Source organism: Zalophus californianus, chromosome 16 (genome assembly GCF_009762305.2).
Source record: "Zalophus californianus isolate mZalCal1 chromosome 16, mZalCal1.pri.v2, whole genome shotgun sequence".
Taxonomy (NCBI): Eukaryota; Metazoa; Chordata; class Mammalia; order Carnivora; family Otariidae; genus Zalophus; species Zalophus californianus.
In genome coordinates, this window is record NC_045610.1 from 43,234,327 (window position 1) to 43,286,320 (window position 51,994).

General features: G+C 41.9%; 1 protein-coding gene across 6 annotated transcripts; it reads right to left on the reverse strand.

The window, feature by feature from the left end:
* Positions 1–5,532: 5,532 nt before the first annotated feature.
* On the reverse strand, positions 5,533–50,369 carry GJC1 (gap junction protein gamma 1). 6 transcript variants are annotated; one of them, XM_027624451.1, is made up of 3 exons: positions 50,215–50,369; positions 9,451–9,526; positions 5,533–8,139 (listed from the first exon to the last, which is right to left on the reverse strand). In XM_027624451.1, exon 3 carries the CDS (start codon positions 8,117–8,119, stop codon positions 6,929–6,931), a length of 1,191 nt encoding a protein of 396 aa, XP_027480252.1. In that variant the 5' UTR covers positions 8,120–8,139; positions 9,451–9,526; positions 50,215–50,369; the 3' UTR covers positions 5,533–6,928. The 6 variants fall into 6 exon arrangements, with proteins under 6 accessions (XP_027480252.1, XP_027480253.1, XP_027480254.1 ...); XM_027624452.1 differs by lacking the exon at positions 50,215–50,369 and adding an exon at positions 49,658–49,838; XM_027624453.1 differs by lacking the exon at positions 50,215–50,369 and adding an exon at positions 49,131–49,283.
* Between the last annotated feature and the right edge of the window lie 1,625 nt (positions 50,370–51,994).

Sequence of the window (51,994 nt, forward strand, 5' to 3'; positions counted from 1 at the left end):
CAGTGGTGGTCACTCAACTGCATGTATTTGCAACTATATACTAAATAAAAAGGGTGAATTTTGGGCGCCTGGGTGGCTCAGTTGGTTAAGCAACTGCCTTCGGCTCAGGTCATGATCCTGAAGTCCCAGGATCGAGTCCCACATCGGGTTCCCTGCTCGGCGGGGAGTCTGCTTCTCCCTCTGACCCTCTTCCCTCTCATGCTATCTCTCATTCTCTCTCTCAAATAAATAATCTTTAAAAAAAAAGGGGGTGAATTTTACCACATGTAAAATTACACCTTAACAAAAGATTTTTCAATAATCACCTAGAGAACTTAATTGGGGTTACGTAGGCCTGAGATGCATCCAAGGAACCTACATTTTAATAGGCATTCCCGTCACTTCTTCCACCCGCGGCATAATGGTCACATTTGGAAAACACGACGTAGACACAGCAAGGTCCCCCCAGCAAAGATCCACAGACCCGTCTGCCCCCTGCCCCACCAGCAGCTGCTGCACACCCCTCCAGGAAAAGTGCCGGGCGTGCTGGAGTGAGCCACTGTGCAGACTTGATTCTGTTCTCAGCTCTGCCTCAACCTCCCACATTCTTCATGCCCCTGGTAACATGCTTCCAATCTGAGTTAACTGAAGGAGAGAAAACCCTAAAAATATGGTAGGTTTCATTTAAGCCCTAGGAAGTTTTACACTCCATGTAGCAAAGATTTTAACTTTGAGGATGACACCTTTTCCAGGTACTAGTCTCTGTGCTGATGGCAAATCTGCCAAAGAATCCACTTTCAGAAGGAAGAGCATGCCTTCACTGCTCGGACAGCTTTCGAACAGCCCACAAGTTCATTACCAAATATGGTTGGCTGACTGGTTTACAATCTGTGCTGCTCAGGGTGCGCTCTGTGCATGACCTACCAGCCAGCCTCGTGTCTGGGGGAAACAGAGGGCATTTTTGCAACAGATGCTACCCTCTCCTGCACTTCCCCCAGGAAGGCAGATTAGCCATACCAAGATTGGGCTGGGTCTACGGGAACAGCCCTCTCAGAAGGCGCTCCTCTCGGAGAAAAGGCCCTCAGAACCAAAGGGAGCCCGAGACAGGGTGTGATCCCAGTTTCTATGCTTAGACTTCGGCCTTCCCACTCCTACACAAGACCACACACCCTTCCCAGATTAGGATGCCAGAAATATGCCCATCCATGCAGCCACAGCACTGCCAGGGGTTGTTAACTCAGCTGTTGGAAAAGGGCATGTTTTGGGGGCGCCTGGGTGGCTCAGTCGTTGGGTGTCTGCCTTTGGCTCGGGTCATGATCCCAGTCTCCTGCTCTGCAGGAGGCCTGCTTCTCCCTCTCCCACTCCCCCTGCTGCGTTCCTGCTCTCGTTGTCAAATAAATAAAGTCTTTAAAAAAAGAAAAAGGGCATTTTTTTTTAAAGATTTTATTTATTTGACAGAGATAGAGAGAGGGAGAGCACAAGCAGGTGGAGTGGCAGGCAGAGGGAGAGGGAGAAGCAGGCTCGCAGCTGAGGAAGGAGCCTGACGTGGGGCTCGATCCCAGGACCCCATGATCATGACCTGAGCTGAAAGCAGCCGCTCAACCGACTGAGCCACCCAGGCGCCCCTGAAAAAGGGCATGTTTTGAGCCCAAACATCTACTTGGAAATTTTCCTGCTCCTGCATTCCCACTGAGATCAATTTACAGGTCAATGTACTAGGAGAGGTTTTCATATCAGGTTTTCCGCACAAACCATTAAGCTCTCAGGTACTATTTTACACAAAGTAAAATCAATATGACACTTACTGGCAGCTGAGTTTTCAAGTTTGGGAAAAGATGCAGGCCACAAATTAATTTTTCTCAACTGTATGTGGCAATGACCAGTCTTCCTGAGACGAGGCCCCGAGCAGTCTGCCCCCACCACTAAGTTTTACATCAATGTACAGAACAGAATTAGCAACGGGTGATCTCTGGCACTAGAATGGGTAATTCCTTAGCTGTTCATACAACATCCAAGCTGCACAGCACATGACATTGGTTAGCAGTTGAATTTTACATTTAAATTATCTTAAAAACCGGATGTCCTAGCTCCATTTTTCAGTACCAATATGCTAACCACATCTAATACTTGGTGCCTGAGGTAGAGACTTCTGTAAGAGCTTTATTAAAGAAAATACAATTGAGAGTACAATAAAGAAAAAACGTTTTCTATCTTGGAAGCATGTAGCCAAATGTCTTTGCTGGTTCAACAAGCCAACCCTGAAATGCAAAACAGTTACTCCTTTTATTTCTGTAGAGATTTTGCATGGGAATAAGATTTTCTTTTGTTTGGACTCCTGGATTTTGGAATACGGACTGCCTCTTTAAAAAGTATGATTATTGGGGCGCCTGGGTGGCTCAGTTGGTTAAGCGACTGCCTTCGGCTCAGGTCATGATCCTGGAGTCCCGGGATCGAGTCCCACATCGGGCTCCCTGCTCAGCAGGGAGTCTGCTTCTCCCTCTGACCCTCTTCCCTCTCGTGCTCTCTATCTTTCATTCTCTCTCTCTCGAATAAATAAAAATAAAATCTTTAAAAAAAAAAAAAAAAAAAAAAAAAAAAAAAAGTATGATTATTAAGGTAGAATGTGCATGAACCAAACTCACTTAACATCATTATGAAAAACAACACAACTACATCAGGGACAACAAATAAAATCTTTTAATCTCTCCATGATGTGTGGCCAGAATGAGTAACAAGTATGCAATTCAACCTGATGATTCTAACATTTGATGGTGACTATGAATTAGAGATTTAGGATATATAGGTGAGTTGATTTTATTTCCAAATTCTGTATAGGGGTTGGGGCTTTCTTATTTTTAGGTGGTAAGGCTCTTCATGAGATGACATGATTTTATACAGATACAATTAATCTAATACCTGGCGTGTTCCAATCAAAATGACCAGCAACTCTGTATCTTTGACTTCAGGTAATTTTCTTCAGTCAGGAAAGACCCTTCCTTTATAAAAAGGCATTTCTTGAAGTAGGTTCAAGTATAACATACTTGCCTTTTACTGAAAGCTGGCTGGCCAAAAATTTGTCATAAACTGTAGATGCTATTTTTAGAGGTGTACTGTCTCTTAAATGAGACAGAAAGAATAAAGCATGGACATTTATAAGCCGAAAGGGTAAAGCATTGGTATGACTAACAGGAATAACACTGAAGTCCATTCTTGGTATAAACTGCTTAAAGCAAGTGTTTCAAACCATCACTGATTCCTGTGATGGAGAGCATGGAGGGTCGTCTTACTACCATCGTGTAGTTCTGTCAACTATTTTTTCTTGAAACTCCAAGTTCAGACAAATGACCAATGGTTGGTTTTTTAATACCTTTTACCAGAGGCTCTAACTACTTCATAACATTTTGGGGAAGTAGGTAGCTCCTAAAACTTGGAAAAGTCACGTGAAGTAATTTCATACCATGAAGAAATGACAAGAGTTAAGGTACCAAATGATGACATTGTTTTCTCTTTAAAGACATAGGTGTCCTTCTGAAAGACAGATGTGTGAGAGTTGTTGGGGCTGTGAAACACATTTTAGATGGCAAAGTTCATTTTTATCAAAAGTAGTTCTATAGACATTAGTCAAGGAAAATCCCCAGAAAAACGACTTCAAATGAGGTAACACACTTGTGGTTTTAAATAAGCAAATATAGAAACAGGAAAAATGAAGTCATAAGGCAAAGATGAAGCCACAAAGTGCACATTAACATTTCTTTAGGGGAAAATGTTCTCTAATTCTCCCTTCCAATTTGACTAAGAAAGAAGCCTGTTTTATAAATCTCTTCTGAATAATAGATTTTAACACAGATGATGAGCAAAAGACACACCGCATCTGAATAAATCCAATACTATGTTAAGAAATATAAACCTATTGACCATACCCTGGTTCCAGTATGTGAGGACTTAAGCACTCAACTATTTAGAAAAGTAAATGTCACATGACAGAGTAGGTCGATGCAGCAATCCAAAGGAATAGGATTTTGATAGGAAAAAAAATCCCGCTCACAGGCTTTTTATAGTAATACCTGCACATTCCAGAATAACCAGAACGATATTTTTATAGATTCAATGTAGACCCATTAATGGGTTAAGCTAGACACCGGTAGGGCCATCTTCCTAACGGAGGTCCATGACAGGAGGGGAAAATGGCTTTGGCAAACTCCCATGTTCAAAGGCTGAAAGAAATGTACCAGGAAAGCAGCGAGGCTTGGGAACTCCATGTCATACTTCAAGCTTCGGCGAGAGAATAAAAAAATAGGTTTTTAAAGTGTGTGCACATGTGCAGTGACTCAGAATATCTTTCTATATATTTTAAGATGTCGAAGAAATTATCCAGACACAAAATAACATTCTCAGAACAAGCCAAGAGGAAACGCCAAGGGCACTGTGTGTAGGAACCAAGTGGACGCTCCTGGCGCCACACGTCTTTGCCTGGCATTTCTGCTCGACTCCTTTTCCTCTTGGTCACTCCCGAGTCCCCAGCCTTTCTGCTGGTGAAGCCACTCTGTTCTCCTTCAGGCTCTGTGTAGATGGATGCGAGTGTCTGTGTGTTTTCTGTCCTTTGATTAAGAAATCTCCTTGAAGCTCTAGAGACACAAGAATGAACTGATAGCTCATCTTAGCTAAGCTTTGGGGTTTAAAATCTTGTTTTCTAAGAAGAATCACTTGAATTTCCTTATAAGACATATGGTATGAAGGAAACCATGCGTGCCTACTAATCATCCAGGACACATCAGGTCGCTTGTTCTCTGAAATTTCCCTTTTAGTCTCACCTGAGTTTCCTTTCTGCTTGAGATATTTAGAGATTCTAATAAGCTTCTCCAGGCTAAAATTTATAGATAAAAAAAGCAAAGCAAAACAGAATAAAGGTTAACGCATGGCTAGAAGATCATCTTAAATTTTCTACTGAGTAGAACAAAGAAAGCAATGAAAAAGAAATGACCAAAGGGTGCTGTTCCAGGATTCTCCTAAATAACAAAGAACTGATATTCTAAAACTAAGACATAAAAAGTAATATTTTGGAATTTCAAAGTCAGAGGTGGCTTGCTTTTTCTTTTTTCTTTTTAAGGATCTTATTTATTTATTTGACAGAGAGAGACACAGTGAGAGAAGGAACACAAGCAGAGGGAGTGGGAGAGGGAGAAGCAGGCTTCCTGCTGAGCAGGGAGCCCGATGCGGGGCTCGATCCCAGGACCCTGGGATCATGACCCAAGTCGATGGCAGATGCCTAATGACTGAGCCACCCAGGCGCCCCGGTGGCTTGCTTTCTCTTAGAAAAGTGAGACACTCAAACGGAAATGCTCCCTGTGAAGCAAAGGCCCGTTCCTTTAAATCTTTTTTTTTTTTTTTAAGATTTTATTTATTTGCGAGAGAGAGAACGAGAGACAGAGAGCATGAAGAGGGAGGAGGGTCAGAGGGAGAAGCAGACTCCCTGCTGAGCAGGGAGCCCGATGTGGGACTCGATCCCGGGACTCCAGGATCATGACCTGAGCCGAAGGCAGTTGCTTAACCAACTGAGCTACCCAGGCGCCCCGTTCCTTTAAATCTTTATCAAGCTCTTGCTCAGATGCTCATAAACTGAGACAAATGATGTGAACGTGATGCGAGAGCAAAGCTCTCCAACATAATCCAGGATTGAAAACATCAATAAAATCCTGCAAGTTACAGGTGTTATGTGAACCCTAATGCTAGTCATAAACAAAGAGATATGTCTATAAGGAATAAATACTGAATTTCTCTTTAGGTCTATTTATAGGTAGAATCCCTGTTCTGACTGGTTTCCACACAAAAATCTACACTGGCAGAAGTATAGAAATTATAAAAGTTTCACAGTAAATTATAAAAAATTAGGAATTTGGATTTAGGCCTTCTGCCATATGCAGTGCAAGTGGCTCTGAGTTTTCTTAGCCTACAAGGGAATTTTTGTATTTCTAATGTTAACATATAAAGAAAATATCCATCACTGGTTTCTTAAGAAACCGGAGAGGCAGGTTTCTGGGTAGAGATTTAAGGTTCACAACTAAATAGTGTAGTGGGGCTCATTTTCCAGGTGTGGCTTTGCTGCATGCAATAGAGGAATCTTCGTCACAACTCTGGTCAGGGTCTCTGCACTGCTACCAGACTGGGGACACCACCTCTGTACATCAGCCTTTTGAAAGAACTTAAATTATATACACACCATGAAGGCATATACTGGTAATGCTTGATAATTACAGGAATCCTGCAGTGAATCATTTATATCCTTTGAAAATACAAATAGGTTTTCAAAGATCGGATATAAGTCTGGGTACATGAATGAGATTCAAGGCTTTAAGTAAAGGAGAAAAAACCTCAACCTCCCCCCTACTGAGGATTTTCTGTCCAAGACTGAAAATTGATGTTTCCTCCCCTGGCTCCTTAGGTATCTGAAATCTTCCCGGCAACACAAGGAGCACTTTTATGAGGTGTGGCATCTATTAAAACTTTAAACCCAGGGTGGCATTTGCTGAACAAAAGTAAGAGCATTACCTTAAGGATTTTTTTCCCCTTTAATATAAAAGTATAACTACAGTGGTCCAATATACAAATACAAAAAAAATTCTCATACTAAAAAAACGTACCATAATACTGTACATACAAAAACTTTTCAACAAGAATGATTTAAATATATCTGTTCTTTTCCAGATCTGGAAGACACAAATGTAAAGTTCCATAACTGTATTATTGCTGGAATATGTGCCCAGGAACACTGTTTTCCCCTTTCCTCCCCCTTGTCCCAGCCCCGCTTTCAGAGTCCCCTGAGCTTGGATCATGAGCCAACAGCATCCCTGAAGATAACCAGAGCCAAATGTTTACTCAATGGAAGTCATTATTCAGTGAGCCGCTGCTTACCATAAACTATGAAAAGCACAAGTTTTAAGCCCAGCCAAGATTAAATCCAGACGGAGGTCTTCCCATCCCCTGATTTGCTACTAGCACTGCTCTTGTTGGACTCAGCTTTGGACCCCACTTTGGCTTTTTTCCCCCGGGGTCCATGGGGGTTGTTTTGGTGACTGTAGGCCTGGATTGCTAGATCCAAGCGTTCCTGAGCCATTCTGATCTCTCGCTGCAGAGTCTCCAGGTCAGCTGGGAGGTTCTCCTCATGGCTGCCGTACTGCTGTTCCTGGGCGATGTTGGCCTTGTTTTGCTTGTAGGCAATCTTAGCGTTGGACAGTTCGGTGTACTGGATTTGATCTGGTTTGACGGCAATGTTATAGCCAGGGGGAGCAGATGGTGTATTCCAAGTGAAAGGATAATTATAAGCACCCGGATCTTCCAGTTCCCTCCTTTTACTGTTTAGCGAGTCTCGAATTGTCCCAAACCCTAAATGAAGCATTTCCCAAATGTTAAGCAAGAGGCAAAGGCCTGTAACACCATACATTATTAGAAGGAAGATGGTCTTTTCAGTGGGTCTAGAAATAAAGCAGTCTATTTTATGAGGGCAAGGAAGTCTGCTGCACACATAAAATGGATGGACTTGGAAGCCATACAGAAAATATTGCCCTATCAGAAAACCCACCTCAAACACGGTCCTTGCCAGCAACTGCAGCACGTAGATTTTCATAAGGCCATCCTCTCGAATCCGCCTTCGGCCATCATGCTTGGGTTTAGGCTGGTTCTGCTCCTTATTTTCTTTTTCACTCTCCAATTCCATTTCTGGATACATCATGGGATCCTCCTCGTGGTCCTCTTCCGTTTCTTCCAGAGCCCGGTGCTGTTTCCAACGCACTGCATAGGGTTTGCTTCGAGCTGCCTTCCTGTCTGCTTCGCCATGCTCCATTTTGGCAATCTTATGAATGGCATAGCCCAGGTACATCACCGAGGGGGTTGCCACCAGGATGATCTGGAACACCCAGAAGCGCACATGGGACAGGGGTGCAAAGGCATCATAGCACACGTTCTCGCAACCTGGCTGCTCTGTATTACATACAAATTTGCTTTGCTCATCGTAATAGATGGACTCCCCTCCTACAGCTGTAAGGACAATCCGGAAGACAATCAATACAGTGAGCCAGATCTTCCCCACAAATGTGGAATGGTTGTGGATCTCCTCTAGCAGTCGAGTCAGGAAGCTCCAACTCATGGTGATTGAATTGGTTTGCCCTGATAAAAATGGAAAAATGCCAAAGGAAAATCAACAAATATTAAAATTTGAAACAATTTTTTGTTGATGATATCCCTAGGAACTACTTTTCTGAATATATGAAATCTAACTTTAAGGCTCATGGTAGAATGACAGAATAAAGAGCATCTCACACTCCACTACCTCAGGCAGGACAATTCATTTGCTTGGGCCTGCAGAATCCTAGGGAGTCTGGTTACCCAGTCCCAAAGGTAAAATTGTAGCTATCATCTGAGATGTATTTCTCAGACCCAGCATACTGGATTCTTTATGTGTACTATTATTTCGTAAGACTTCTTAGTGTGGGGGGTGCCTGGGTGGCTCAGTTGGTTAAGCGACTGCCTTCGGCTCAGGTCATGATCCCGGGGTCGTGGGATCAAGCAAGCCCCAGGTCGGGCTCCCTGCTCAGCAGGAAGCCTGCTTCTCCCTCTCCCACTCCCACTGCTTGTATTCCCTCTCTTGCTGTGTCTCTCTCTGTCAAATAAAATCTTAAAAAAAAAAAAAAAAAAGACTTCTTTGTGAGATGTAAATATGAAAATATGAAAATAGAACAAGGTATAGCTTATCCTGTTCAGTCATGCTGAGACTATCACTAAGAACATAATGGGGACAGTTAGGCTGGACTCCATTGTGAAGAGGCACTGTATGAGGAAATTTAAATTTTAGACCTGGTGACAAAGTATTAAAAAGAATTAAGGAGATGATACAGCTGCAAATAACTGGCAATGATCAAGAACTAAAACAAAAGACAGAAGGAACTAGGAAGACACTCCCTAGCTGGACTGCACAGCATGGCAGATTCCAGGATTCTGTATCTTGCTGTAACTTACGGTGGATGTTATGTTTCCAAACCGAACTGGGAGGACATTAAATCTAATCAATAGGCAAATCCATTTAAAACAGCATTTGAGGGGTGCTTGGGTGGCTCAGTCATTAAGCGTCTGCCTTCGGCTCAGGTCATGATTCCAGGGTCCTGGGATCGAGCCCCGCATCCAGCTCCCTGCTCAGCGGGAAGCCTGCTTCTCCCTCTCCCCCTGCTTGTGTTCCCTTTCACTCTCTCTGTCAAATGAATAAATAAAATCTTAAAAAACAGCATTTTGAAGGACAGTTTTATTGAGATTCTTAAATCTATGCCCAGAATTCTGCTAAAAATCATTGAAATAAGGTGATGTATATAAAATCCCTAATGCAACCCTGGACACAAAGCACACTTCTCCTCTCTCCTCTCTCCCAGTTTACTTTTGCAGATTATCAGTGATTATCAGCATGACTGAAGTTTAAATATGCTTTACCTGTTATCCGGAACTTCTGTTATCCAAAATTTTCTTAGAGAAATGATGTTTTGCTTACAATTTTTCCAGATTCCCTCTGGAAGGAAAAAAGACAAGAGAAGGTCACAAGCTTCCTCCCACAGAAAATGATGAATCATTAAAATGTCATTTTCAGGAAGAAACGAAGTTTTCTATGGAGCACAGGGATCAGTCAGCATGAGGCAGAAACAGGCTTGAGTTTGAGTACCACTGTTTATTCCATTCCCAATGCATGTGGTAGAAAAAACTATGTTTAAGAGTAACCCAAAAATAATCTTAAGTCATTGTAGTCTAAGAAAATATGACAGGAAGATGAGTCATTTGTGAAAATCTGAAGCAGATCAATTCTGGCACCTATAGGAAAAAGCCAAAGCAAAAAAATCTCAACAAATTTAAACCGGGTCACTAAAGGCCTTGTGAAAATCTTCACCCTGGATGCTCTATTCCCGTTCTATTCCCTGGAGCAGCTAATACCTCTCACTGGGATTTAAGCAGCCAACTGGGAGCAAGCTGTTTAGTTCAAACACCCAACAGCTGGCTCTCAGTCACCAGGACACCCGAATCCGCATGAGGTGATTTATAAATTCACACAAAGAAACTGCTCACGGAAAGAAAACACCTGCATCTGGATTGTGATTAAAAAAAAAAAAAAAAAAAAAATCGGGGGGGGGCACGCATGGCTGGCTCAGTTGGTGGAGCGTGCAACTCCTGATCTCAGGGTTGTGCCACGCTGGGTGTAGAGATTACTTAAAAATAAAATCTTAAAAAAAAAATCCTGGATAAATTATTGCTTATTATCAAGCTCTGCCAACTCTGAATAGCTGTGGCCAAGAGGCATCCATAAGGTGCCAACTTTGTTCATTTGCTATCATTTAATTAAATAAATAAAACAATCCATAAGTGTTACATGTTCATAGTAACTTAAAAATCTGGGGAGGGGGTTAAGATACAGGGAAAAAACCTAGAACAATTTCCAAAAGGTCAGTGAAAATAAGAAGAGATAGTAGTCCAGGCGCCTACATAACATGCAAGAATCACCTCGTGTACAGAATCTGAGGGTATGAGCATCTCACTATAGGACTTTAAGTACATTCCCAGCTCTCATGTCTAAATGAGCTCAGCACTTCTCTCACTGAATACACAAGTTATAAAACCGTAAAAGAGGAATATACAATCTTTAAACGGTGACATAAGTGAAGTTTCCAATATGGAACTCTGTCATGATTCACATTCCCAAGTTCAGATTGTTCCCAAATACCCCATCTAAAGCATTTCCCCTGAAGCCTGAAATTCTATTTATTCCAGTAAGTCAAAATCATCAAAGTACAATCATTAGTTAGAAAATTCATCCTCCACACCTTCCTCCACACCCAAGACAAACGAGTATCATTTTTTAAAAGACTTTTAGAATTTATTTGAAAGAGAATGAGTGGGAGGGGCAGAGGGAGAGAGGATCTGAGGTAGACTCTGTGCTGAGTGCGAAGTCCGACACGGGGCTCAATCTCATGAGCCTAAGATCATGACCTGAGCTGAAATCAAGAGTCAGACGCTTAACTGTGACACCCAAACAAGTATCTTTTTAGTAATTACTGCTATGAAAGAATTTCTCAACAGTCCAGCATCTCATATAATAATCTAACTTCCTTGGGGGAGGAGGAATGGTGATATGTCCTTCAAAGCTTATACAAGTTATAAAGCAGTGAAACACACCCAGAAGTAGGCACTGTACACTGGCTAAGATGTACGCTAGGCCTAGAAAATGCCGAACCCTTAGAACCTGGTTTCCCATGGGCATTCATAAATGCTACAGCACAATGTTGTGTATAGTAACTTAATTCCAGCATCTCATAAAATGGGTGCTGGGAAATTTTCTTTCTAAAATAACCATGGGCTTCCTAAAATGAATGGCAGCATCACCACTGTTTTTATCTACTGAGGAGTCAATAGATTTTTCTTTGATACTCTTTCCAAATCCCTTTCCTTTCCCTGCAAGTATTAAGAGAATGGCTTAAATATCAGACTACACTACTCCAAGGGTGTGTGTGGGGGGGGAGAGGGTGGGAGGCAATGAGAGAGAGAGAGAGAGAGAGAGAGAGAGAGAGAGAGAGAGAGAGAGAAAACAGAATGAGTAGAAGGGTGGGTTCTGGAATTGACATTTCTAAGCAGAACATGTCATTGCCAAGTGTGGTCTCATTGTCTTCTTGCTCCACTACAGTTCCCTCTCTTCTGACATTTTTTGCTCTCCTATCAGAAGCCTAAAATTCAGGACATAGGGGCACCTGGGTGGCTCAGTCGTTAAGCATCTGCCTTCAGCTCAGGTCATGATCCCGGGGTCCTGGGATCGAGCCCCACATCAGGCTCCCTGCTCCACGGGAAGCCTGCTTCTCCCTCTCCCACTCCCCCTGCTTGTGTTCCCTCTCTCGCTGTGTCTCTGTCAAATAAATAAATAAAATCTTTAAAAATAAAAAATAAAAATAAAATTCAGGACATAGTCTTCTCTGACTTCCGTTTCAGCCAACACAACGGATAAGGACTGGGGAGTGAGAGTGTGCAATTAACCTGTGAATGGCTCTCATGAAAAAATAAGAATCGTTTTCATACTCTCCATCTATGAAGGGAAAGTGACAGGGGAGCATGTGACGAATGGTGGTGAGAGGAGGGGGAAATGGCAAATACCTAAGTTTTTTGCTAAGAAAGCCCCAATTGACTTATATGTCCTTTTTTTTTTTTAAGAATTTATTTATTTGACAGAGAGACACAGCGAGAGAGGGAACATGACCTGAATCAAAGGCAGACACTCAACCGACTGAGCCACCTGGGCGTCCCTGTATTTTTTTTTTTTTTAACATTTTATTTTAAAGTATTTCCTACACCCAACATGAGGCTCAAACTCACAACCCCAATATCAATAGTTGCATGCTCTACCAACTGAGTCAAGCCAGGTGCCCCTCAGTTTTTGTTTTTAATATATACCAGGACACGGTTCTCCCATATCCCCCTGTTCACAGACTATTTCTAGCCTTCTGCCCATTTATTTGCAGAATGTATTCTCAACATAGTACAGACATTAACCACTTGACCTTTAATATAAATACTTCAGTTTATTGTCTTCCTTCACATTTTTTATTTTTTTAAAAGATTTTGTTTACTTATTTGACAGAGAGCGACACAGCGAGAGAGGAAACACAAGCAGGTGGAGCAGGAGAGGAAGAAACAGGCTTCCCATGGAGCAGAGAGCCCGATGCGGGGCTCAATCCCAGGACCCCGAGATCATGACCTGAGCTGAAGGCAGACGCTTAACGACTGAGCCACCCAGGCGCCCATTCCTTCCCATTTTCTTATTTTTGTATAGTCACGTTGGTCAATTTCTTGAATAAATTCAAAGGTGGAAAAGTTATCTCTTTTAGGATGACTTTTTATGTAAAGAATACTGCAATTCATGGTAGCCCGTAATTCAAAAGGACTCACACACACATACATACTAACGAAAATTATGGTTTGCTTATATAACATTTACCGGACAGAAACCAAATGTGCTATTTTTAGTCCATTTTCCAAATAACTAAAGTTACAAATCTACCTTGTCTTGTACTAGAAAATAGAATTTTCAAAATTAGTTGGCATAAACATGGTAGTAAATTACATAATTCCCCCTCAAATTCTTTGAAGTTTCTACAGTTGTACCTAACAGGATCAAGTCAAAGTTTACCACATTTTTCTGTAAAGAAAGAACTCATAGGATTTTTCAAGATTAAATACAAAGCATATTATTTGGATTATCCCAGGAAGTAGATATATGACTAGATCCCTTCTAAAAATGAAGAAATGAGATCTAGGAAAGCAGATCATATAGTTATTAAAGTGGTGAAGCCACGTTCTTAACCACTAATAAAGAATTACATTACTGATGGAACTATGTACAGGTTCCATGTGAACACAGAAGGGGGGACCTAATCCCAATCTTTGGCATCAGAATTACACTAAATAATAAAATAAATTCACAAAGATCAAAAGGGGAAATTTCAGAGTTTAAGACCTTTATTTGCAGAAGGAATTCAAGTCAAAACAAAAACAAAACCAGAAAGAACGCAAAGGTTTCTTGGCAGTTGGAGGAGGGAGGGAATAAAACTGGAAAAGTGGTATCTCCAACAAATGGTTTAATTACTTATTTAATTAATAAGTTTATAAGCTTAATTACTTATTTGGGCATTGAGAATAGGGACAAGACAAGTTGGTAAACTCAGTTCAGGAGACAACAGTCTGAGATGCGAAAACTGTGAAAGGGGAGTTACTAGGATGCTGATGTAACATGTACAGGGCTAAGAGCTGCGCCTGACCTCATGGCAAGCACCATTACTCCCAGCGCTGCTGCAACTTTCGGACTTGTCACTGTATCTGAACTGGGAGCCCCAAGAGTTACACATCTTTCACCTCTGCTTCCTTAGCCTCTAGCCCAATAACTGGCACATGTTAAGTGTCTGACAAACGAATAAATACATTCCTATGGGACCTGTTTTATACTTACTACAATCTCTTCTGTATTTTTCTCCTAGATTCCCACTGCATCAGCCTGTCCATAAAAAGAATAAGCAGCTTCAGGGTGCTGGGTGGCTCAACTGGTTGGGTGTCTGACTCTTGATTTCAGCTCAAGTCATGAACTCAGGGTTGTGAGATCTAGCCCTGTGTGGGGCTCCATGCTCAGGGGTCTGCTTGAGATTCTCTCTCTTCCTCTCCCTCTCCCTCTGCTCATACATGTGCACACACACTCTAAAATAAATAAATTTTTTCTTCCTTTTTTTAAAATAAGCAGCCTAATGAAGCAATGAACTTTGGTTCACAAAACAGTTTAAGCAGAAAATGGACTGCTGTATGGAGTCAGGTGTTAGGCAAAACACTAGGCTAGAAATGAAGAGTTTCACTTCCAAGTTTTTGGTTGTATTTTTTTTAATTAAAAAAAAGGGGGTTTTATTTATTTATTTGGAGAGCGAGCGAGCCAGAGAGAAAGCATGAGCAGAAGGGAAGGGCTAAGGCAGAAGCAGACCCTCCACTAAACAGGGAGCCCAAAGCAGAGCTCAAACCCAGGACCCTGGGATCATGACCTGAGTTAGAGGCAGATGCTTAACGACTGAGCCACCCAGGCGCCCCTGAAATCTGTTTTTAATCTTGGTTCATTACCTTTCAGAAAACCATTTGCTTACTTTTCCATAGCTGTCTCCTTTTCCCATTTCTCTTCAATTTTCTCTTCAAAATCTACCTCAGATTCCCAAATCCTAGCCCAATTCCAAATTTTCAGATGCTCTTATATTCCCCTTTACTGAGGAAAATAAGTGCCAACAGATGGAAATGCTCTCAACTTTCTTCTCTTCCTATTTAAAAACCAGACGAAATAAGTGAAACAATAGCTCTCAGACATAGACAAGAGGCAGCACAAGACAGGGATCCCCAAGAGAAGGGAAACGAACGGGTGAGACTTGATTGTTCCAGCTTACTGCATGGAGAGTTTCCAGGCTGCAGAGCAGGGAGGAGGGAAGCCAGAGGACCTGGCTGATTCACTGACTTGAGGAGACAGAGTACACAATTTGGAGAGGCCAATGTAGCTAGAATTCCCAGGGCAGAGCACTGGAGAGGAGAAAGCTACAGAGAGCAAGCTCTGGAGACCAGCACTGGATTGTCCTCAGTCTTTAGCTGAGTATTGACCAGTAAGGAAATTACCCAAAGAAGGGCCATAAACTAGAAGATATGCAGACCAAGCCCCAGATATCACATAGGGCAGAAATAATTTGTGTTCCTACTAGCCAGAGTGGAAAGACAGGATATCCTAACACATGGGGCATTATAGAGAGTACTCAGAAAGGTAATGCCTCAGAAGTGAGGCATCATTAGTTCTAGACCAAACCTTAAAGTTCCCCTCAACAGGGGTGCCTGGCTGGCTCAGTTGGAGGAGCATGTGACTCTTGATCTCAGCGTTGTGAGTTCAAGTTCCACACTGGGTTCAGAGATTACTTAAAAACAAAGTTCCCTTCGATAAAGTTTAAAAGCAAGCAAAAGCAAGCCCTGAAAACAAACTACTTTCAGGAGTTGAAAGTATCCAGCACAAATCTCAAAAATATTTAAAGGAATCAAAAAACCAAAAGCCAAAACCCAACAACTCATAATATTTGGCATCCAACAGAAAATTACCAGGCATATGGGAAAATATGATCCATAAGGAGAAAAATTAACAGATACAAACCCAGAAATGATACATCTAGAACTAGGAGACAGTTTTGTTTTTTTAAAGATTTTATTTATGTGACAGAGAGATACACAGCGAGAGCAGGAACACGAGCAGGGGGAGTGGGAGAGGGAGAAGCAGGCTTCCCACGGAGCAGGGAGCCCGATGTGGGGGCTCGATCCCAGGACCCTGGGACCATGACCTGAGCTGAAGGCACACGCTTAACGACTGAGCCACCAGGCGCCCTACGAGACAGTTCTTAAAGCAGCTATTATACAATGTCCACAATAGCAAACTATGGAAAAGAGCCCAGATATCCATCCCAGATAAAGACAATGTAGTGCGTGCGTGCGTGTGTATACAGATGGATAAAGACGGAGTATGTACACACACAGGAATACTACTCAGCCATCAAAAAAGAATATGAAATCTTGCCATTTGCAACGACGTGGATGGAACTAGAGGGTATTATGCTAAGCGAAACAAGCCAATCAGAGAAAGACAGTTATCATATGATCTCACTGATATGTGGAATTTAAGAGACAAAACAGAGGGTCATAGGGGAAGAGATGAAAAAATAAAGAAATCAGAGAGGGAGACAAACCATCAGACACTTTTTTTTTTTAAAAGATTTTATTTATTTATTTGATAGAGAGGTAGCGAGAGCAGGAACACAAGCAGGGGGAGTGGGAGAGGGAGAAGCAGGCTTCCTGCCGAGCAGGAAGCCTGATGTGGGACTCGATCCCAGGACCCTGGGATCATGACCTGAGCCGAAGGCAGACGCTTAACGACTGAGCCACCCAGGCGCCTCCATCAGAGACTTTTAATCATAGGAAACAAACTGAGGGTTACTGGAGGGGAGGGGCGTGTGCGGATGGGGTGATGGACATCAAGGAGGGCATGTGATGTAATGAGCATTGGGTATTATATAAGACTGATGAATCACTGACCTCTACCTCTGAAACTAATAATATATTATATGCTAATTAATAGAATTTAAATTAAAAAATTATTTTTTAAATGGGCAAAGGGTTGGGGCACCTGGGTGGCTCAGTCGGTTAAGTGCCTGCCTTCGGCTCAGGTCGTGGTCCCAGGTTCCTGGGATGGAGCCCTCGTGTTGGGCTCCCTACTCAGCGGGGAGTCAGCTTCTCCCTCTCCCTCTCCTCCCTGCCACCCATTCTGTCTCTCTCTTAAAAAAAAACCACAGAGGCTAGAAGGTAGTGGTACATTTTCCAAGGGCTTTAGGAAAAGAACTGTCAATAAGAATTCTATATCCAATGAAAAGATCCTTCAGGAATTAGGGGCGCCTGGGTGGCTCAGTCAGTTAAGCGTTTGCCTTGCCTTCGGCTCAGGTCATGATCCCAGGGTCCTGGGATCGAGCCCCGCATTGGACTCCCTGCTCAGTGGGAAGCCTGCTTCTCCCTCTCTCACTCCCCTTGCGTGTGTTCCCTCTCTTGCTGTCTCTCTCTGTCAAATAAATAAATAAAATCTTAAAAAAAAAAAAAAAAGATCCTTCAGGAACTAAGAGGAAACCAAGATAATTTCAGTTGAAAGGAAACAAAAAGAATTTTTTACTAAGGAATCCTGGAATGTCAAGAAAAAAAAGTAACAATATTAGGGTAAATACAACAGACTTTCCTTATCCTTGAGTTTTCTAAATTGATTACTGAAACAAAACTTGTAACACTATCTGATGTGGTTCTTAATATACACTGAGGAAATATTTAAATATCTACATTATAAATGGGGGAGGATAACAGGATATAAAGGGAGGTAAGGTTTCTATACTTCTCCACTCAAATCTGTAAAATGTGGTAACAGTAGATTGCAATATGTTATGTATCTACAATGTAATACCTAGAACCACGAAAAAAGCTATACAAAAAAATACACTCAAAAACACTGCAGATAAATTATACTATAGCAATTTATTTACCATAGCTAAAATAAAAGATCACACCCAGTATTGGTGAGAATATGGAAAAACTGGTACTCTCATACATATACTGGTAGTGCAAATGTAAAATAGTATAATCACATTGGAAAATAGGCTGGCAGTTTCTTAGAAGTTAAATATATACCTACTATATGATTCATTCATTCTGCTCCTAGGCATTTATTCAAGAAGTGAAACCATGTCTCTAAAATTACTTGCATACAGGGGCGCCTGGGTGGCTCAGTCTGCCTTCAGCTCGGGTCATGATCCCCAGGGTTCTGGGACCGAGCCCCGCATCTGGCTCTCTGCTCAGCGGGAAGCCTGCTTCTCCCTCTCCCATTCCCCCTGCTTGTGTTCCCTCTCTCGCTGTGTCTCTCTCTGTTAAATAAATAAATAAATAAAATCTTAAAAAAAATAAAAAAATCACTTGCATATAAAGGCTCACAACAATTTTATTTCTAATAGCACAAACCTAGAAACAACACAAATGCCTATCAGCAGAGTAATGAATAAACAAATTATGGTATACTCATAAAATAGAATAGTACTCAGCAATAAAAAGAATAAACTATTGATATGTACCACATGGGTGAATCTCAAAGTAATTAGGACAAATGAAAATTAGGCGAAAAAAGAGTAAACCTGTATGACTCCATTTATATAAAATTGTAGAAAATGCAAACTAATCTATAATGACAGAAAGGAAACCAGTGGTTGGTTGCCTAAGGATGAGTTGGGGTGGAGTGCAGGGTGGGGGGTAAGAAGGAGGGATTACAAAGGGGTAGGAGCAATCTTTTGGGGGGGCGCCTGGGTGGCTCAGTCGTTAAGTGTCTACCTTCAGCTCAGGTCATGATCCCAGGGTCCTGGGATCGAGCCCCACATCGGGCTCCCTGCTCCTTAGGAGCCTGCTTCTCTCTCCCACTCCCCTTGCTTGTGTTCCCTCTCTCACTTGTGTCTCTCTCTGTCAAATAAATAAAAATCTTAAAAAAAAAAAAAAAAAAGAAAAGAAATCTTTTGGGTAAGATGAATATGTTCATTCTTATGATGATGATGATTGTTGATGATGGTTCTACAGGTTTATACGTGTCATAATAACTCACCAAACTGTATACTTCAAAGATGTGTAATTTAGGGGCGCCTGGGTGGCTCAGTCAATAAGTGTCTCCCTTCGGCTCAGGTCATGATCCCAGGGTCCTGGGATCGAGCCCCGCATTGGGCTCCCTGCTCGGCAGGGAGTCTGCTTCTCCCTCTGACCCTCTTCCCTCTCCTGCTCTCTATCTCTCATTCTCTCTCTCTCAAATAAATAAATAAAATCTTAAAAAAAAAACTTAAAAAAATAAAAATTAAATTAAAAAGAATAAAAATACTGAATGTTGGGGCGCCTGGGTGGTTCAGTTGTTAAGCGTCTGCCTTCGGCTTGGGTCCTGGGATCGAGCCCCGCACTGGGCTCCCTGCTCAGCGGGAAGCCTGCTTCTCTCCCTCTCCCACGTCCCCTGCTTGTGTTCCCTCTCTCACTGAGACTCTGTCAAATAAATAAATAAATCTTAAAAAAAAAATCTGTAATTTGTTATGTCAATTATATCCCCCCAAAATTGTTCAAGACTTAGATATGCAAAAGCTGAAAGAAGTCATCCTCAGCAAGCCAGCACTATAAAAGATGTTAAAATTAAGTCTTTTTCTCTTTTTTAAGATTTATTTATTTAAAGATTTTACGTATTTGAGAGGGAGAGAGAGAGAGAATGCACACAAGTCGGGGGGAGGGGAGGGCAGAGGGAGAGAGAATCTCCAGCAGACTCCACACTAAGGGGGAAGCCCAAACGGGGCTTGATCCCACGACCCCGAGATCACAACCTGAGCCGAAACCAAGAGTCGAACGCTTAACTGACTGTTGTCACGCAGGTGCCCCTAAAATTAAGTCTTTCAGGCAAAAAAATAATGATATCGGGGGGGAAGGGGATGAGTAAAACGGGTGAAGGGGGGTAGGATACACAGGCTTCCTGTCACGGAATAAGGCACAAGAATAAAAGGTACAGCACAGGGAATATAATCAGCGGCACTGTAATAATGTTGCATGGTAACATGACAGCTACGCTTGTAAACACAGCATAAGGTATATCACTACGTTTTTTTTTTTTTTTAAGATTTTATTCATGGGCGCCTGGGTGGCTCAGATGGTTAAGCGTCTGCCTTCGGCTCAGGTCGTGATCCCGGGGTCCTGGGATCGAGTCCCGCATCGGGCTCCCTGCTTCTTGGGAGCCTGCTTCTCCCTCTGCTTCTCTCTCTCTCTCTCCTCCTCTGTCTCTCATGAATAAATAAAATCTTTAAAAAAAAAAAAAAAGATTTTATTTATTTATTTGAGAGAGAGAGAATGAGAGATAGAGAGCATGAGAGGGAAGAGGGTCAGAGGGAGAAGCAGGCTCCTTGCCGAGCAGGGAGCCCGACGTGGGACTTGATCCCGGGACTCCAGGATCATGACCTGAGCCGAAGGCAGTTGCTTAACCAACTGAGCCACCCAGGCGCCTATGTTGTAACCTGAAACTAATGTAACACCATGCGTCAACTATACTCAAATTTAAAGAACAAAAGAAAAACCAGAAACCCATTCTTTTGACAAGCTAAAACACAAACAAAAATCCAGACACAAGATGGAAATTTGAATCTACACAAAGGAATGAAGGACACAAATATAAAAGACTTCTGACCTTTTGTTATTTAAAAAATTTTAAAAAAGGTAATTGGCTTTTTAAAGCAAAAATGGCAACAATTTATTGTGGAATTTATATTTCTTTCTCTTTTTTTTTCCCTCCAAAGATTTTATTTATTTGAGATAGTGAGAGCAAGAGCATGAGCTGGGAAACCAAGGGAAAGGGAGAAGCAGGCTCCCCACTGAGTAGGGAGCCCGATGTGGGACTTGATCCAAGGACCCTGGGATCATGACCTGCACTGAAGGCAGGTGCTTAACCGACTGAGCCACTCAGGTGCCCCTGGAATTTATATTTCTTATCACACTTCTTTTTCTTAGAGGTAGAAGTATGAAAATAATACCACAAAAAAAATCAAGGCAAAGGAAATGGAAATAGACCATTGTAAGGCTATAATTCAAGAAGTGATTTAATATTACTTAAATGCAGACTATGATAAATTAAAGATGGCTACAGTAAACCCAAAATCAACCATTAAAATAACAAAACAATGTTACACTTAATAAACCAACAAAGGAGATAATATGGAATCATAAAAAGTAAATGAGACAAAGAGAACAAATAGGAAGACTGTGGATTTAAACCCTATGATATCAATAATCACATTAAATGTAAATGGTCTAAATAGTTGATTAAAAGGCAGAGATTGTCAGACGATTAAATAAGCAAGATCTAATTATATGCTGCCTATATAGAAATCCACTTTAAGTATAAAGCCACAAAGCAATTAAAAGCAAAACTATGGAGAAAGATGTAACATGTTAACAATAATGAAAAGAACAGAGGCACCTGGGTGGCTCAGTAGGTTGAGCATCTATCTGCCTTCAGCATGGGTCACGATCCCAGGGTACTGGGATCAGCCCTACATCAGGCTCCCTGCTCAGCAGGGAGCTTGCTTCTTTTCCCTCTCCCTCTGCTCCTCCCCCTGCTTGTGCTCTCTCTCTCTCTCTCTGTCAAATAAATAAATAAATAAAATCTTAAAAAAAGGGCGCCTGGGTGGCTCAGTCGTTAAGCGTCTGCCTTCGGCTCAGGTCATGATCCCAGCGTCCTGGGATTGAGTCCCGCATCGGGCTCCCTGCTCTGCGGGGAGCCTGCTTCTCCCTCTCCCACTCCCCCTGCTTGTGTTCCTGCTCTCGCTATCTCTCTGTCAAATAAATAAATAAAATCTTAAAAAAAAAGAGTATATATTAAAATCAGAAAAAGCATATTTTGGAGCAAGGACTAACCTGAAATAAAGAAGGTCCTTTCATAATGATCACGAGATCAATGCATCAATAGGACATAAAATTTCTACATTTTTAGGGGCAACCAGGTAGCTCAGTTGGTTGTGTGTCCGACTCTTGATTTTGGCTCAGGTCATGATCTCAGGGTCATGAGATTAAGCCCTGACTCAGCAGGGAGTCTGCTTGAGATTCTTTCTCCTTCTCTCTCTAAAAATAAATCTTTAAAAAAAATTTCTACATGTTTATACACATATTAACAGAGCTTCAAAAGAGATGAAGCAAAGACTGATAAAGCAATTGACAAAACCACAATTAACAGTTAGAGATTTCAGCACCCCCCACTCAATAATTCAGAGAACAAACAGAAAAAAAAAAAAAAAAAAAAGACAGGACACATATAACAAACACTACTTACTATTAACCACTAAACCACTGACATTTAAAGCACACTCCACCCAATGGCAAAAGAATTCACAATTTTTTCAAAGACACAGATAACATTTACTGAGACAGACCATATTCTGGGTCATTAACAAAAGTCTCAATACATTTAAAATTATTCAAATCAGGGGTGCCTGGGTGGCTGTCAGTTAAGCATCTGACTGTGTTTCGGCTTAAGTCATGGTCTTGGGTTGTGGGATAGAGCTCTGCGTCAGGCTCCACAGCCAACACGGAATCTGCTGGAGATTCTCTCTCCCTCTGCCCCTTTCCCGGCTCCCCCCCTTCTCTAAATAAATAAAATCTTAAAAAAATTACTCAAATCAGGGCGCCTGGGTGGCTCAGTTGGTTAAGCAACTGCCTTCGGCTCAGGTCATGATCCTGGAGTCCCAGGATCGAGTCCTGCATCGGGCTCCCTGCTCAGCAGGGAGTCTGCTTCTCCCTCTGACCCTCCCCCCTCTCATGCTCTCTCTCTCTCTCTCATTCTCTCTCAAACAAATAAATAAAATCTTTAAAAAAAAATTACTCAAATCATACAAAGTATGTGCTCTGATCACAACAGAATTAAATTAGCAATCACTCAAATTTAGCTAATTCCTATTCTCTCTCTAAACACTGAAAAATCTCCATATGAATGCCTGAAAAGAACCATTTTCTTTTCCTCTTCCCCTCCATCCTCAAATTTTACCTCCTACATTTCCAAGACCAATTAATTGTGACTTTTCTCAGAAAGCAATCTTTATATTCCCTATAAAAAACAAGACACAATTTAGGATTCACTGAACACATATGTGCCAGGAACCATAAAGGGTGTTCATTTCTTTTAGTTCTCATAAAATTTTATCTTTTAAATAAGAATCAGGTTCACGAAAGTTAAGTAGTGTGGTCAAAGTTACAACTGCTGGCACAGACTGGTTCAAATAGGCTGGTTTAACTCCAAAGTAGTCTTTTTCTTAGATTTTATTTGAGAGAGCGAGCACGTGATCAGGGGGAAGGGGCAGAAGGAGAGGGAGCAGCAGACTCCCCACCGAGTAGGGAGCCTGATGCAGGGCCTGATCCCAGGACCCTGAGATCATGACTTGAGCCGAAGGCAGATGCTCAACCGACTGAGCCACCCAGGCGCCCCACACCAAAGTCTTCTATTTCCGCTATGTAGTATTTTCTTAACTCTAATATCCAATAAACCATTAATTTATAAATTATTACTTCACAATATTCTCAAATGCATCATACACATCTGAATTTAAATATCTAAAATATCTCAAGAATTGAAAACTACCTAAATGGCTAATAATTGATGATGAGTGAATACAGTATACATACCAGTAAGCCTTCGTACCACCAATCCACCAAAACAACTTACCAAAGGTAACTTCTACAATGCCAAATTCAATGGTCAATTCTCTTGTTCAACCTTTTAAGCTATCTTTGATACACCTGATCACTCCTTCCTCTCTGAAATACTTGCCCCTCCACCCATCACCCAGCCCGGCTTCCCTGATCCTCCCTGATCTAGTAGTCCTCTGGCTGTCATTTTTCAGTTTCTATTTCACTCCTCCTTTGCAAACTTCTAAACACACACCCTCATCCTTATCCTATCTCATTGCCCCATCCTCCTCAGTGTTCTTTGTGGGTTCCTGCACCAGAATTCAAGCTGTAAATGATGTCAAAAGTCTTCTAACTGGTCTCCTAGCTTATGCTCTTATCCCTTTCAAATCTATTCTCCAAAAAGCAACCGGAGTAAAGCTTTTATTTTTTAAAAGATTTCTATTTATTTATTTGAGAGAGAGAATGAGATAGAGAGCATGAGCGGGGGAGGGTCAGAGGGAGAAGCACACTCCCCGCCGAGCAGGGAGCCCGATCGAGGATCATGACCTGAGCCGAAGGCAGTTGCTTAACCAACTGAGCCACCCAGCCGTCCCCAGAGTAAAGCTTTTAAAAAGTCAGATCATTTCCCTTTTCGGCTCAAAACTCTTGGAATAAAACCAAAAATCTTTACCACAGCCTACAACACCCCTATCACATAGCCACAGTTCACTTTCTGGTCTCATACTCTTTCCATTCTCCCTTTTGCTCATTCTGACTCAGGAATACCTGCATCCTATCCTCAATGTTCCTCAGATCACATCAAATATGCCATGATTTTGCCTCAAGTCTTCTGCACTTGCTATTTTCACTGCTTTGAACACTGTTTTCGTAGCTAGTGGCAGGAATGTCTCATTCAAGTCTGCTCAAATGTCACCTCCTTAATGAAATGTCCCCTAGGGGCACCTGGTTGGTTCAGTCAGTAGAACATGCCACTCGATTTTGGGGTTGAGTTCAAGCCTCATGTTGGTCATACAGATTACTTAAAAAAATTTTTTCTTTTTAAATAATAAAAGGAAACCTCCCCCAGACCAGATCCTTTACTCAGCTTCAATTTTCTTTATAAGCACTTAACTCTCAAATAATATATATAATTCTTATTTTTTTTCTAAGATTTTATTTATTTGACAGAGACACAGCGAGAGAAGGAACACAAGCCGGGGGAGTGGGAGAGGGAGAAGCAGAATCCCCGCTGAGCAGGGAGCCCGACGCGGGGCTCGATCCCAGGACCCTGGGATCACGACCTGAGCCGAAGGCAGACACTTAACGACTGAGCCACCCAGGTGCCCCTATCTAATTTTTATTTAAAAATTTTGTCATTTACAGAATGTAAGCTCCCTGAGGGTAGAATTTTGTTCCTTTATCCCCAGTATCTAAAACCCTATGGCCTGGCAAAGGGTGGTAGGCTCTCAATAAATATTTGTTCAATAAATAAATTCAAACATTTGGAAAAATAAAAACGTCCATGATATATTAATAAAAAAAATAGGATACAAAACAAGAGTTATCCCAAATTTGTGAGAACAAATAAATATATGCATTAAAAAATCTTAGAAGAGGGACGCCTGGGTGGCTCAGTCGGTTAAGCGTCTGCCTTTGGCTCCGGTCATGATCCCAGGGTCCTGGGATCAAGTCCCCCAACGGGGCTCTTCATCCTCTGTCTGCCGCTCCCCCTGCTTGTGTGCTCTCTCTCTCTCTCAAATAAATAAAATCTTTAAAAATAAAAATCTTAGAAGAGGAGCGCCTGGGTGGTTCAGTGGGTTGAATGACCAGCTTGTGATCTTGGCTCAGGTCATCATCCTCATAAGCCCCGGGACAGAGCCCCATGTCAGGCTCCATGTCAGCAGGGAGTCTGCTTGAAATTCTCTGTCCCTCTCCTTCTACCCCTTCACTCCCACTCCCTCTCTACAAATAATAAAATAAATAAATATAAAATCCTAGAAGAAAAAAAAAAATTAAAACCCCTGAAAGGCTACAGACCAACACCTACTGTATTTTCTTTTTTTTTTTTTAAGATTTTATTTATTCATTTGACAGAGAGAGACATAGCGAGAGAGGGAGAAGCAGCTTCCCACTGAGCAGGGAGCCCGATGCGGGGCTCGATCCCAGGACTCTGGGACCATGACCTGAACCGAAGGCAGACGCTTTACGACTCAGCCACCCAGGCGCCCCTACTCTCTCCCTTATTCAGCCTGTTTCCTACATCAGCACTAGAATTCTCTCTTTAAAATGGATCTGTTACTCCTTTGCCAAAAAGCCACTAATGGAGGTGGCTCCTCAAACCAGTGGAGCAAAGATGGACTTTTAAAGATTTATTTATTTATTTGGGGGAGGTTGTGTACAGAGGGAAAGGGAGAGAGAAACTCAAGCAGACTCTGTGCTGAGTGTGGGGCTTGATCTCACGAACCTGAAATCAGGATCTGAGCTGAAACCAAGAGTCAGACGCTTAACTGACTGCGCCGCGCGTGCACCCCAACACAAACTTTTCAATTAATGGTGTTTGGGAAACAGGAAACCACCCGGAAAAAAGATAAAAAGAATTCATACCTCCCACTAGATATCTAGATAAACCTCAAATGGATAAAAGTATTAGATCAAAACAATTGATAATTTGTGATAACTTTCAAAACAGCAAGAAAAAAAAAGATCAAATTGAGTATAAAGAAATAGTGTCTCAGTGCACCTGGGTGGCTCAGTTGCTTAAGCGTCTGACTCTTGATCTCAGCCGCGCATTGGGAGAAAGGGGAGAAAGGGGAGAAAGGGAGGGGAGGGAGGGAGGTAAGTTAATCTCCAATCTCCAGTTTAAAAAAACCAAAACACAAAATACCGTAAGCAATATGGAAAAACAATTAGCTGGGGAGAAAGTTTTTAGTAACTCTTTTTTTTTTATTAAAAGTTTTTTATTTCTAGTGTCACCTGGGTGGCTCAGTTGGTTAAGCGACTGCCTTCAGCTCAGGTCATGATCCTGGAGTCCCGGGATCGAGTCCCAGGATCGAGTCCCGCATCGGGCTCCCTGCTCAGCAGGGAGTCTGCTTCTCCCTCTGACCCTCTTCCCTCTCGTGCTCTCTATCTCTCATTCTCTCTCTCTCAAATAAATAAATAAAATCTTAAAAAAAAAAAGAGTTACAGAAAAAAAAAGAAAAAGAAAAAAACAACACCCAAAACCTACAAAAAACAAACAAAAACCCCACCCAATAATCCAACAGAAAACAGGCAAGGGACACAAACAGACATTCCATGGCAAAATCCCCTGTAAGTTCCCCTAATAAAGATGCACAACATGGATGAACCTTGAAAAAATAATGCTAAATGAAATAAAACACAAAAAAAGCCATACTTTATACGATTCCATTTATATGAAATGTCTGGAACAGGAAAATCCAGAGACAGAAAGATTAGTGGTTGTCTGGGGCTTTGAGAAATAAAATATGACTATTAATGGATTACAGGGTATCTCTTTGGGATGATGAAAATTTGACAGTGGTGATAGCTACAAAAGCTTCTGAATATACTGAAAACCAATGAATTGTACACTTTAAAAGGATGAAATTCAGGCATGTGAATTATATCTCAAAAATAAAACTACTTTGAGATACAATTCTATCATGTTGGCAAAAATAAAACAGCTGGGGAGGCTATGGAGAAACAGATGTTCTCATACATTGTTGATGGAAGTGGTACAACCTCAGATGGCAATTTGGCAATATCTAACAAAATTATAAATACACCTATCCTTTGACCTGTAATCTCACTTTTGGGAACAATCACATTATTTTTATAATGGACTCAAATGTCCACTGTCTAGGGAATGGTTATATTCACTATGGTCTATCTATACAAATAATGAAGAATGCTCTCCCTGTATAGAAAGACAGCCAAGACATTTAATCAGTGAAAACAGCAAGGTATATAAGTGTATATTTAGGCATACCTTTTATGTAGGGAGGAAAAAAAATAGCAATGTGTTTTTGCTTTTATTTGTATAAAGAAACACAAGGGGGGCAATGGGCTGGCTCAGTTGGAAGGGCATGGGACTCTTGATTTCTGGGTTGTGAGCTTGAGCCCCACACTGGGTGCAGAGATTACTTAAATGACTAAACAAACTTAAAAAAAAAAAAAAAAAAGAGCCTAAAGGGATACACAAAAAAACTAAAAAAAAAAAACTAATAAAAGTACAAGAGGAGAGTAAGGAGGATAGGGTAGAATCAACACTTCTGATTATATGTCTTTTTAATTTTTATTTTTCTTTAAGATTTATTTGACAGAGAGAAAGCGTGTGCACGCACATGAGCAGGGGGAGGGGTAGAGAGAGAAGCAGGCTCCCCACTGAGCAGGGAGCCCAATGTGGGACTTGATCCCAGGAAACTGGGATCATGACCTGGGCCAAAGGCAAGACGCTTAACCGACTGAGCCCCCCAGGTATCCTATATATCTTAAAAATAAAAAAAAAATTTTTGAGAGAGAGAGAGAGCGTGCACAGGGGTAGGGGCAGAGGAAAAGGGAGAGAATCTCAGACTCCCTGCTGAGGGTGGAACCCAACATGGGGCTTGATCTCAGACCCTGAGATCATGACTTGAGCTGAAACCAAGTCAGTCTCAAACTGACTGAGCCACCCAGGTGCCCCTATGTATCTTTTTATACGGTCTTGTGGGTTTTTTTTTTTTGAACCAAATGAATGTACTAGCTTTTATTTATTTATTTTTTAAGATTTTATTTACTTAATTGAGAGAGTGTGGGGCATCTGGGTGGCTCAGTTGATTAAGCATCTGCCTTCAGCTCAGGTCATGATCTCAGGGTCTTGGGAGTCCGCTTCTCTCTGTGCCTCCCCCCTCACTCCTGCTCATGCTCGCTCGCACTCTCTCTCAAATAAAACAAATAAAATCTTAAAAAAAAAAAAATCGAGAGAGAGACAGAGAGAAAGCACGAGCCAAGGGAGGGGCAGAGGGAGAGGGAGAAGCAGGCTCCCCGCTGAGCAGGCAGCCCAACATGGGGCTCCATCCAAAGGACCCTGGGATCACACCCGAGCCAAAAGCAGATGCTTAACTGACTGAGCCACCCAGGCACCCCAATATACTAGCTTTTAAAAGAAAATACTCTAAAGGCATTCCATGCCCTACTGAATAAACTAGGCTTGAGATTTTTAAAAAATCCTATTGTAAACTTAACAAATTTTTCTTCAAAAATCCAATGTTTTATGTGTTCATCTTAATTTGTTTTACTTGAAATTGAAAAATTCATTATTTACATTAATTTACACTATGTATTTTCATATATGATTTGTTGTTTCCTTTATTAAACCCACTTCTCCTGGGGCACCTGGGTGGCTCAGTCAATTAAGCGTCCGACTCAGGTCACGATCTCAGGGTTCTGAGATTGAGCCCTGTGTTGGGTGCCGTGCTCAGCTAGGAGTACGCTTGAGACTCCCCCTGCTCCTTTTGCCCCCCCCCCCCCCCGCTTTCTAAAATAAATAAAATCTTAGAAAAACAAAAACAAAACTTCCCTGGACACCCTCATGTTTGCTCCTCCCTATGCTTCTCTTCAGAGGTCACCTCCCATGGTGAGGCCTTCCCTGACGACCTACCTATAATAACATCCCTCCATCACTTTTTTTTTTTAAGATTTTATTTATTTATTTGACAGAGAGAGAGAGACAGCGAGAGAGGGAACACAAGCAGGGGGAGTGGGAGGGAGAAGTAGGCCTCCCGCAGAGCAGGGAGCCCCGCACCCGATGCAGGGCTCGATCCCATGACCTGAGCTGAAGGCAGATGCTTAACAACTGAGCCACCCAGGCACCCCCGTCCATCACTTTCTATACCTTCACCCTGCCTTTTTCCTTCACTTATCAACACTACCTAACACATTTTTTATTTGTTAATTTGTTCATTATAAGGGTTTTGTTCTTGTATCCCTGGCACTTAGAACAATGAGCACCTCAGTAGGTGCTCAGTAACTATTCACTGAATGACTTAATAAATTTGAATCTCTGCTCATTGATTTTCCCCAACTTTCTTTTTAAGTATTCTCTATTCCCACTGTGGGACTTGAACTTACAACCCTGGCATCAAGAGTTGCATGCTCTACCAACTAAGACAGCCAGGCACCCCTCCTCTGCTTTAAATTGTCTTTCCATGGGGCGCCTGGGTGGCTCAGTTGGTTAAGCGACTGCCTTCGGCTCAGGTCATGATCCCAGGGTCCTGGGATCGAGCCCGCATCGGGCTCCCTACTTGGCGGGAAGCCTGCTTCTCCCCTTCCCACTCCCCCTGCTTGTGTTCCCTCTCTTGCTGTCTCTCTGTCAAATAAATAGAATCTTTTTTTTTTTTAAAGATTTTATTTATTTATTTGAGAGAGAGAGAATGAGAGATAGAGAGCACGAGAGGGAAGAGGGTCAGAGGGAGAAGCAGACTCCCCGCCGAGCAGAGAGCCCGATGCGGGACTCGATCCCGGGACTCCAGGACCATGACCTGAGCCGAAGGCAGCCGCTCAACCAACTGAGCCACCCAGGCGCCCCAATAAATAGAATCTTTAAAATAAATAAATAAATAGGCTTTCCACAATTTCCTACCTGGAAAAAGTTCATTAAGACCTAGCTCAAAGGTCACTTCAAGTTTCCTTAACCTTCTCAATTAACCCCCCCCGAAAGTCCATAATAATTCTTCATTCCCCCAATTATCAGGACTTACTCTATTAAATCAACATCAGTGATACTGGTTTCTTCTGCTGAAATATGAGTTCCTTCATGTCTGGAAAGTCCAGGTTTCTTTAAATTTTCTGGACACTTAGCTCCTAGTATGCTGGCCAGGACACAAAAAGCACTCAATGAATGTGTGTTATATTAAACAGAAGATTTGAATGAATTTGTACAAAGTAGAAAATGTGAAACATGTTTACTAATATAATCATATTTCAGAACAGAATACAATGAATGGTATAAAAGTACAAAATTTGAAAATACTCAGACAGTGGATGCCTGGGTGGCTCAGTCTGCTAAGTGTCTGCCTTTTGGCTCGGGTCATGATCCTGAGGTCCTAGGATGGAGTCCGCATCGGGCTCTCTGCTTTGCGGGGAGCCTGCTTCTCCCTCTCCCTACAGCTCCCCCTACTTGTGCTCTCTCTGTCAAATAAATAAATAAAATCGTAAAAAGAAAAAAAAAAAAACCTCAGAGAAGGGAAAGAGACTAATTCTTATGAATTAAAAGGTACAAGCTTTCAATTATACCAGAGAAAATGGTGTAAGTGAGAAGTTGTCTAAGAAGCCGCTTAGACTGAAATATGATGGAGGATGCTTGGGAAGTAGTTGTAGAGAAGGCTGAACAGGGAAGTCAGACGTCTGTTTGCAGAGGGTCTTAGCATACCATGGAACCTGAAATGAAAGCATGTAAGTATCACTACTTCAGATGTGGTCCACAGACCACCTTCATCAGAATTATTCAGAAGGCAATGTTCAAAGTGCTGATTCCCATGTCCTACTTACAACTCCCACTCCCAAGCTCACAGATTCAGAATCTAACTAATCTTCTATGGTTGAACATTAGGTTGTTTACAATGGTTTGTTATAATACTCATAACTTTGTACACAAACCCAGTTATAGATAGGATATATTTCTAAAAGAATTGCTGGTCAACAGTTGTAAAGATTGTGAAAATTTTGTGTGTGTTTACAAGAAAAGGTCAACTTCTTTGCCTACTATCTCTCCAAAAATTCTAAAGCCTTTTTTTTTTTTTTAAAGATTTTCATTTATTTATTTGACAGAGTGAGAGAGAGAGCACAAGCAGGCAGAGCGGCGGGTAGAGAGAGAGGGAGAAGCAGGCTTCCTGCTGAGCAGGGAGCCTGATGCGGGACTCGATCCCACCTGAGCCGAAGGCAGACACTTAACTGACTGATCCACCCAGGGGCCCCATAAAAATTCTAAAGCTTTTGATCTGTATTACCAAATTATCCATCCAAAAAGCTGGTACCTATTTATATTTCCACTATCAGAGTATGAGAATGCTAGTTTCCTCACTCCCTCACCAATGATTTCAATATATTTTTCAAGAAACAAAGCTTGGGTTAATAGGAGTTTAAACTGTAAGAAGTTTTAGACTACCACAATCACTAGGGGAATGCAAATAAAAAAACGAGATACTGGAGTGCCTGGGTGGCTCAGTTGGTTAAGTTTAGCCTTCGGCTCCGGTCATGATCCCAGGGTTCTGGGATGGAGTCCACACGGGGCTCCCTGCTCAGTGGGGAGCTGGCTTCTCTCTCTGCCTGCCACTCCCCTGCTTGTGCTCTCTGACAAATAAATAAATAAAATCTTAAAAAAACCCAACAACCCATAAGATACCACATCACACCCATCAAGATGTATATTATATATATATTTTTAAAGATTTTACTTATTTGACGGAGAGACACAGCAAGAGTGGGAACACAAGCAGGGGGAGGGGGAGAGGGAGAAGCAGGCTTCCTGCTGAGCAGGGAGCCCGATGTGGGGCTCGATCCCAGGACCCTGGGACCATGATCTGAGCCGAAGGCAGATGCTTAACGACTGAGCCACCCAGGCGCACCAAGATGTATATTATAGAACAAGAAAAGAACAAGTGCTGACAAAGCTGTGGAGAAAGTGAAACCTTTGTTGGGCCTTGCTGGTGGGAATCTAAAATGGTGCAGTTGCTCCAGAGAAAACAGTATGGTTACAATTTCCTCAAAATATTAAATATACAATTACCATATGATCCAGCAATTCTCCTTCAGGGTATATACACAAAGAAACAAAAGCTGGGACTCGATTCTGTAGATTCATATTCACAGAATTATTCACAAGAGCCAAAAAAGGTAGAAGCAACCTAAGTGTCACTGCCAGATGAATAAACAAAATAGGACATTTTGTTAAAATACAATGGAATATTCTTCAGCTTTGAAAGGAAATTCTGACACACGGATGAACCCTGACAACATTATGCTAAGTGAAAGAAGTCAGTCACAACAGGACAAATGTTATATGATTTCACTTACATGAAATAGCTATAATAGGCAAATTCATAGAAACAGAAAAAAATGGTGATTGCCAGAAGCTGAGAGGAACGGGGAACTATGTTTATTTAATGGGTACAGTTTCTGTAGGGAAGATTCCGAAGTTTGGGAGATGGTTGCACAACGATGTAAATTTACTTAATGCCACAGAACTGTACACTTAAAAAAATGGTTAAAATGATAAATTTTATGTTAAGTATATTTTACCACAATAAAAAAGGATAAAAAAAGTTTTAGACTATGGGACACCTGAGTGGTTCAGTGGGTTAAGCATCTGCCTTCAGCTCAGGTCATGATCCCGGGATCCTGGAATCCAACCCTAGTTGGGCTCCCTGCTCAGTGCGGAGCCTTCTTCTTTTCCCTCTCCCTCAAATAAATAAATCAAATCTTAAAAAAAAAAGTTTTAGACTAAAATTCATTCATGCAATTGGTACTTACCTACCATCAAGAAGCTCGCAATCTAGTAGTTTATAGGAAATTTACAAACTATAGTTTTTAAATTTTCAAAAAACATTTTTTTAAACTATAGTTGTTTTCAAGAGGTAGTTAATGTGCAGTTATATATGCTAAGCATAGAGGAAGCTAACTAAAATCATCTGGTAAAGTTTAAACATTTTATAGTGTAGTGACACTACAGGGAAATGCTTTACTTTTCAGTTTATCTGATTCACTTTTTCCACTGCAAGCTCTTTACTATTATGTTGGCCACAAAAACAACTGTTAATCCAAAAATATCACTTTCATATATGTATCTTTGGAAATGACTCTCTAGTACTCATGTTAAAAAAGCTCCCAAGGGTTCCAGATCAACAACTAAAAAACCCAGTAACTTGTCCCTTGTCAATTTTTAATCTTACTAAAGTATTATAACCAGGAAATTAAAAATTTTAAGGTAGGCAGTGCTATTCTAAATGTTTTGCAAATCCAACAACCAAGTCCAAATGGGTCAGAGCCAAGTTTTAATCTCCTTCTAATTAAAAAAGCAAACAATACCCCAAACCTACCATAGACAGATTTTAAAATCTTAATTTCTTTTTTTTAATAAAAACAAAGCCCAGATGAACTAAAATTAATTTTCTAGAACAGTCATTCCTAACCTTGAATTTTATGAAACCAAGATGAAGTAAGCACTGAACTAGGAACCAAGAGATTCTAACAGGTGCTTCAGGAATAAGTATTTCTTTCCATTTTTTCATTTGTAAAATAAGTGGAGAATATCAAATGATTTCTAAGGCCCCGTCTATTAACATTTGATGGAAATCACCTCAGGCAGAATAAAATTCATAAAAACAAGCAACAAATTAAGTGGAATTCAGAATTCTGAGGGAGAAGGAAAGAGGGGAGATAACTGCAGTGAAATACAACAAGATGTCCAATTGTCAAAAAGGCACTTCCCAAACAGTCATCCCAGAAATCTGTGGTTGAATCAAGCTAAAAGATTTCAATATTGACTTACCATCTGGGTATCCCAGATCATAAGCCGAGCAATCCACTAAGAATCCTGCTAGTGACTCACAGTCCTGAATGAGACCGCTTCATGTGCAGAGACAAGGAATCAATTAAAGGGTTTACAATGAAGTTTTGTTTAACTGGAATGTTTTAAGTGGAAGTTAATTCTGCATGAGTGATAATAGATGTTTAATAACTACCTAGTGACAATTTCTAAGCAAAAGCATTTTGGCAGCTCACTAGCAAACAGTAATCTATGTATTACAGACATAAAAACAACTTGTTTTCAAAAGAGCTCTTGACTATGGACAGTATTTGAGAAATACAATATAATTTGTTGTGAGTCAAATTATAAAACCTAGTGGAGAGAAAGTAGTTTGAAATCTTGGCTTTATTAACCAACAAGGAAACAAAATACATCACTGTGGGGTGAAGTGTCAATTTGTGCTGGCAAAAAGCCACTCTATTTGAATCTAAGAACCTTCAGGAACCAGCTGGAGAAGTATGAGGAACCTGGGATAATGCATTCATTCATATCCTAAGTGGTACCGTCTTCATGTAAAAAAGGACAGTATTGGCACACTTGTCCAAAACAGCCTGAGTTTAGGTCAAATCAACTGTCTGAATAATTATCTGTCTAGGAGAATAAACACATCTAAGGCAAAATAAAAAAATGTGTAACATTTCCAGTATGACTAGGTTCACAACATAAAATTTGCAAAAAAATACGATCATCCACTGATGGTGAGGGCAGTCTGGTACAAGCTCTCTGGGAGGTACTGTGGTTAACATTTATCAGGAACTTTAAAGTGTTTATATCTTGGGGCGCCTGGCTGGCTCAGTCAGAAGAGCATGCAACTCTTGATCTTGGGGTCACGGGTTCAAGTCCCAGGCTGGGTTGAGAGATTATTTTTTATTTTTATTTTTTTAAACCACTTTTTTTTTTTTTTTAAGATTTTATTTACTGGGGCGCCTAGGTGGCTCAGTCATTAAACGCCTGCCTTTGGCTCAGGTCATGATCCCAGGGTCCTGGGATCGAGCCCCATATCCAGCTCCCTGCTCAGCCAGGAGCCTGCTTCTCCCTCTCCCACTCCCCCTGCTTGTGTTCCCTCTCACTGTGTCTCTCTCTGTCAAATAAATAAATAAAATCTTAGATTTTTACCTAGAGATTACTTTAAAAAAAAAAAATCTGGGGCGCCTGGGTGGGCTCAGTCATTAAGTGGCTGCCTTCGGCTCAGGTCATGGTCCCAGGGTCCTGGGATCAAGCCCCGCATCGGGCTCCCTACTCAGCGGAGAGCTTGCTTCTCCCTCTCCCTCTGCCTGCCTCTCTGCCTCCCTGTGCTGTCAGATAAACAAATAAAATCTTAAAAAAAAAAAATCTTAGAAAAAAAGGAAATATTAGAAGTGTTTATATCCTTCGATCAGTAATTTCACATCTAGTAATTTATCTAAAATAAATGACCAATATATGCAATTTAGGATATAACCTCATGACAAAATACTGCAAAACTACTATAAATCCTGTTTTAGAACAGAGATCACAAAATTCAAATGTATACAATTATCTAAAGACAAAATATAGACTAGTGGGTGCCTAGACCTGAAAGGGATGGGGCAGGGGGAAATAGGGAGTGACTGCTAATAAGTAGGAGATTTCTTTTTGGAGGAATGAAAACATTCTAAAGTTAAACTGTGGTGATGGCAGGGCGCCTGGGTGGCTCAGACGGTTAAGCGTCTGCCTTCGGCTCAGGTCATGATCCCAGGGTCCTGGGATCGAGTCCCGCATCGGGCTCCCTGCTCTGCGGGAGCCTGGCTTCTCTCTCTCTCTCATGAATAAATAAAATCTTAAAAAAAAAAAAAATTGTGGTGATGGCTACACAATCCTGTTAATATACTGAAAATTTCAAATTGTACACTTTAAAAAGGTTAACTGTACGGTGTATGAATTACATCTCACTCAAGCTGTTTAAGACATTTTTTAAATGTCTAGATACCAGTGAGGAGATACAAGTAACGGAAATAGGAAAATGGGGCCTGGAAAACATTCCAACCAAAGCAGGGGCTACTGCTTATTAGCTACAGCTATGGAGTTACCAAACTGTCATATCTTAAAAAAAAAAAAAGATTTAGTTATTTATTTGGTTTGGGGAGAGAGAGAGCATGCATGTGCAAATGGGGGAAGGGGCAGAGGGAGAGAACCTTCAAGTACACTTCCTGCTGAGTGGGGAGGCTGACCTGGGGACGGAACTCACAACTCTTGAATCCTGATCTGAGCCGAAACCGAGAGTTGGGACGCTCAACCAACTGAGCCACCCAGGTGCCCCAAGACTTTCATATCTTTATTTATTTTAAAGATTTTATTTATTTGACAGAAAGAGAGAGCACAAGCAGGGGGAGCAGGGGGAGAAGCAGGCTCTCTGCTGAGCAGCAGGGAGCCCGACACAGGGCTCGATCCCAGGACTCTGAGATCATGACCTGAGCTGAAGGCAGACGCTTAACCGACTGAGCCACCCAGGTGCCCCTATTTATTTTTCTTTTTAAAGATTGTCTTTATTTGACAGAGAGAGAGACAGTGAGAGAGGGAACACAAGCAAGGGGAGTGGGAGAGGGAGAAGTAGGCTCCCCACTGAGCAGGGAGCCCGATGCAGGGCTCAATCCCAGAACCCTGGGATCACGACCCGAGCTGAAGGCAGATGCTTAACTGAGTCACCCAGGTGCCCTGATTTTTTTTTTTACACAAATTTTTGATTGAAGTGGAAAATACCTACAGAAAGGTGCATAAATATAAGCATGCAGTTCAATGAATTGTCACAAACTGAATACACCCCTGTAACCAGCACTAAAAACAAGAACAAAACATTAGCACCCATCAGAGCCACAATCACACCCCTTCCTACCCAAGGGAAACCACCATCCTTCCTCCAACAGTACAGATTAGTTTAGTCCAGGGATAGTTCTTTGTTGTGAGAGACTGTCCTTTGCACCGTAGGGTGATTTGCAGCATCCCTGGTCTCTTCCAGTTATGGCAACCAAAGATGTCTCCAGACATTGCCAAATCCCCCTTGGGGAACAATATACCACATTGAGACCCACTGGTTTACCTGTTCTTGAACTTAATATAAATACAAAATGGACTTTCTTGTATCAGAATCAGAAAGAATATACTCTTTTGTGCCTGACTTCCTTTGTTCAGCATCTGTTGAGAGTCACCAATTTTGCTGCATTTAGTTCTAGTCTGTTCATTCTCTTTGCTTTACTATATTGCTGTTGTGTGAATATACCACAATTTATCCATTCTACTGCTGATGGGCATTTGAGCAATTTCCAGTTTTGAATATTATGAATAATGCTACCATAACATCCCACACATGTTTTCTGGTGAATATGTGTATGACTTCCTGTTGAATACCTAGAAGCAAATTGTCACGTCAGCTTCCATAGGTCAGTACTTTTCCAAAGAGGGTTGTAACAATTTATATTCTTACCTGTCACCTTTTATTTCACGTTAGCAACTAGATATAATATATATGTTACAATATATATATAATAAAATATATATTAAATATATTTTGCGGGGGTGGGGATGGGTGGGTGGGTGGGGAATGCAGAGGGAGAGAATCTTAAGCAGGCTCCATGCCCAGTGCAGAGCCTGATCTCAAAACCCTGAGATCATGACCTGAGCAGAAATCCAGAGTTGGACACTTAACTGACTGCACCACCCAGGCACCCCAACATTTAAATAATATTGAGCCAGATAATCTTATTGGCTGAATAAAGCCTGCCAATTTGTGACCTGTTTAAAAAGAATATTTCATCATGTGAGAAAATTCTCCTATGTAGTAAAGAGACAAAAACCAACCAAACAAAACCCTCCAGTAACATAATCTGTCTGAATGGAAATACACGAATATTGACAATAGCTTTTGAATGGTTTCTATTTTGCTTTTCAGTATTTCCTACAATAAACATGTAATAAAGGAGTTGACAAAGCTTTCCTATGCAACAAAAGCCCTGAGGGAAATTTAAAAAGTAGGTCGGGGCACAAATTTCATATTTGCAAATATTCATAAAGACCTAATTAAGTAATGGATATATCACAGAAAAGTATAACCATCTCATAAAACCTCTGATACAGTTACTACACCCCCCTGCATTAAAGGGGTCCAAGACAGAACTTACATAAAATTCCACTCCAGAGTAAAACAGTCTAGAGAGTAATTCGTAATTTGTAAGGATATATCAAAAGATAGTATTTTTTAAAAAGTTTTTAAAAAGTTTATTTACTTAAGCAATCTCTACATCCAACATGGGGCTCAAACTCATGACCCTGAGATCAAGAGTCAGATGCTCTACCAACTGAGCCAGCCAGGCGCCCCAAGAGTAGTATTCTGACATGATGCATATATAGCAGCTTACTATCATAATGTTGCTCTTTACATTCCTTTAGAAACTCACTATAAAATGGTCCAGGGGCGCCTGGGTGGCTCAGTCAGTTAAGCGTCTGCCTTCAGCTTGGGTCATGATTCAGGAGTCCTGGGACTGAGCCCTGCATCAGGCTCCCCGCTCAGCGGGAAATCTGCTTCTCCCTCTCCCTCCAACCCTCTCCCCTGCTCGTGTTCTCTCTCTCTTTAAATAAATAAATATCTTTAAAAATGGTCCAGAAAAAACAAAATTAACATATCCAATATTCCCTCAAAATACATAGTTGTTGGGCGCCTGGGTGGCTCAGTTGGTTAATCGACTGCCTTCGGCTCAGGTCATGATCCTGGAGTCCCAGGATCGAGTCCCACATCGGGCTCCCTGCTCAGCAGGGAGTCTGCTTCTCCTTCTGACCCTCTTCCCTCTCATGCTCTCTATCTCAAATAAATAAATTAAATCTTTAAAATAAAAAAATAAAAATAAAATAAAAAAAGAAACATATAGTTGTTGCCACTGCTACCTGCTGTTTATTGAATGTCTGATACGGAGTATTTGGAAAGAGTTACCTTTATTTGAGAAAATGATAATTAAAATAGCCACCAAAAACTTAACCAGGCTCCATTATTTTTTTTTTTAAGATTTTATTTGAGAGAGAGATCGAAAGAGAGAGAGCACACACATGAACATAAGGAGGGAAAGGTGCAGAGGGAGAGGAACGAGCAGAATGAGTCGACTCAGGGCTTGATCCTAGGACCCTGAGATGACATCCAGAGCCGAAGTCAGTTGAAATCAGGGGCTTAACTCATCGAGCCACCCAGGCGCCTCCCAGTTTCCACTGTAAGTGAACTCTAGTAAATCTTTGACATGTGAAAATGTTATAAAACTCATACTTTCTGTCCTAATCACTCCACTTCTTTTTTTTTCTCCTTCATATCAAGGATTCTTCTGTTGGGATAAGAATATGCCCATGAGATTCAGTACAAACCCAAGAGATTTCTCCTGAGAGAAAATACTAAATGTTGACATGCTGAATTATTTAAAACAAAATAATCTATTACTTTAAGGCTTTGAAGATTAGCTAAACAGGAATCTAAGAAGACCACTATTCTGAGCACAGATCTCATCTCTATTTTCCTACCTCAAAAAACCATGTTGATATGTATGTAATTTCAAGCCACAAAGGAAAAAAAAAAAAAAAAAACAGTTTTCTGAGGCAAATAAATAAAATGCAAAAGGAAAGTTCTTTTTTTTTAAAGTAAGCTCTACACCCATCATGGGGTTTGAACTCAACTCCAAAATCAAGGGTCGCATGTCCCACTAACTGAGCCAGCCAGGTACCCCAGTAGGAAATAAACTTCTATTAAAAGCATTCTAGGGGTGCCTGGGTGGCTTAGTCGTTGAGCATCTGCCTTCGGCTCAGGTCATGATCCCAGGGTCCTGGGACTGAGCCCCATGTGGGGCTCCCTCAGTGGGAAGACTGCTTCTCCTCCTTCTGCCCTTCCCCCCTAGCTTGCACTCTCTCTCTCTCAAGTGAAGAAGAAGAAGAAGAGCATTCTACCAGGGATTCAAAATGCTAAGATGTGGGGGAAGGTGGCTGGCTGGTGGAGCGTGGGACTCTTGATCTTGGGACTCTTGATCTTGGGATAGAGAGTTCAAGCTCCACACTGGGTGCACAGCTTACTTAAAAAAAATGCTAAGGTTGGGGCGCCTGGGTGGCTCAGTCGTTAGGTGTCTGCCTTTGGCTCAGGACATGATTCCAGGGTCCCGGGATCGGGCCCCATGTCAGGCTCCAGCCCCAGGTTGGGCTCCCTGCTCAGCGGGAAGCCTGCTTCTCCCTCTCCCACTCCCCCTGCTTGTGTTCCCTTTCTCGCTGTGTCTCTCTCTGTCAAATAAATAAAGATCTTTAAAAAAAAATTGCAAAGGCTGATTTAAATTTCTCACTGAACTAGTAACCATAATGAACTAGTAATCAAAATAAAAAAAAAATAAATCTATTCAGTAGGATGCTTTGCAAGGTATGTATATATAATTTCCTTCCCCGGATATAATGCAAATCATAAACATATTTTTCCATCCTTTTTTCTGAGTTTGAGTGTAATGGGATACAGTGGCTTCAGATACACAATTCAATAAAAGAACTGAGACGCTCCCCCAATTCCTAACAATATTTCCAAACTAAAAAAAAAAAAAACAAAAACTTTCCTAAGTGAATCTGAGAAGTGCAGGCTGACCTGCTTAACCTTCAATAAATACAAAGCTTTCACTCTGAGAAACATGAACATCTACTACTGAATTGGAATGTAAGGTCAAAGCAAGCTAGTTGAGTCAGACACAGAAACAACAAATCCCCTTTCAGAAAGTATTATATGGTTTCTCACAAAACATTCTTTAGACAAATCTAGATAGGCTAATCAATCAGGTCTCTTAAAAAGAGATCCCAAGGGGTACCTGGCTGGCTCAGTCAGAAGAGCACAGAACACTTGATCTTGAGGTTGTGAGTTTGAGCCCCACGTTGGGTGCAGAGATTACTTAAAATTAAAATCTAGGGGTGCCTGGGATCGAGTCCTGCATTGGGCTCCCTGCTCAGCTGGGAGCCTGCTTCTCCCTCTGCCCCCGCCCCGTCCTTGTGATCTCTCCCTCTGTGTCAAATGAATAAATAAAATCTTAAAAAAAAAAATTAAAAAAAAAAAGAGAGCAAGAGAGACAGAGACATATCCCAGGAAGACCCCCAACTTTTAGGGTCTTAAGGCCTTTATGTAATAACTGCAAGAGATTTTCTGGAGCCCTATATAATAGTGGCTATGCATACAGTATTTGTCTTTGTAGAAAACAGAAAAAGATTAAAACTCTATCATACACTGCTAAAGTTTTAAAATAAACTTGTAGTTTATTTATCATGGTATCACCTACACATACATTTGAAAAGGCCATACATATTTGTAAAATACTATTTATACAGTTTACTGATAATACCTGCATGGATTCTAAGGTTAACTTTCAATCAATTATTCTGTAGTGGCCGATTGTTTGATATCAGAGTATGAGACTAATATCCTTATTTTACTGAAGAGGATACTAAAGATCATGGTGATGTGCTTAAGATCACACAACTCGGGGCACCTGGGTGGCTTGTTGGTTAAGCATCTGCTTTCAACTTAGGTCATGATCCCAGGGTCCTGGGATTGAGCCCTGCATCAGGGTCCCTGCTCAGCGGGAAGCCGGCTTCTCCCTGTCCCTCCCTGTCAAATAAATAAATAAATAAAATCTTTAAAAACAAACAAACAAAGATCACACAACTAGTTAGGTGCAAAGCCTAGAATACAACTTGAGACCTAATGATCTTTTTACTGTACTATGTGGGTTTAGTGTTTAATTTTATTTTCAGACCATGCAGAAAGGTGACAGTAATATACAAGCAATATAAATGTAACTGAAGAAAAGTCCCCATTTAAAATAGCAGCAAGTGGGGCGCCTGGGATGGCTCAGTCGTTAAGCGTCTGCCTCTGGCTCAGGTCATGATCCCAGGGTCCTGGGATGGAGCCCTGCATCGGGCTCCCTGCTCAGTGGGAAGCCTGCTTCTCCCTCTCCCACTCCCCCCCTGCTTGTGTTCCCTCTCTAGCTCTCTCTTTGTCAAATAAATAAATACAACTTTAAAAAAAATAAGTAAAAATAAAATAGCAACAAGTAGCGGCACCTGGGTAGCACAGCTGGTTAAAGCGTTTTACTCCTGGTTCTGGCTCAGGTCTGATCTCAGGGTCATGAGATTGAGCCCCACATTGGGCTCCATGCTCAGCCTGGAGTTGGTGTGAATTTCTCTCTCCCTTTGCCCCTTCCCCTCCAAATAAATAAATAAATCTTAAAAAAAATAGCAACAAGTAGGCGAAATACTTAGGAATAAGACTAACAAGAAACATACACCTTTTAATGAAGAATACTTAAATTACTGCCAAGGAACACAAACACTTATATGCTTAAAAGACTTAAAACATTACATGTTCTTGGATACACAAGCCATCATAAAATATTATTTTTCCCTAAATTGATCTAAAATGTAATTCAACCTTGATTTCTAAAAATGCCAATAGGATTTCTTAGGAATCAGGCAAACTGATTCTAAATTTAATGTGAAGGGGTGCCTGGCTGGCTCAGTCAAAAAAGAATGTGGCTCTTGATCTGGGGGTCGTGCATTTTAGCCCACACTGGGTGTTGAGATTACTTAAAAAAATAAACTTTAAATAAGTGAATGAATGAATAAATACCTTTAACATGAAAAATAAATAGTTAAGAATGATTGGGAACTTTCTCAAAGAGTAAGAAGGGCATACAAGCTTCTCTAGATATGTATTATAAAGCTCTAATCATTTTAAAAGGTGGAACTGGCAAAAAGATCAGATCAGTGGAATGGAACAGAACACAAAGTCCAGACGATCAAAATACATCTGGAAATTTAATGTATGAGAAGGTGGCATTTCAAACCAATGGACAAAACATGGAATATTTAATAAATGATAATAAACTACCATGGGTAGCTCTCTGGAAAAAATTAAAGTTGGGTCTTTAAATTCCAGATGAATCAAGGATTTAAAATTAAATACAGGGGTGCCTGGTTGGCTCAGATGGTTAAGCATCCGCGTTTGGCTCAGGTAATGATCCTGGAGTCCTGGGATAGAGCCCCGCATAGGGCTCCCTGCTCGGTGGGGAACCTGCTTCTCCCTCTCCTGCTCCCCCTGCTTGTGTTCCCTCTCTCGCTCTGTCTCTGTCAAGTAAATAAATAAAATCTTAAAAAAAAAGTCTATCAGGAAGGGACCGGGTAAACAAATTACAGCACATCTGGTAGTTAAAAAGTATGAGACAGCTCTATCTCTAATGATATGAAATAAACTAAGATATATTAGCGAACAATGCAGTCTGTAGAACAGTACATTTAAGTAAGCTACCATTTATGTATGTGTGTGGAGAATTACTGAATCCATGGATACCTCTAGAATTTACAAAAAAAGGTAAATAATAATTGCTTCAGCAGAAAAAAAATGAGTGACTGAGTGAGAAGAGAATAAAGACTTACTTTTCACTGCAAATCCTTTCATACCTTTAGGATTTTATAATACCTAATACATTACCTACCCCAAAAAAGTCTACAAAGTAAAATACTGAAGTGCAAAACTATCAACATTGGCCTTAATGTATAAACTGTCCCCGTTTTTTGGGACATTAATTATACTGAAGCTTGGCCCAACAAATATTAGAAATGAAAACCAGAACTAGGTATAGGATGTCAAAGAAAAAAACCTAATCTTCAATTTCTTTATTACATCTGACAGCCTACCTAAGCCGGCTGATTATTTTCCTGGGAGGCAAGTGTACCCATTGTGTATACTATACCATCGGTGACCACTGTATTTTTGGTCTATTAAAACTACTGAAGATTGCTCAGGCCATGGCTATTAGTAAGTTTACATCAGTAAGTATTTACCAAGAACTAGCACTGTATCGGCATATAAGACCAATAGTGCAAAAAACATAAAATAATGAGGCTTCTTTTTTTAAAAATAAAGCTTTTATTTATTTATTTATTTGAGAGAGAGAGAGAGAGAGCAGGTAAGGGGCAGAGGGAGAGAAACTCAAGCAGCTCTGCGTTGAGCTCAGAGCCCAATGTGACACGAGGCTCAATCTTCCAACCTGATCATGACCTGAGCCAAAACCAAGAATCGGATTCTCAACTGACTGCACCACCTTGGTGCCCCAATAATGAGGCTTCTAATTAGAACAAAAGCTTTGTCAGAAGTTACTTTGCTACAATCATCAACTATAAATAAAAGAGAAATTAGTAAGCACTCAAGTAATTGTTGAATACAGAAATGAACTATGAGGGCGCCTGGGTGACTCAGATGGTGAAGCGTCTGCCTTCAGCTCAGGTGGGATCGAGGCCCACATCGGGCTCCTGGCGCGGCGGGGAGCCTGCCTCTCCCCCTGCTCATGATCTCTCTCTGTATCTGGGTCTCAAATGAATAAATAAAATCTTAAAAAAGAAAAAAAAAAAAGAACTATGAGCTAGGTGCTGTGATACTGGGCTGCCCAAGACAGATATTACTCTTGACTTAATGAAATATACAGAACAGTCTAATGGTGAAATAGGCATTATACAAATAATTAATCAAAACTATAATAGAAGTGCAGGGTACTGTAAGAGTATGTTATTGAGTTCTCTAACTGAATCTAGGAGGATCAGAAAAGATTTCTCCACAAAAGTGGTATTTAAGCATATTTTGAAGAATTGAGGGGCTGCTTTCCAGGCAGAACAATTAGCTACAGCATGTACAAAGGCCTTGGGTGAGCTCTGAACCTTTAAGGAATAGAGGGGGAAAAAAAAGAAAAAAGGAAAAAAAAAAAAGATCAGCAAGCCAGACCACTCATAACAAGAAAAGTAAGTACAAAGACATGATGCTAGGGAAGTAGGCAAGGCCAGGTCACACCTTGTTAAATGAAGAGGGAAGGCCTTAAAAGGAAAACAAGTTTTCAGGTGGCTTGGTTAAATTTGTTTTATAAAGACAATTCTAGCTGCTGTGAGAAGAACAGATGAGGATACACTGCTTAGGGTGTGTATGTATGTAGTAAAAGTATAAAGAACTGCAAAGGAATAATAAATTCAATTAGTGATTACCTCTGGCAAGGAGGTCTACAATGGAGGCTGGGGGAAGGAGGATACAATCAGGTGGGGAAACACCTGACCTTTACTGGTAATATTTTATTTTCCTAAGCTGCAAGGTAGTTAAGTATTTATTGTAGTATTATTTATTACTTTTTCTGTCTTAAAAATCTCATACTACCCCCTCTTTTAAAAATAAGAGCGAATGTGGAAAGACCGTTTATAATTGACTATAATAATCTTAGGAAAAGGTGACCTAGACTAGGATGGGGAGACTAAAGGTAGAGAAAAATCACAAGTCTGGCCTCAGTAAGTTGTTGACAGAGCCACTTAATGAAATGGTAGAGTGAAGGTCTAGGTCTGGAGCCACGATTAAGAGGTCAGTCTGGGCATCTCAATTCAAAGTACCTCTGAAGCTAAGTAGAGATGTTGAGTAGGCAGCTGGGATCAGAAAAGAAGTCTGGGAGGCAGACAAAAATTTGGGAGTATTCAAAATACATATTGTTAACTGAAGCCACAGAATGGATGAAATTAGAGGACCAAGAATTGAGAAAGACCATCAATTAAAGATCCGGTAGAGGGGCGCCTGAGTGGCTCAGTCAGTTAAGCATCTGCCTTCAGCTCAGGTCATGAGTCCAGCATCCGGCTCCCTGCTCTGCGGGGAGCCCGCTTCTCCCTCTGCCTCTGCCTCTCTCTCTCTCATGAATAAATAAATAAAATATTAAAAAAAAATAAAATAAAGATCTGGCAGAAGAGGATGGGGGGGGGAGAACCTGAAGGAATAGCCAGAGAACAAGGGGGGGAAAATCAGAAGCCAGGAGAAAAGAGTACTTCAGGAAGGAAATTTTTGAATTGAAATAAACACCTATTGGGGTGCCTGGGTGGCTCAGCTGGTTGAGCGTTTGCCTTGGGTTCAAGTCATGATCTCAGGTTCCCGGAACTGAGCCTTATGTCTGGCTCCCTACTCAGCGGGGAGTCGGCTTCTCCCTCTGCCCCTCCCCCCTTGCGCTCATGAGCGCTCTCTTTCTCTCTCAAATAAAAGAATAGTATCTTTAAAGCACAATCAAGGGGAGTAGCAGGTAGAGCAGGCAGAGGGAGAAGCAGGCAACCCACTGAGCAAGGAGCCCAATGTGGGACTTGATCCCAGGGCGCTGGGATCATGACCTCAGCTGAAGGCAGACACTTAATGAATTGCGCCACCCAGGTGTCCTAATAAATAAAATCTTAAAAAAATAAAAATAAAATAATAAACACCTATCTGAAATGGGCATTTAGGAATCTGAGGTCCAAGAATGAGTCAAAGGGAATTCTCTAAAAGCAGAAAGCCCAGATCTACCTTATTCTGAACATTCCCAAAAGAAATGTTGTAAGTCAGGGGCGCCTGGGTGGCTCAGTCGTTACGCGTCTGCCTTCGGCTCACGTCATGATCCCAGGGTTCTGGGATCGAGCCCCGCGTCGGGCTCCCTGCTCCGCGGGAAGCCTGCTTCTCCCTCTCCCACTCCCCCTGCTTGTGTTCCCTCTCTCGCTGTGTCTCTCTGTCAAATAAATAAATAAAAAATCTTAAAAAAAAATGTTATAACTCAGTTAAGTAACAATAAATTCAGTCAAAACTGATAAATCATACAGAGACAGATGAAAATAATCTTTAACTATAGGAGACTAGAATATCCAGTTTAGAGATTAAAGGATAATAGGGATGAAATTTATTCCATTTCTATAGCGAAAAAACAAAAACTGACTCCAAAATCCTGTACATTTCTTTTTTGTTTCAAAGATTTCAGAGAATTTCCATATTGCTAAGCCTTTCAGCATGTTAAGCTGTAAGCATTTTGACAGCAAAAACCACATAGTATTCATCTTCAGCATCTAGCATTCTAGCAAATAACTGAATGAAAAAAAAAAAGTTCACTAAATTAATGAACGGCCACCAGAGTACTATGTCCAAATTGTGCTGGTGCTACAAGCAATATAGCTCAAAAATACAAACTGAGGGCTCTACTCATTCCACAGAACACTTCTTTTCCTAGAAATAAAATGGTATCTGCAAAGAGATCTCATCCCTGTCCTGGGGCGGGGGGAACCCTTTGGGCAACACATTCCACACACAGGCTTCAATGACAAACTTGAAGGTTGTCAACCCCTACAGTGTTTGCAAAATTCAAGAATGTATTACTACTGTATGACAGTCCAGTATTGTCTGGTCATTCATTCTAAAGAGCTGGAGAAAATAGCAATGCTCAGAGTAAAAGAATAGGTCCATATTTCCACAAAAACTAAACTCATCAGTTGCGGTAGTAGGTCTGAAAATTGTTGGCACTTAGCTGATGTTAACAGTGCAGAACTGTGTTTTAGGTTAGTGATACCAGCTAAAATTTATTATCCTATGTATTCTCAAAGAAATAGTCTAAAAAAAAAAAAGTAATCCCATTTTTCTTTGCCTAAATTTCTATCAGGTATTTTGGGTAGGAGCCACACATTTCTATGCTACAAGAAAAGCACCAATTAGTAAAAATAAATACATACATTTGCAAGTTAAAAAAAAAAGCACCAATTTGGAAATAAAGAAGTACACTCCCAGTTGCACTAACTATCCAGACTAATAATGAAAAAAAGAAGGGAACACAGCTCATTTATTTTGAAATGCGAACAACCCTCAAATAAAAAGCCCAGCATTTTGGAACTCATCTCTTTGCACTGAATTAGGCATAGAACAAACTATGCATTTATTAAGAGAATGATACTCTAGATTTTAATTATGTATTTTGTATTCTAGGATCCCAATTACTGACTTGATAGGAGAGCCTGGAGCTAGGGTGGTGGTGCAGCTAATCAGAGACGGACCCTCTAGTCCTTCCCTTTTGCTAATTTATACAAATATAAAATAGGAATAAAAATAATTATTAAGGGTAGCAGTATTTAAGTAAAATTGTTATGCTGAAGATATGTTAACTTCTTAAATCCTTTGGACTGAAGGCTAAAAGTCAATTCTATCTTCATGAACTGAACTGAAAGTCTCTGGGTCCTTCGCTCCTTTTTGAGAGAACTGTGGTGGCTACCTAGCACAGACAGAAAACCAATTCTGAAGTCACACAACCTAAAAAATGAGCTAAAAGCGTTGACTTTTAGAAAGGATGTTTGAAATGCTTTGGAAAAGCGCACAACAGTTCAAGACAAGCAGTAAACAGTATCAAACCATTACAAATCAGGACAAATAAGACAGGGAGAACTTCCATATGGCTCCTATGTATTCTCTCCAAAATGTCCTTTCCTTACAATACTCTGCTCACAAAGATCTGGCTCACACTAAGATTTACCACAGCTTTTTACCTTTTACCCAGAAGAGTCAGTTCATTTCTTTTAATTCTGCCATTATATAGCACTTAAGAAATCTAAAGCAACTGCAACATACTATGCTAAATTCCAAAAAATAAAACCAACAAAACTCCAGGAAACGTGGTAACCACAATTCACAATATATTTAGTCAGAAGCTCTGGAATTAATTTTATTTTTCTGCATTCTTACTCTGAATAATACCTAAACCTTCTTTAGGAGGTAAAGGATTTGATCCCTAAATTACATTATTAATCCCCTTTTCTACAGATAATGTGATGTAGTCGAGATGTGCTGTTCTCCGTTTATTAGGAATTAAAATCCCCTTCATTTAGACTGCTTGGTTTTTATAGTGCTTTCCCACATACTCACTCCAAAGTATACACAACACGAACGTATTAATAGTTTTAGACTATATCAGCACAAGATAATGCTTATCCAGAACTTACTCTATCTTGATTTACTCGATTCCACAAAGTACGGTCTTGAGGCTAACAAAATAAAGCGTGAGCACAATGAAATCTGTACCATTGCAGGTTCTCAATGAACAAACATTCCTTCAAATCATAAATCCGAACTCGCCCACTTCGCAAAGAAAAAGTAATCCCAACCTTACAAACGATCACAAGGGAAGGAAAACAACGCAAATTCTAAACCACACATTCACGTAAATCCTTTCAACTCAAAGCTCCAAACGCAGCCACCAACCACACAATTGGCTACAGTCGGAGCTTTAGCGCCTTCTCTTAATTTTGAATCTGCAGATCGATGGGAAAGCAAAACAGTCGTCCAAAGTTTCACGAAGTGGAAAAAAAAATCATTTTAAGTAAAGGGAATATGCTAATGAAGAAGCGACCGCGCCATTCCCCCCCGCCCCCCGTTTCCCTCCTTCCAGCCCTCGAACTAAATCTCGTCTACAACACTGACGGGAGGCAGGAGTCCCGGCAGCGATGGTAGAGGGAGTCAAACGAACCGCACGCCGCCCGGAGAGATGTCAGGGGCCGAGCGTCGGGAGACAAAGACCAGCCCGCGAAGCGCCCCGGCGGCGAGGGGCGGCCCCGGCGCGGCCCTGCGCCCCTAACCGCCCCGAGGAGTTGCGAGCACCGCCGAGCGCCGCCCAAGTGCGCGCCCGGGGTCCTCCGGGGTCCCCGCCCGCCCGGCGCGGCAGCCGCCGCCCGGGCCCACCCCCTGGCCGTTTCCCTCCCAATTTGGGAACCGCGCGCCCAGGGACAAAAGGGGGAGGGCGCGCAGGGGGCAGCGGCGAGCCGCCGGTCAGACGCCCCTCCGGGGTTGGCAGGAAGTCTCGGCAGCAGCCCCTCCCGCCCCCCCGCCGCACTCTTCCCGGGAACCCCGTCCCCCGCTTCCCCCCACCTCCGGCCTCCCCACAAGTTCTCCCGCCCCCCCGGGCCCCGCCCCTTGCCCGCTCCTCATCCCGCCCCGCGGCCGCCCCTCACCGGGCGGCGTGTTCCCCCGGAGCCACCTCCTCCGCCGGGCCTCGGCCCGTCCCTCCGGCCGCCGCCTCATGTGCCCCGCGTCGCCATCGCCTTCACCGCCACCCGCGCCTCTCCTCCAACTCTCGCCGCCGCCGCCCTCGCCTGAGTCTCCAGCCGAGGCCGAAGCCGCTCCCGCCGCCGCCTCCCGCTCCCACCGCCCGGACCCGCGGGGAGGCGCCTGCGCACTACGCGCCGCGGTGGGGGCGGGGGCGTCCCGCCGCGGCCTGGGAGCAGGGGGCGCGCGGCACGTGGCGCTCGGGTGGGAGGGGGCGCCCCGGAGCGCGCGGGCGGCGGCGCGGGCGTCCAACTTTCTGCGGTCGGGCCCTCGCGCGCTCCCGGGCGGTCCCGGGTGCGCCGACTGTGTCGGTGCCACCCGCGTGGAGTCCGGACCTGGGTGGGCGCAGATCTCGCCCCCGGGACAATTCATTCCTCCAGCTTGGTTCTCGGAACAGCAGTCCCCCGCGGCCAGTGCCTCGGTTTGGGCGGGCTACTAACGGCGCCGCGAGGACACGCCTTACCTGAGCATCCTAGGTCGGTCCTACGAGTCCCGGAGTTGTCTTCTGTGCGCTCCGCCGAGGCCTGGGTCCAGTGTGACACATCAGGATGCTGACGCCCCTTTCTAGGTTCTGCTCCTACTGGCCCTCGTCGGGTTAATCATCCTACCTCCTTTGAGTCTTGGCTTTTAGTGGCGTTTTAGATACTTTTGAGGTCCTGGACTTCTCAGATTAGCAAAACCGTAATAGGCTATTTCCTCTTAACCCCTTGCATCCCAGCAGGATCCCATTCAAAGGACTTTCTGGAGAATTTGTATGCATGGGAATGTCCAGCTTTAAACTGCCTCCCCTCGAAGGAATCTGGAAACACCTCAAATGCTTTAAGGACAGGGAGTCCGTGCATAACAACGGAAGGTGTCCCAAGGAGATGGGAGAGTACTTTACTTTGTATGGTGTTTGACAACTCCTGTACTCCTGAATTATCTCATTTGACCATCACTGTACAAACAGATAGGCTTCCATTTTACCCTTTTGACCACAGAGGAAATTAAGCTCTAACAAATGAGGTGACTTGCTACAGGTCAAACCCTCCTACCCCGAAAGCCAGGCCGGAACTAACCGCTAGTCCAGAGGGCTGGCCATCCGGCCCACTGACAAAAGTTTTGTTTGGCCAGTACGATGTTTTCTAAAAGTATGCATTAATTGCCAAAAGTTTAGAATCCAGATCTTTGGCTTCTCTCTAAATAGTGAAAAAAGAAAAATCGCTCCCGTTGAGCCTCTAGTCTCACCCGAGGCTACTTCTGAGTAATATTTGTTTGTGCAGGGCAGGCACTGTTCCCACTTAGCTGCTTGAATCATTTTCATTACCTGCTTGGCCTCTGTATTTAAGTTCTCCTCCCCTCTCCCCCCACTGAACTCACAGTGCCCCAGTCGTCCCCAACCCCTTCCTTAACACATTCCCTCTCTACAAATGTATTTAAAGTGACAAGTGTGATGACCTTGTAAATATATGAAAATATAAAGAACACGTCAAACTAAAATAACACAGGAGACATTACTACATATGCTGATTAAAATATTAAAACTAACATCCTGCTAGTGTAATTCTATATTCGTACAAATTGCTTTGGAAAATGGCAATATCTACTAAAGTTAAACCTATGCCTACACTGTGACTGTAATTCCATGGAAATTCCACAGAAATGTGTACAGATGTACACAAACTGCATGCATTAATGTGTTCATAGCAGCACTATTTGTAATAGCCAGAAAACTGGAAACCCCCCAAATGTCCAACAACTGTAGAAAGGATCGATGAAATGTTCTAGTCACACAATGGTACCTTATGCAGCAATGAGAAGGAACAATCTACAATTACACACAAGACAGATGAATCTCACAAAACTTTCCATTTATATGAAGTTCAAAAACAGGCTAAAGTGTCCTCCTGTGCTCTTGAGTAAGGATAGTGGTTACCTAGGGGTAAGGTTAGTCACGGGAAATATGAGGGGGCTTCTGGGGGACTGGTCCTGTTCTTTTCTTGATCTGGAGGTTAAATACACAAATGTGTTCAGTTACCACATCTGAGCTGTACACTTTTGATAGTGCATTTTTGTGCGGCATATTAAGATTTTTTTTAAATTAATTTGACAGAGAGAGACACAGCGAGAGAGGGAACACAAGCAAGGGGAGGGGGAGAGGGAGAAGCAGGCTTCCCGCCGAGCAGGGAGCCCGATGCGGGGCTCAATCCCAGGATCCTGGGACCATGACCTGAGCCGAAGGCAGATGCTTAACGACTGAGCCA

Coding starts and splice junctions, on each gene's coding strand:
- GJC1 (XM_027624451.1), bottom strand. CDS start 8,119: ATGAGTTGGAGCTTCCTGACTCGACTGCTAGAGGAGATCCACAACCAT.